We start from the raw sequence: 69,826 nt of genomic DNA on the forward strand, positions 1-69,826 counted from the left end.
GACATCCTTCTCCAGCAAAGCGGAGCCTGTGCTGGATGCTCGCTGCTCTTTGGACCAAAGCACATGGAAAACAGGGTTTATTTCCCTTCATGTGGGCACAAACTCTGGCATATTTAAACCTCCTCACAGTCCCAAAAATTACTGAGGAGCTGTGTTGTTGCAGCCTTTTTCCAAGAGACCCCCAAGCCTGTCTCCCCCAAAAGCTTCCCAGCACAGCACGGTCCTCGGGTCCACCCACATCCCAGATCCCTCTGGGCACCTCACGGACACAGAAGGATTCTGCTCCAGTTTCCAGACAAAAGGCAGAAACCAGAGGTATAAGGGCACCTTCCAGCAGCTGCAGGAGGGTGGTGTGGGAATACTCAGCAGGGCAGGCAAAGAGATCCCTGGCACATCCCATTCCCCACCTCCCCACCATCGCTGCCACAGCGTGCAAGGCTTTAATTTGCTGTGCTACTCAGCACCACAGAGCCCTTTGTTCTTCCAATCTATAAACTAATTAAACCCGACCGAGGCTGGTTTTCACATTCTCTGTCTTTTTTTTATATTAAACATCATGAGAGAAATGCCATGGAGTGTGAAAGCACAAGGCGGAGTCTCGGCAGCACCGCACTCATCGCACGGGAAGCTTCTCACGACACGGAGTCGTCAGACCTTTCCTTAATGCTCCTGATGGAATGGCCTGGGATTACAGGGCCCCGTTGGTGCCGAGCTCCCAGGAGGGCCGGGCACAGCGCCGTGCCCAGAGGGCACGGTCAGGCAGCAACATGTGCGTGCCATGGGACACTCCCGGCTGGGGCTGGAGCTGCCGCAGTTTGAGACGGGATGTTGTGCAAGAGCCATCGGGCGTGTGGTTTGTTCCAGAGGGGCCATAACTCATCCCCAGCTGGGGGGGGGGCTGTGGGAACGGCTGCCCAAGGTGCCCACAACACTCACAGAGGGGCTGCCAGGCTGCATGGCCACCCACCCACCCCTGTGCCCCTCCGTGCCACCCAGGCTCCGTGGCGGGGGTTTATTTGGGGTTTCTCAGCTGGAGGTTTTCAGCAGCACATGAGGGTTTTACTGAGGGAGCTGGAGACAAGAAAAATAAGTAGGAAGATTAAAGTCCACTTCAGTCAAGCTCAGTGTACAGACAAATGTCTCCCAGGACGTAAAAAGGGAGGAAAACCAACAATGCTTCAGGCTGTTTTCCTCTCCCAGGGATGTGGAACAGTGGAGAGGACCAGAGCCAGCTGAAAGCTCTGCACACACCAGGTGCATGGAAAAAGTGGGATGGAAACATCAGTTTGCCTTGTCCACATCAACCTCCACCTCACCCTGCCCCCTTGAGCCAGTGAGAGCAGGGGGAGCCTGATCTGCTGGAGGTGGCTCTGGGTCCTCAGCCCCCAGGGCAGGGAGGGGCATGGCAAGCCCAAGGTTTGGCCATGATGGGACATCCCTGCCCTTTGAAGACACCCAGGTAAGTAACATCCCTGGGCTCCTTCAGTCCCAAAATAATGCAAAAGGTGGGAAGACCTCACCTGCCACAGGGACAATCTCACACTGTTTCATGCCAGAGGCCACCCATGCCCGGGACAGCACCACACGTGCCCAGGAGAACACACACCCCAGCTGTGCTGAGGAAAAGGAAGAGGAGGAGCAGATGTGTGGCTGAGGAAGGACAGAGAACACTGTGAGTTCTGGCTCTCTGACACAGTTTGTCTCATTCTTTCCCAGTGCATCCACCACGTGCTCCTGCTCTGCCATCTCAGGGACAGGTGCCTGGGGGAAGGTCGTGCTCTGTAACCCAACATCAAGGTACCTCCCCAGCCACGGAATTTATTATTCTCCCTGATAAGCTCTGATCCCTTAAAGACACTTCCCTGTATCCTTCCATCTTACACAGCTCTTCCCTGCCAGCCTGGGAGGTGCTTTGAGCTGCTGCCTCTGGTTTAATGGAGGATCACACAGCGAGGGGGGAAATGCAGCTTTGGGAAGTGACAAATCTCCCGTTTCCCCAGGAGCATCCACAAAGCACGAGCCTCCAAGCAAAGCTTCTCTTCCCTGAAAAGGAAGTGAAGGAAAAGAGCAATGCTTCAAAAATCAGAGCTTCCTTTACAGGGATTTAAAAGGGAAAAGATGCAAAACACTCCACGAATTCCCACCTCTCTGAGGCAGAGCTGTGGAGGTGAGAACATGCAGTTGTCTGCCAAGGGCAGCACAGCACAGTCCTCTGGAACAGTTTCCCTGGAGCTCTGAGATCCATTCCCTTCCACACTGGAGCAGGAGATTCTTTCTGAGCTTTAGGAGGGACAACGTGGCCTTCAGGCAAAAAGGAAGGATCCCTTTGGGGCTGCCCAGAGCGCTCCCAGGGTCCCCCTCAGTGGGATGTGGGGGGTCCAGAGGGACTGGGTGTGGGGAAGGGCAGGGAGGCTGGAGGGAGGAGGATGAGCCGGAGGGATGGGCTGGAGCAGAGCCAGCTTCCCTCCCAGCCCTGGCTCCATCACACCTGGGGGGGCACGGGAGGGACAGCACACACCACACACAGGTCCTGTGGGTGCTCTGGCCCCTCGCTGGGTCACAGGGGTGGGTGACACAGGGACAGGTCACCTGGACACTGGCACAAACTATGGCCCTGCTGCTGCTGCTGAGGCTTGGAAGAGGAGGCATCACAGAGTCCTCTCTGCTTCTCACTCATTCTCCTGCTGAGCCACCCACTGCAAAGCAAGGCCCAGCCACGGGCCCAGCTCAGGGTAACAGAATCCTCTGCTGCAAAGTCATTCCTCTGAAAGGCAAATGCACACAGAGGAGGAAAGCATTTGCAGAAATCAAGAATTCAAGCCTGAGAATAATGCATCATTCAACATCTCTTCCTTTGGACTCACCAAGCACCATTTAGAGTGCTCAGAAAACAGTGATTCATCTCTGATGCCATTGTTAAAATTCATGCCAAGGTGTTTTTAACAAATAGCAAGTGCCTTGATGAAGAGCACCAGGAATAAGGTCTTTAAAAAAATAGTATTTCTTTCTAAAGCTGATTCGTTACATTCTAATCCTAAAAAATATACAGTCAAAGAGCCCAGAGGAGGCCCCAGAGATGCTCCAGGGCTGGAGCCCCTCTGGAGCCAGGCTGGGAGAGCTGGGGGGGTCACCTGGAGAAGAGAAGGGTCCAGGGAGACCTGAGAGCCCCTTCCAGGGCCTGAAGGGGCTCCAAGAGAGCTGGAGGGACTGGGGACAAGGGATGGAGGGACAGGACACAGGGAATGGCTTCCCACTGCCAGAGGGCAGGGATAGATGGGAGATTGGGAAGGAATTCCTGGCTGGGAGGGTGGGCAGACCCTGGCACAGGTGCCCAGAGAAGCTGTGGCTGCCCCAGCCCTGGGAGTGCCCAAGGCCAGGCTGGACAGGGCTTGGAGCAGCCTGGGCTGGTGGGAGGTGTCCCTGCCCATGGCAGGGGGTGGCACTGGATGACCATTAAAGGTCCCTTCCAATCCAAACCATTCCAGGATTCCAGGATTCTGAGCAGGGTGGGATCTCTGGCAGCTGCAGCTGATGTGGAGGGGTGGAGGATTTTCCTGCACATGCACCTCGTGGAACATCCTGCGTGGTGCTGAGCCCTGACACAGCTCAGCACAGCTCGACCAGGACCCCCAGAATGTGCAGGAACCTCCAGAATGTGTGAGCCAGGCCCAGAAAAGGCACTGCAGAAGCCCTTTATTAACCCTGCCTGTGATCCCCGAGGCATCTGCCAGTGGAGCTGCAGAGGAGGGAGGGCGGGCAGCAATCTGGGGGCCTGCAGGACTCCTCCCTCCCTCCCTCCCTCCCTGCACGGGCAGCCCCGATGCTGATGCTGATGCCAAACCCCTGTAAAATGCCTGCTGAATTCTGGGGAATTAGGAAATTTCCATTTCAATTCAAATACAAATTAAACTCCAAGTTGTCATCAAAGAAAAGAAGAAGATGAGGATCAAAGTGATGCAACACTCTGGGAAAGGAAAAGATTAAAGAAAGTAAATTGAACAAGATTTTAAAGAGATATTAAAAGGTGTTAATGCAAGCTAATGCGGCTAATGAAGAGAAAGGGAGGCTATTCAATTAACATTTGCAGCGAGGAGAGCAGAGCTTTCTACACCTCCGCTAGAACATCAAAGGGGGGATGCTACCTCTTATTAAAAGGGAACATAGAATATTTAAAAGGCAGAATAGATTAAAATAGATTTCAGATAATTACGTCTACCTCCATAATGGCAACAGTTTATCATTATATTCCAAAAACAAATCTAATAATATGTGCCACATACTGTGGTTAGAAACATTCTTTGAAGTGTTTCAGAAAAGCAGCAATTAAACCCCAGCACAGACGGGTCTGTGGTTTCCCTGGGTAATGGGAACCTTGGGCTGTCCAGCTGGAGCTGGGAACGGTGCCCTTGGCCCCAGGGCCAGGTGAGGGGCAGGATGTCGGGCACGGAGCGGGGCTGTGCCCTGCAGAGGGGCCGGGTGAGGGGCAGAGAGCAGGGCACAGAGCTGGGCTGTGCCCTGCAGAGGGGCCAGGTGAGGGGCAGGATGCTGGGCAGGGAGCTGGGCATGGAGCTGGGCTGTGCCCTGCAGAGGGGCCGGGTGAGGGGCAGGATGCTGGGCAGGGAGCTGGGCATGGAGCTGGGCTGTGCCCTGCAGAGGGGCCGGGTGAGGGGCAGGATGTTGGGCACGGAGTGGGGTTCTGCCCTGCAGAGGGGCTGGGTGAGGGGCAGGGAGCTGGGCAGGGAGCTGGGCACGTACCAGGGCCGTGTGAGGGGCAGGATGCTGGGCAAGGAGCTGGGCATGGAGCTGGGCATGGAGCTGGGCTGTGCCCTGCAGAGGGGCCGGGTGAGGGGCAGGATGTTGGGCACGGAGTGGGGTTCTGCCCTGCAGAGGGGCCAGGTGAGGGGCAGGGAGCTGGGCATGGAGCTGGGCACGCACCAGGGCTGGGTGAGGGGCAGGATGTTGGGCACGGAGCAGGATTGTGCCCTGCAGAGGGGCTGGGTGAGGGGCAGGATGTTGGGCACGGAGCTGGGCTGATCCCTGCCCAGGAGCCAGGGCTGGCCCTGCTGGCTGATGGCCCATACTGGCAGCAGTGCCCCCCAGGGACCTTCAGCTGGCATGAAGGGTTGTCTGTTATGGCCAAAAAGACCCACTGTCCCGCTCCCACCTCTGCTCAGCACATCCCGCTGTCCTCCCGCTCCCAGAGGGGACGGGAAGGGCAGGGAAAACCCTGGAGAACACACACAGCCAGCCCACAGCGTGGCTGCCCACAAAGTGACAAGGGAAAAGCCTCCCCCGCTGGCCCTGCGGGGTTTGGTCCTGCCGGCAGGGGAAGCTCCACGTGCTCCCGGCGCACACCGGAACGCCGCGGGGACACAGCGGTGGCTGACACGGGAGATGTTGTTTGGTTGGTTTGCAGCAATAATTACAGATAATTTGAGTATTTGCAAACACCTCAAAAGCAAACACTAAGCCCAAGCCAGCCCTGTCTCCCCGGCGGGCGGATCTCCGCGGGTTGGGGTGTTTTACCAGCAGGGGTTGCTTGCAGAGCTCTGCGTTGCCGCAGGGGTTTTATTGTCACAAAACAAAACCAGGGAAAGAAATGGAAAACCTGTGTCTTGGGAAGAGCCCAGAGCCACGATGCTCTCACCGCGCTGGGAAGCAGCAAAGCACCTGAAACCAGTTTGATGCAGGCAGGGCAGGGCTGGGGAGCACACCCGGGAATGGGGGCCCCGTGCTGGAAACTCTGTTAGCTCCTCACTGGAATCCCACTCAGAGGTCAGAAGGTGGCCCTGCCCAGGCTGAGGCCGTGCCCACGCTGCACTCCCTTGTCCCCTCGCTGTGTCTCTGTGCTCCCTGTGCTGAGCTGAGCTCCTGCCTGAGCCCAGCCCAGCCCTCCGGCACAATCCCACGGCGCAGAGCCTGCCAAGACACAGCAAACACCAAAGCCTTGTGAAAGTTATTTTCTTTCTGGTTAAGGGGGAAGAAAACAGACACCGTGTTAACCCCCAGGCAGGCTGTCTGAGGAGGAGGATCCATGTGGTTTTAATCTCCTCCTGAGAGGCTCAGCACCATCCCTGGGAGCTGGCAGCTGCCTGCTCACGTGTCCCTGGGTGCTGAGAAGCCAAAACTACCCGAATCAGGTGGTTTGGGGAGACTCAGGCAAACCTGTCACCTGCTCCTGCTCCTGCTGGAGCCATCCCTCAGTGTCTTCTGAGACTCATGGCATTTTCTCTAGTTCAGCCAGGAAGAAGAGCAGGGAAAGGGCCTCCTGCTCTGTTTTGGTTTGGCTTCACTTGATAGTGATGACAGAGCAGCACACACCAGACTGGAGCTACTGTGGGCAAACCCATCCAGAGCTGGTGCTCCATCCACCTGCAGTCTTGCTCTCACTGCAGGTCCCTGCTCTTGCTGGGGGGCTCAGCCTGGGGGAGCAGCCCCCTGGCAACACTGCAGGAGCCCATCACCTGCACAAAAGTGTCCAGCAAAGGGGAGCAGGATCTGGCAGCACAGTGAGGGACCAGCTCGTGCTGCTGGATGTTGGCACTGCTCGTGTCTCATCCTCACCCGTCCCTGCTCCAAGTTATACCCAGGGCAGCCCAGCCCTCCAGAGGTACACACAGCTCTGGATCCCACAGGAGACCAACCCCCTTTCTCAAGAGCATTTCTCCCCTCTCCTGCCCTTCAACACTTCCAGATCACTGATCTTGCCACAGAGATGATTTACTTTGTCAAAGTCTCTTTTAACCTTCCTGGGTAACACTCCTGCCCTGCATTTCTGTCTGATTTTGAGCTGCCTGCATCCAACAGGGGGGAAGAAGAGGTTGAGTTGTGGCCAGAACTCAGTGGGAGCCCTCACAGCGAGGACACCAAGGACCAGCACAGCCCACCGTGCTCTCCCCACACCAGGCAGCGCTCGAGGACGCTCCTGCTTCTGCACCTCCTCTGATGTCCTGCACAGAGCTGTCCAGGCAGGTGACAAAGGGAAGGAGCTCCCCCAGCTCCTCCCCCAGCTCCTCATGGGAGCCCAAGCAGTGAGGAATCCCCTCGGCCCCGCACTGGGCTCTGCCAGCTGTGCCAGCACCTCTCCCCTGGCAGGAGGTGTCACTGCCCATCTCATCGCGTGCCCTCGCCCTTCCCGGGGCGGCCCAGGACCTGCTTCCCCTGTCACAGCCGCTCAGCACCCAGCCCTGGACATGGCCCTGGAGCAAAGGGAACCGTGGCATGGGAGCAGTGGGGTGGGGGGAAGGCACCGCTGGCATGGGGAGTGCCATGGGATTGGGGAAGGCACCGCTGGCACGGGGAGTGCCATGGGATTGGGGAAGGCACCGCTGGCACAGGGAGTGCCATGGGATTGGGGAAGGCACCGCTGGCATGGAGAGCTTGGTGGGATTGGGGAAGGCACCGCTGGCATGGAGAGTGCAGTGGGATTGGGGGAGGCACCGCTGGCATGGGGAGTGCCATGGGATTGGGGAAAGCACCGCTGGCACGGGGAGTGCCATGGGATTGGGGAAGGCACCGCTGGCACGGGGAGTGCCGTGGGATTGGGGGAGGCACCGCTGGCACAGGGAGTGCCATGGGATTGGGGAAGGCACTGCTGGCATGGGGAGTGCCATGGGATTGGGGAAGGCACCGCTGGCACAGGGAGTGCCGTGGGATTGGGGAAGGCACCGCTGGCATGGGGAGTGCCATGGGATTGGGGAAGGCACCGCTGGCATGGGGAGTGCCGTGGGATTGGGGAAGGCACCGCTGGCATGGGGAGTGCCATGGGATTGGGGAAGGCACCGCTGGCATGGAGAGTGCAGTGGGATTGGGGAAGGCACCGCTGGCATGGAGAGCGTGGTGGGATTGGGGAAGGCACCGCTGGCATGGGGAGTGCAGTGGGATTGGGGGAGGCACCGCTGGCATGGGGAGTGCGGTGGGATTGGGGAAGGCACCGCTGGCATGGGGAGTGCAGTGGGATTGGGGGAGGCACCGCTGGCATGGGGAGTGCAGTGGGATTGGGGAAGGCACCGCTGGCATGGGGAGTGCCATGGGGTGAGAATTCCTCCTCACCACGCTGCATTCCCCGCTCCCTGGGAGTGCCACAAAGCCCACCTAGAGCCCTCTGGGAGGGACAACTCGCTGCTGCTCTGGGGCTTCTGCAGGTTGGGGCCTCCAGCAAAGCCCCCCTTTGCTCTGCAGCGTTTCCTTGAGATGGAATTAGTGAAATCCCTGGGTCTGGGCATGGAGTGCTCAGCCTGATGAGCGGAGGAGAGGCAGGATCTCCCCATCTCAGCGAGGGCATACAAAACACACAGAATTAGCAGAGCTCATTATTTCAAGTGCCAGAGGATTTGGTGGAGATGCAGCAGCTTAACAGCACAGCATTAGCCTGGTGACCTGCTCAGCTGCACTGACAGAGCCCTCAGCCCATCCCTGGCTGCCTTGAGGAGCAGTCCCCAAGAACACCCCCAAGACCAGCCCTGCCTGCCCCTCTGAACCCACCATCACCCACAGAGCCTGTTCAAACACCCCAAGGACACCCCCAAGACCAGCCCTGCCTGCCCCTCTGAACCCACCATCACCCACAGAGCCTGTTCCAACACCCACCCTTCTCACCCCTTCTCACCCCAGTTTGGAGAAAACACCCATTTTGGGGGATTCTTTCACAGACAAATGTCAGCTCTGCTGAAACATTTAAATTTTCCCATGGGAGACATCTAAACAAAACATTAACATTTTGACTTAAAATGTCATTTCACTCTGATTCTTCAATTAAAAACAAAATGACATTTCAAGTCAAAACGTCGATTTGAAACTGATTTTTTGTGCTGTTTTACTTCAGAAACCAAAATTCTATTTCAAGTAAGAGAGACAAGAAGGGCTGGTTCAAGAGCTCTGTTTTCTCCTTGATCTGCTGAGCAAACACCCCAGGAAACCCCAAATCTGTGAACAACCAGTTTTAAAGGGCTTTCTCATTTAAAACAAAATCTGCCAGGAAGATGCTGGTTCCTAAACTGATTCATCCCATAAAGAAAAGCTCAGTGGGCCATCCAGGGGGGCTGGGATTGTCCCCATGTCCCCAAGGGCTCCACAGGGATCAAGGAACCGCCTGTGCTCCACAGTCCCCTGCCTGGAGAGACCCTCCCCCAGCTGTGCCACTTGTCACCGTGAGCTCCTGGGGACCATGGGCAGCCTGGGCTCCTCCTGGCTGAGACATTTGCTCGGTGCTCAACATCATCCTCACGGCAGGATTGTCCCTCCGGGAGAATCAGAGCCGAGCGAAAACTCCCCGAGCAATTTACTGCAGGAGTTTAACATCCCTTGCCTGCCTGTTTTCTTCTCTCTATATATAAAATATTCCTTTATGGGCTGCAAAAATACTTTGAAACCGATTTATCCTTAAGTGCTCCAAGGCCTTTTTCCTGCAGCTGCACAAACACCGCGGGGCAGGTCGGGCTGTGCCCCGGGAGGGCTGTGGCCTCGCTCCGTGGCACCTCGTGGCACATCTACAAAGGTTGGCAAGGCTCTGGAGTGCCTGACAGCATCCCAGGGAGTATCCTGTGCTGTAATTTAAATACCCAACAAGCAGTTACCAGGAGAGTAACTCTGTGTTGGAACCTGCTGAAATGTTCACAATAAACTTAAAGCCGTACAAAAGTCTCTGGGTTTTGGCTCAGTGCAGACTCAGCTCAGGTTATATCAGCACAGGGGCCCATCTGAGAGCCAGCTCAGCCTGCTGGTTTTACTGTCAGGTGAAGATCATGAGAAATTCCCCTTTGCAGGGTTGTAAGATGAAATGCAGTCACTGCAACCCCGAGGAGCTTTGGGCTTATGGAAAGAGGCAGAGCCACAGGTGTGAGTCCCATCCCACCACCCCTCCTTGGCTCAGTGAGACCTGGCACCAACAGAGAGCTTGGGATGACTCTGGGAAATGAGAGGGATGGAAGGATGGACCTTGGGAAGCCCTCTGGGTCTTGCTGGGCCATGACTTTGGCTTACCTAAAGCTTCAGGATGAAAGAACACACTGATGCTCCAAGACATGGGGTTGTCCCACGTGACCTGAAAATCAGCAGTTTGGAGCCCAGGTGTTCAAAGTGTGACCTTTCTGAGCAGGAGACTGTAGGCACCTCAGGTTGACCCTGATGACCCTTGATGGCCCATTCCAACTCAGCACATTCCATGATTCTGTGGTGCATCCCATCTCCAGCTGCTCCAGGTTCATGTTGCAACCTCCATTTGATAAAAAAGTTCCTTCCACCTTCTGCTCTCCCAGAAGCTGGTCCAGAGTCTGCTCTGGCCCTTGTGGATCTTACTGGACCGAGGTCCCTGGAGATGCCACTGAGGAGCACCCAGTCTGTGCACCTCAGAGGGAGGCAGACACCAGCTGTGCAATGACATGGGAAGGAGGATACATTTCCAAGCTGGATGCTCACAGGAATAGTAAGGCCATATTTAGGTGCCCAAGTAATTTTGGGATGGAGTCGACGTGGCTCCAGACAGGACCAGAGTCTGCTGTGGATACACAGACATGGTTCTGCTCCAAGGAGGTCACTTATAAGGCAAGGCTGGCAAAGAGTAAAAACAGCAGCCCAGGGTTGTGGAGGAATTTGCTCGAGGTCACACCAAACCAGTGCCAGAGAGCAGAGCAGCATCCAGGCCTCCAGCTCACACCCCAGGCCCTCCACAAGGAAACCACATCCAAGGGCTTTCCAAAGAGACAGCCAAACCAAACCACAGGCCCAGGCAGCTCCCTTTGTCTGGAGCAAAGAGGCAGTGAAAGTAAAATCCATCCTTTCCCTCTGATCCTTCCCAACGCTTTGTCCTGAGGAGAAACACCAGCAGAGCCCAGAGGAAAGGAGGATGAGGTTGGGGATCCCCATCCCTGGAAGTGTCCAGGGCCAGGTTGGACAGGGCTTGGAGCAACCTGGGCTGGTGGGAGGTGTCCCTGCCCATGGCAGGGGGTGGAATGAGTTGGGCTTTAAGGTCCTTCCAACCCGAAGCATTCCCTGACTCTGTGGGCTCAGACTTTGGATGCTGATGGCACCTGATCTCCTGCTTGCCCAGGAGACTTTCTGCACTGCTCCCACACCCACAGCCCCCATTCCTGCATGCCCAGGGCTGGCAGGGCAGGTGCCTGCTGTGCTGGCAGCCCCTGGAGCTCCAGTCCCCTCACACAAGGCTGACGAGGCAGCCGAAGGACAGCAGGGGCTGATGCCTCACACCAGCATCTCCTCTCCACTGTGCCCAGCCCCGCGGGCACTGCCAGCCTGGAGCTCTGCAGATCTCCTGCTGTTCCCTCTCCACGCAGGCAAGAAACTGCCACTTCGCTCTTATTAGCCAATTAGATCCTTAATTAACTGATGTAATTACTCGAAGGAAGTGATTTCATTTAGGAAAGATCTTAGTCCCAGAAGGAGCCAGCCCGTCACCAGCAGGAAGGGTCAGTGGCTGCTCACCGGGATGGGGACAGCGTGGGGACAGTGTGGGGACAGTGACAGTGTGGGGACAGGGACAGCATGGGGACAGTGTGGGGACAGTGACAGTGTGGGGACAGTGTGGGGACAGTGACAGTGTGGGGACAGGGACAGCATGGGGACAGTGTGGGGACAGGGACAGCATGGGGACAGTGTGGGGACAGTGTGGGGACAGTGACAGTGTGGGGACAGGGACAGCATGGGGACAGTGTGGGGACAGTATGGGGACAGTGACAGTGTGGGGACAGTGTGGGGACAGCGTGGGGACAGTGTGGGGACAGTGTGGGGACAGTGACAGTGTGGGGACAGGGACAGCATGGGGACAGTGTGGAGACAGTGTGGGGGCAGGGACAGCATGGGGACCATGTGGGGACAGGGACAGCATGGGGACAGCGTGAGGACAAGGACAGTCTGGGGACAGCATGGGGACAATGTGGGGACAGGGGCAGTGTGGGGACAGTGTGGGGACAGCATGGGGACAGTGTGGGGACAGCGTGAGGACAAGGACAGTCTGGGGACAGCATGGGGACAATGTGGGGACAGGGACAGTGTGGGGACAGCATGGGGACAGTGTGGGGACAGGGACAGTGCGGGGACAGCGTGGGGACACGGCCAGGCTGCTCCCGCCGCCTGCAGGGAACAAACTCGGCGTCATCGCCGCAGCCGGGCAGAGTCAGAACCCACAAAGAGCTTCCCATCAACAATTTGTTCTTTCGAAAGAGATCAGATAAGTTAATCAGCGCAGCTCCATCTGTCGAAAGGACGAGGGGGAAAAAATAATACTGCTTATTTACATTTTTTCCTTTTCTTGATGTAACTTCTAGATCTAATCAGCACCAAGCTGTGCTTTAATTGGAATTATATTGCAGACGTGCATTTCTCTACAGCTCGTTTGTTTCTTCAGCACAAAACCCCCTCAGTCAAGTGGACGAGATGCTTTTAGCATCCTCCTACCTGGCCTGGGATGAGTCCTGCTGCTCCTGGTGGGAGCTGGGGCACCCCAGGGCCGGCTGAGCGCCCACCCGGCTCCTCGCTGTGCCCCCAGGAGCTGGAGGGGCTGTGAGGTGCTGGAAGGGGCTCAGAGGCAGGGCTGGCACCGCGGGGCCGAGCGGGAGCTCCGCAGGACATTGGGCTGCCCTGGCTTTGAAGCCGCACGTTTCTCCTTTCTCGGCAGCCCGAGAGCCAAACGCCCTCCCCAGAACACGAGCAGCTATTTCGGTGACGCCGCCAAGAGCTGCTCTCCCCGAATGCGACTCGACAAGCCCAAGATCTCCCCCGGCCCTCCAGCAGCCTGAGCTGTAAAAGTCGATGCAGATATTGTGACCTTTTAAGAAGGCAGAGATCTGTGAGGTTTAAATAGCACACCACGGCGACTCGCAGGCACAGCCGCTGCCAGCCAGCTCGGGCACGAGGGATGGCAGGGCCGCTTTCCAGGTCAGCAGAGATGAAGGCAGCGCAGTGACCCCCCAGGTGCCAGCAGAGCCCCCGGGCACGGGGGGCAGGAGGTGCCACCGCCGGGAGCAGCCGCTGGAACAGCCCAGATCCAGCCTGGGAGTGTCCCACGAACGGGCACCGTCTGGGTCTGAGCTGCAAATTAGCGGCAAAAGCTGTTAAATGCTTGAATTCAAGCGCGGTAATCAGAAAGGGCTGGGGACAGGGGCGAGACACCCAGTCTGCTCCCCAAAGCACCCCATTAAGGCAGAATTAATGCATGTATGCCAGGCGGGTCATTAGAGGACAGGGATGTTTGCACTCCTTTCCCACAGCCCGGCTGGTGGCTAAGCTGGAAAAAATCCCCAAGATGGGCAAATGCCAACACACTAAACTGCGGTTTATGTCACCTAGAGCATTCTGCAAAGTCTCAGTGATCTGCAAATAATTAAAGGAGAAAGCAATCAATCTTGTTGTTCAAAACAGCGATTAGCCCGGGAGAACCCGGCATTGTAATTCCAGCGGCACCCAGGGGGGAAGATGCCGCACGCATAATGATAGCTGCGAGTCCTCACAAGTTCAAGGACCACGGGGTGTTCTCCGCTTGTGATGGGAATTTCCTACGCGTCTCCGAGGCTGTGTCATCCTGTGTTTCACAAGCCCTTTGCCAAAGGAACAGAGGAACAGCTTTGCCGCTCGTCAGGCTCAGCTGCCCCGAGGACAAGAGCGCTTGTTCCCGGGTTTTCCCAGGACATGACCCGGGAGTGATGGAGGGGATGGGGTGCGGGAGGTCCGGGAGCCAGGGCATCACCCGGCCCGCACACAGGCGGCCGCTGAAGTGTCCACGTGTGGGAGAGAGAGAGCTCTGGGGAGAGGCCAGGAGGCTTCACCTGGGCAGGTGTGCCTGGCACTGGAAGTCCTGCCCCATTCCAGAGAATCGTTTAGGCTGGAAAAGCCCTCTAAAGTCATCGAGTCCAACCATTCCCCAGCACCGCCAAAGCCACCACTAACCCATGTCCCCAGGTGCCACATCCACACGGCTTTTAAGGGATTTCTCCTTGTCACGAGGAGCCCACAGAGGTGGAGGGTCTCATTCACACAGGGGCTGACACGGGCACCAGTCCATGGATCCAACCTGCCCTCCCTGGCCATGGATCCAAGTGCCACACTTCCCTCCCTGGCCATGGATCCAACCTGCCCTCCCTGGCCATGGATCCAAGTGCCACACTCCCCTCCCTGGCCATGGATCCAACCTGCCCTCCCTGGCCATGGATCCAACCTGCCCTCCCTGGCCATGGATCCAAGTGCCCGACCACCCCCAGGGCTTGCAGGGTATTCAGTGATCACCATGTCCTGCCTTTGTCCCCACATGTGACCAAAGCAGAGCTGAGGAGCAGCACAAGCACAGTCAGGGGCACAAACCAAGCAGCACTGACTCCATCTCCTCGAGGGGCTGGCTAAGCCACCCCCATCCAGCCTCATCCATCCTTCAGCCCGGCCCAAAGTCCAGCAGATCCACACAGGAATACACAGACTACAACTCGCCTTTCCCCCGATTGGGGGAAGAAGGGAAAGCAACGCCCTCCACAAGCAGCACACACACATATGTAGGGCTGTGTAGCACTTCCTACCCACCTTCTGTTGTGTGTTTGGATGTCAGACTCTGCATCTGTGGCTCGAGCAGCCCACAGAGCGCTCGCGGTGCCTGCACAGCCTCGCCGGGGCCGGGGGGGTCTGGTTTGTGTATCCTCACGGCAAACACCAGCGGTTTCGCAGCTCGGAGCTGCCTCACCGCAAGGCCAAGAGGAAATTGCAATTACTTGTTGATGGTTTTTCAAAGCCCTCATCCAAGCACGAGGCACAGGCAGCTCCCCTGAACCCATCACTTCCCAGAGGCTGCCACAGGAGCTCGTTGTTGCTGCTCCACCACGTACCTGCTTCTCTCCGGCACGAGAAATTCCCCCCTGCCAAGCCGATTCCCAGGGCGGCTGTGGGAACACTTGGCTTGGAAAAAAGTACTATTTCGAAACCAAAAGAAAGGGAAAAAGGCAGAAAACTTTTCCCTCAGCCCCCCCCCTTTCACATTCCAGAGCTGCTGTGGCCGTGAGGAGACTCCAGCCTGGAGAAAAGGGGTTTCCCAGTGCAGAAGGAGATTCCTGTGCCTCCAACCAAACTCCATGGAAGTCAGAAGGAATTTCCATCAGCTTTTCCAGGACAGAGACCAGGGTTCATCTGTCCTCAGCACAGTGTGCTGCCCCAGGACCAGGGCATCAGATGCCACAGGAACATGTGGAAAATTGAACTTGGAATGAGGTCTTGTGTTTCCATGTCCCTGTGGGACTTTCCCCATGTTCTGCAACATTTGCTGCTGCTGGAGTGTCCCTGTGAGGGCAGGAAAGAGTCACAGAGTGGTTAAGGTCGGAAAATACCTCTAAGATCATGGAGTCCCACCATAAACATGGCCCAAGGCAGTGGCACAGCACGGGCAGGGCTGTCTTTGGCACAACAGTCTCCCCATGATGGGTTTCTTTCTTCTGCTCCATGAAGGACAATAAGCCAAAAGAGATCTTTACCCAGAAGAAATTTTACATCCAGAATATCAAGACTTGGATCAAATAAAGGTTTTGGGGGGCTGATGCTCAAATCCCCCTGGCCTTTAGAAGGACCTGCTGGCTGTTTCCAGGCAGCCAACATGAACAGAAGATGGACAAAGCTCCACATTTAGCAAACACAGAACGCGTGAGTTTTGAGTGGAGCTCAAAGCCTCTGGCTGAAACCCACAGCCCATCACGTGCCAGGGGCTGTTGACACAGACCCAGAGTCAGCAGGAAATGGCTCTAAGGCAGCAGAGCTCCCAGTTAGGGCAGATATGAGTCAGCTCGAGCTCCACCACAGAGCTGTGGGTCAATCTCGGAGCTGCTCAGACTCCTCACTCCAGCAGAGCTTCTGGCTCTGCAATCCCTGCCAGGAGGGGGGACCTGGGGAGGGTCGGGCTCTGCTCCAGGGCACAGGGACAGGAGGAGAGGGCACGGCCTCAGGCTGGGCCAGGGCAGGGGCAGGGGGGACAGGAGGAGGAATTTATTGCTGGAAAGGGTGGTCAGGCCCTGGCAGGGGCTGCCCAGGGAGGTTTGGAGTGCCCAGCCCTGGAGGTGCCCAAGACAGGACTGGCCGTGGCACTGAGTGCTTTGGACTGGGGGACAAGGTGGGCATCGGGCACAGGGTGGGCTCCAGGGGCTGGGAGGGCTTTACCAAGGTGGGCATCAGGCACAGGGTGGGCTCCAGGGGCTGGGAGGGCTTTGCCAAGGTGGGCATCGAGCACAGGGTGGGCTCCAGGGGCTGGCAGGGCTTTGCCAAGCTGGGCACTGGGCACAGGGTGGGCTCCAGGGGCTGGCAGGGCTTTGCCAAGGTGGGCACTGGGCACAGGGTGGGCTCCAGGGGCTGGCAGGGCTTTGGCAGCCCAGATGATTCTGTGATCCCGTAACAATGGCTAAGTTGGGCTCAGGGGTGGGTGCAGAGTGGGGGTCCCACAGCTGGCTCCGGGGAACATCCCCCACCCCTGCCCAGCCCCAGATCTGCTCCCGGGCAGGGCGGGCAGCGCTGCCAGAGGGCACAGCGAGGGATTTGCATCTGCGGCTGAAAGTGGTGGGAGTGGCGCTGGAATTTCGCACGAGGCGACGAGCGGGGCCGGCCCGGCCAGGGAGGCTCGGGGCAATTAGGCAGATAATTTTCTGCAATGTTTTGATTGGGAGGGTTTTACATGCCGACGGTCTCGGGAGGCACAAGCCAGGCCTGTGAGGTTTTGCTTCTCAGCCCATCCCTTTGTGTGATACTCAGCCTAAGCTGTATCTGAAAGAATCAGCCTCACTTATTATCAAAGCCACAAACCATCTGGTTCCACTTTCCTGGGGAAAGGGAATGAGTGGAAATCTGGTTTCACTTGGGTTTTCCTTCCCTGGGTTATGGTTTACTCCATGTTTAATGTTGTTACTGCAATACGATAGTTGGGCAGTGGGTGGCCTGGTTCCCCCATTTGAAACTAATTTACAGCTTTGTCTGGCAAAATTGTTGCTTCCAATCAATTAGCACTGACACAGAAATTAAACCATCCCGGGGTCTCAACACATACAGGTCCTCATTTGCTGGGAGAAATTGCTGTTCAGAGGGGAATCTGGTGGCTCACCCACCCCCTGTTCAGGCTGCACTTTTATTTTTACGGATCCAGACTGCATTTTTTTTAAGGGGATTTAATAGGGAAGGTTGAGATCCCTTGTGGATGCTATTTTTGGTTTGCAGCCATGACCTTGTTAAGGAGATGGACAAACAAGCCAGAAATGGAACATTCATAACTAAAGTCTGAATCCATCAAAACCTCCAGGGCTGCCTCCAAACACACTCTGAGTGTTCCCCAGCACCCTCCTGTCCACCATTCCCCACAGCCAGGTCCGACCAGCTCCTTCCCATCTCACACACTGCACCTTTTCTCCAGTGGCTTCAGTTCCCTCTGACCTGTGGCTGCTCGATGGGACTCACCCTCTGGAGCTCCCTGGGTTCATCTTCCTCCCCTTCCTGACAGATTTTTGTCACAAACCCCCAGAAATGCGGGTGATACACGGGGTGGAGACACCTCATGTCAGCAGTGCTGAGCCAGAGCCTGAGCCTGCCCAATCCCCCTGGGAAAGGCTTAATTTGCTTCAAAGGCAGCAGTCAGAGTGTCAGCAGAGCCAGGGCTGGGCACCTGGACACCAGAAATTCAGCCTTTGGCCATGTCCTGGGTTACACCCGTGCCAGGACAAGGCTGGCAGGGCACAGGTGACCCTGGGCAGACTCACCTTCTCACCTCACAGGTTAGATGGCTCCTTGGACAGTCCCAGCCCAGATCCAGGCACAGTATCCATGTGGGAGTTACAGGGAGCTGGTTGCAGAGCCAGGGCAGGACTCACAGCCTCATCTGTGCCAAAGCTGAAGCCATCCAAGCAAAGGAGAGTCACCAGGTGTGCCCAGCCCGTGCCCAGCCCAGGCTGTGCTGGGACAGGGGCAGCAGGCTCCGTGCAGGGCAGGAATTCCGGGATCTCTGGGACACACCATCCCCCTGCCCTCACCATGGCACGGGCAGGGCCTGCCCTGGACAGGGGGCAGGGCTGTTCTCAGGGCACTGTCAGGCTTTGGGTGCAGGAAAAACTCGCCCTCAGGTGCTTTGCTGAACAGCAGCCTCACCTTGAGCCCTCTGCTCTGCCCATCCCTCATCCAGCCCCACGAGCAGCCTGGCACAGCAGCCCTGCCCTGCGGCTCTGCCACGGTGCCACATGGCACGGACAGTCCTGCAGGAGCTCAGCCCCAGCAGTGCCCAAACCCTCCCTGAGCATGTGGACCCTCAGCAGTGCTGCTGGAGCGTGGGTTGTTTAGAACAAGCAAACACAACAAAAAAATGGAACCTCTCTCCCAACAGGAAGAAAAATATTTTTGAAAGCCTTGAAGTTTTTACAGCTGGTGAGAGGAGAGGCAGCACGGGGAAGGCTGGAGGGCAGCCCTGGCCAGCAAATTCCAGCCAAAGTAGGAGCATGGGAGAATACCAGACCAGACAGGAAGAAAAGAGATGAAGAAGAAGAAAGGAGATGAAGAAGCTGAGATAAAAATGAGAGAGCTGACAGGCTGGTGCCCACAGAGCAGGGCACCAGAGCCTCGAGTCTGGAGACGCACCAGCCAGAGCTGGGAAAATTCCCTGGCTTTGAAGACCAGGTCTTCCTGGAGACAAAACAGCTCTAATCCACACTCCTGAGTAATTCTCTCTTTGGCAACACATCATACCAGCATCGATTTAAACCTCAGGGCAGCTGCACTGGCTTTAATCTAGGTTTTATTTTTGTAAACTCCAGTTTCAAGGAGAAGGCTCACAAAGCAGAGCCAGGGCTGGTGGCAGGAGCAGAGCCAGAATCACTGATGTCTGCACTGGAAACACTTGAGCTTCTTCAAGTCCAGGGACCAAATGTGAAAAGCTTTGATCCTAAAAAGCTAAAAAGGCCTGTCAGGGAGGAAGGGGGTCAACCTCCTCCACTTCTGCTGGGGCAGCTCCCTCTGCTGCCTTTGCTGCCCAGCTGTTCCCAGAGGGGCAGGGCAGGCCCAGATGGGCTCCCAGCAGTGGCTCAGCCACATGTGGTCATTACTCTCCTCTGTAAAGTTATCACCTACAGAGAAACAGAAACCAAACCAGCCCTGCGAGCTGCCCCGCTCAGGAACCAGCTGGATTGGCCACGGGAAATGAATTCCATGCACAGGCTGTTGCAGAGGCACATGAGAGTCAGTCCCTGCCCTGCCATCCCTCCCACACGGGGCAGGACCTGCCTCCAGCATGGGGGACACGTGTGGTGTGCCAGGAGTGTGTTTGCACCAAGAAAGGCAACTCCAGGAGGCCGTTTGGGTTTTACCCCCAACCAGTTCACCCAGTGCCACGTGCAGCAGCCACTGGGTCCCAGCTTCCTGCAAAGATCCAGCTCCTGGACATCAGCAGGAAGAGGTCCTGGTCTTGGGAGACAGGAAGTTTCACCTCTTTCAGAAGAGAAAAATACATCCCACCAATTCCAATTAAAAATTCCAATTACCATTTTCCCAAGACACTGTGCTCAGCTGAGCAAGTCCCTTGGTTCCATGGGATCAGAGCCCTTACCCCAGGCTTGGGCTGCAAGGATTTCTTTTATCAGAACCTGTAGATGGCCCCCAGTTCTCACCAGCTACCACTGCTTGTAACAGGAAAACAAACAGTCGGAGTGACACCTCTGGAAATGAAGAGATCAAGAGTTCCAGCCCTGAGGTAGCTGTGACCCATGGCAGATCCACTGCTGCTCTCCAGACAGCCTTGTTTTCTCCATGAAAGGATAATTCAAGCCTGCCTGACTGTCCTTATGGGGTTTTAAACTGTGTGGAACACTCTGAGATTGAGAGATTAATAGCAGTGTCTCCAAGGATATTCAGAGCCAGGGGAGATGCTCATGGAACAGCCAAAACACAGAACCACAGACTGGGAGGAGGGAACCACCAGTGGGGTCGTGTGGTCCAGCCTAAACAGACTGGATGGACCAGGGGGCTGACATGAAACCTCTGGCACATGAGACTGATGGTGGCTCTGCAGCTCCTTGAGATCCCCTTCCCAGGGCCCTGCAGGGCAAACCTCGGTGCTTCCATTGCATCCCCCATCCCTCAGCCCCCAGACAAGGGCCAGGGCCAGACCTCCCTGCTGCTGGAAGAGGCACAATGCAGAATGATGCAGAAAGAAACAATTTTCTTATCTAGTGGGGACCCTTTCCACATCCTAGCTCTTTTTCAGTGCTTCTCCTGCTTCCAGGTAATGTCCTCAGCCACCTAAGGCAGTTTTGTAATATCATTCCCTGAACTTTGGAACACTCTTGGTACGGATTTCTACTCAATTCCCCCCATTTCCCAGCGCCACCCCCGGATTCCCTCAGTGCTCCTGCAAGGCCGGGCTGGGGCAGCAGCTCCGCAGCGCATCCTGCGCTCTTGTCCCTGTCTCTGGCACCACCTGGAGGTGGCAGCGCCATCGGCAGCGCAATTCCCTCCCGAAGGAACAGCCGAAGGACGCGTGGGAAGCAGAAGGACCTTCCGACGATGTGTTTGACCCCAGAAGAGCAGCAGGGCTGATCCCCCCAGCCCAGCAATCCCCGAGGAATTGTCGGTGCCATCAACGGGCCAACCATCCCCGGGGCTCCTTCGGGGAGGAGAATGGAAGCAGGGAGAGCATCTCTGGGCAGGGCAGCTCGGGGAGGGCAGCAGAGCTCTGGCAGCCCTGGCAGCCCCACTGAGCCCAGGCAGTGTTCCCCAGAGCTCCAGCACAGAGAGGAGCCAGGGGAGACCTGGGACAAACCAAACCCTGCCTCAGCCAGCCCAAAACCTCAGTCTCTGCTTCCCATCCAACCCTGCAGAGTCCTCCTTGACAGAGACCCAGGACAGCCCCTGCAGATCTCTCAGTCTGGGGTAAATAAACATTTTTAAAGCTTAAGGTGACTTGTAGGAGCCCCACAGGGTGGCCCTGACCCCACACACTCCTGGGCAGGTGCCCAGCTCTCACCAGGGGGGTTCACAGGCCGAAACTGCCCCCCAGAGTGTTTGTAAGTCAGGCCTGAAAGATGTGCCAGGAGGTTCAGTCAGCACCAGGAGGGGGGAATGTACCCACTGACAGAGCCTCAGTTCCCAAATCAAGCCCAGGGTGGGTTTTCCCCTCTCCCAATACCACTCTACTCTCATGGCCAAACTGCAAGTGAAAGGCCAAGCAGAAGAAAGAAAGGAAGGGACCATTTTGGGGAGAACAAGCCCCATAACCCTCCCTTGGACATCTTCTCCAGCTGCACATCCCATGGCCAAATCCCCAGGCAACACCTGGATTTGAGCATGGCCCCACAGCCCAGGGGTCCCCACGCCCACCCCAGGGTCCCCAGCCCAGCAGGTTCACACATTCAGGCTCAGCCTCTTCCATGAAGGAGGGACGAGCTTTCCAGCGCCAGCTGGAGGCACGTGGGAAGCACCTTCCCTTCACTCACACCCCGCCTGCCACAGCCCCTGCTGACAAGCCACTTACTGCAGAGCTCAGGGTTTGGCTGCAGCTCCCAGAGTTTATTTCTCATTCTTTGGAGAAGGAAACAGCTGTGAGAGTTCTGGGGAAGGAATTGTGGTGAAAGGCAACGGCTGGCCCGGGGCTGAAGAGTTCAGGAGGTGGGAAGGGCTGGAGGGGCTGGAAGGGCTGGAGGGGCTGGAAGGGTTGGAAGGGCTGGAGGGGCTGGAGGGGCTGGAACGGCTGGAGGGGTTGGAAGGGCTGGAGGGGCTGAAAGGGCTGGAGGGGCTGGAGAGGCTGGAAGGGCTGGAGAGGCTGGAAGGGCTGGAAGGGCTGGAGGGGCTGAAAGGGCTGGAAGGGCTGGAGGGGCTGGAGGGGCTGGAGGGGCTGGAAGGGCTGGAGAGGCTGGAAGGGCTGGAGAGGCTGGAAGGGCTGGAGGGGCTGGAAGGGCTGGAGGGGCTGGAAGGGCTGGAGGGGCTGGAAGGGCTGGAAGGGCTGAAAGGGCTGGAGGGGTTGGAAGGGCTGGAAGGGCTGGCTGCTCAGGAGGTGGGGCTGGGGAGAGCCGGGGCACCTGCCCCACTGCCCTCCCTGCACACCCAGGGCTGGGCAGAACAGTCCCAGAACTGACCCACCCCACAGGGCAATGCGGATTGTTCACTCCCGTTCCATGCTCCAGGTGGGAGTGGGGAATTCTCCCCCCCCATCCTTGGCACGGGGCTGGCTGATCTCTGAGCCCCTCAGAGCCAGCCAGCACCTCCCACCAGGAAAAGCAAACCCAGGCAGGCTCTGCAGAGCTCTGGGCTCCTCTTTTATCGTGGAACAAGCTGAAGGTTTAACAGTTCTAGTTCTGCTCTTCTCGACACCTGGAAGTGGTTCCTCAGGTATCTACCCAGCATAGCTGAGCACATGGAAATTCCACACCTGAGATCCACAGCGAGCCATCCACTTATCCGGGGTGTCCACCACACATTAATTAATCCATTAATTAGCTGTAGCAGCACTGATGCTGGATCCCAGCCTCAGAAGAGAAAGACCCAAAACATGCAAATGGCAAAGCCTTCATTCCCCAGACTTCACCACTGCAGAGATTCCAAACACAACATTCCCAGCACGATGAGAGATGCCTCAGGATTGGCACATTTCCTCCCTGAAGACTTTGCAAAATATCCTTCTTTTTTTTTTCTGCAGCAAAATCAAAGCCAGACTCAGCATCAAATGATTAAAGGTTAACTAAGACTTCAAACAAGCATCACGCGATGGGTCGTCCTCCCAAGAATTACAGGACATGAACTGGGCTTGGGGTTTGGTTTCTGCATTTAATTACGGCTGTGTCAGAGGGTGAGGAGCAGGAAAAGATGAGCTTTGGTGCAGATGTGAGATCTGCTCTGGAAATTCTTCAGAAAGAAAAATATTGCTGCACCTGTTAGAGGCAAAATCCTGGTCTGGGGAAGTGTCCTGGGTTTAGGGTGAAATGGAATTTGAGTTATTTTTAAATAAGATTCCACTGAAATACGCTGGCTCTTTTTTTGTTCTATGGAAAACAAGGTCTGCTGGCTCAGGATGTGAGGATGCAAACACAGAGCAGGCAGGAGGGGGTTCAGGAAGCTCTGGCTGCAGTGCCAGGGGGTGGTGGGCACTGACCAGGCTCCCCAGGGCAGTGGGCACAGCCCCAAGGCTGCCAGAGCTCCAGGAGGGTTTGGACAATGCTCTGAGGGAGAGGGTGGGATTGTTGGGGTGTCTGTGCAGGGCCAGGATTTGCACTGGATGATTCTTGGGGGTCCCTTCCAGCTCAAGAGATTCTCTGACTATACAAGGTCGGATTCTCCTGAAGGAACTTGACCTCTGGAAAACCCAGGGAAGAGGAACCCAACTCACTGCACTGGGAACCAGCAGCTGCTCCCAGGCACATCCTTTTCACACTCTGCCCCATCCCTCACTGCAGCCTAATCACAGCAGCCTTTTAATTAGAAGAGGTGGCTCCATGCACTTTTCCCCCATTGATCTGCAGTCAACAAGAGCCCATAAAGCAAGGAATTAAAGCCACAATTTACAGCCTTTGGCCGGGCTGCCAGCGAGCTCTGCTTGCCATATTGTACACGATGGTTTCCTGCCTCTGCCAGAACAGAAAAACTTGATACAACAGCTCCAAAAAGAAAAAAACCCTCCCCCCAGCCCCAGCCCTACAAGGCTTCCTGCAGGACCCAGCTCTGAGGATGGTTTTCACTCCCCCTGTGTCTGATCTGGGGCCAGGCTGTGGTTCCAATCATAACAGAGCAGGGAGATGAAAGCCAAGCCCTGGTGCTGCCCAGCCCGAGCCAGGTGTGCAGCTGGCACAGGGAGCCTCCAGAGGAACATGGGCCAGGGGAGACATGTTAAAGCAATAAAACCCAAACGAGGAACATGTGGCCAAACCCCTCGATCCATTTCACTGATTTCTAGAAATGAATTTTCCCAGGGCAGCGTTTTGGGGGTTCTTTACTGCGCTCGGCTCCAGCAGCGTGACAGGGATTCCAGCACGGTGTGAGCCCTGGAGAGCTCTGAAATGCCAGCCAGCAGCTCTCTCCCAAACTAACAGCCTCTTATTTACAGCTGTGAGGGCTCAAAGAGCTGAGTGAAACCTTCAAATGACAAAAATTCCTCGGGGGCAAGATGCCAGAGCTGAGCAAACAATTTGTACAGTATGTGAAGTGCAGGGGAAGCCACAGAGCTGGTAATGAAGCCTGGCTGGTGTTTCCAATCAGGACTGAACAGGGCATGGGAAGCTGCTGAGGGAACCAGCAAACCACGGGGTGGGAGGGACAGGGGAGCAGGGCTGGGTTGGAATATCATCTTCTGTGGCTTGTTGAACAACGTGACGTAGTTACTGCTGGGTGTGGAGAGGATGGGCTGGCAGAGAACACAGAACCAGCTGCTGCTCCTCAGGTTCCAAGGCAGATTCCAGACTCAGGTGCTTCAATGAGTAAAAAATGGATTTTTAACTAAAATCACTTCTATGCCTTTTGTGCCAGTTTTATGCACAACATGCCCACGAGTGCCTGGAATGAGAGGACATGGTGGAATAGCCTCAAGCTGAGGGAGAGGAGGTTTAGTTTGGATATCAGGAAGATGGAGATGGATATACAGACAGGTGGATCTACCAGGTTGCTCCAAGCCCTGCCCAACCTGGCCTGGGACACTTCAGGGATGGGGCAGCCACAGCTTCTCTGGGCACCTGTGCCAGGACCTGCCCACCCTCCCAGCCAACAATTCCTTCCCAGCATCCCATCTAGCCCTGCCCTTTCAGTGGGAAGCCATTCCCTGTGTCCTGGCATTAAGTGACACAGCAATTAAACACGTTTAAACCAGCAGTGGAAATCTGCATCTTCCACAGGCAGATGTGATGGGAACTCAGATGTGACAAGGCAGATGCCTTTCCCCCCAGGTCTAGCACTTTCTGGTTCTTTATCTTGCCTAGAAAACCACACAATGTTCCTCCCCTCTCTCCTCAGCCCCTCCTGGTCCCAGAAAGGATGTGGAGACAACTGTCAGTGAATATCCATGTGGCCAAACCTAGACCTGCACAGCAGAAATGTCACCTCCAAATCTCTGAGAACAGAAATAAACCAGCTTTGCAACACAACAGCCAGCGATGGATGGCACCAGAGACCCTCTCTGAAGTGTTTAACTCACCTTTCAACTCCAAGGTGTCTGACCCAGGATGGGAACACACTCCAAGAGTAGCTCAGAACTGCTGATCCAGGATAAACTCCCTGAGCCAGTTCAAACACATTCCACAAGTCTTGGCACAGCAGTGTTGCCCTGGCAGGCTCAGTGCCAGCCAGGTAACCTGTTCTCACCCTGCTGCAGTGCCAGGCCAGGTGCCACCTCTGCCCCCACAGTGGCCAGCAGGAGCTGGGAACTGGGAACTGCCTGTTCCTGCTGCTCCAACAGGAGCAATGACAGGATCACACTGGAGGCAAATCTGTACTGCTGGTGACCCACTGGCACCAGGGCACACTGGGAATGATCCCTGTCCCAGAGCCAGGAACACCTGGGACATGCCCCAGAACACCTGGAACATGGCCCAGGGTGCACAGCTCTGGCTGGGAGCTCTGCTCAGCTCAGGAGCCAGGGCAAGGACAGCAGGACAAACAGGTACAGCTGCTGAGCCTGGAGGAGACTCCGAGGAGACCTCTGGGCTTCTTGCAGGGCCTAAAGGGGCTCCAAGAGAGCTGGAGAGGGACTGGGACAAGAGGGAGACAGCCCAAGGGGGAATGGGCTCCCACTGCCAGACAGCAGGGCTAGATGGGATGCTGGGAAGGAATTCCTGGCTGGGAGGGTGGGCAGGCCCTGGCAGAGGTGCCCAGAGAAGCTGTGGCTGCCCCAGCCCTGGGAGTGTCCAAGGAACAAGTTGGACTTGGAGCAAAGGGACAACTGCCCCCAGTGGCTCTTAGGAGAGTGTTCCTTGCCTGCTCTTTGCCAGGGCCCTGGCCATGCCCCAGCTGCCACCACAGCTCAGATCTGGGGGAGAGCAGAGCCTTTCCAAGGCAGTGATTGCACTGCCCTCCCCCTGCAGCCAGCAGGGAGCAAGAACAGACTCTCCCCTCACAGCTCCTGGCTGGATTTTTTTTCAGGTGACCTTAAAAGAAAAAAAAGAGCAACAACTCAATTAGAATGAATAAAAATACCCTTAAACAGCCCAGCAGTCAGTGGTGGTGTTTTCAAAGGCACAGGAGCACTTTAGAAACAGATTGGTTTATTTGTTCCATGTAATTTCCTTCCAAATGTGTCCCTGGATTCCCCATCTGAGATACTGCAAAGGTGACCTGGGAAGTGTTTAAATCACAGGGAGCATCAGCCAGGCTGGGCTGGGGGGTTTGAATCATCCCACCCTGACCTTGGAAAGCCCCAGTTCCAGCTGGGAGCACAGGGAATGCTGCAGCCCTGCCTGGGAGGCTGAGGGAGCACCTGCAAAGTGCAACAAGACAGACCTGTGTGATCTGGAGCTGGTGAAGGGCTGGAAAAGCTCTACATGGAATCCTGGAATTGTTTGGACTGGAAGGGACCTTAAGGCCCATCCAGTGCCACCCCTGCCATGGGCAGGGATACCTCCCACTATCCCAGGGTGCTCCAAGGGAATCCAGCCTGGCCTTGGGACACTCCCAGGGATGGGGCAGCCACAGCTGCTCTGGGCAATCTTTGGACACCACAGAGTGCAGCAAATTGTTCCCTCTTTAATAAGGACCAGCAGCCCTCTCCCTGTGGATTCGCCAGCAGGGCATCTCCAGAGCCCTCTCCCATGCTTGGGGCAGCTGCTCCACCCTCCCCAGATCCTTTTATATCCTCATTCAGGAGAGAAAATACACCAGACTGTCAGAATTCATCAAAGCTTCCCAAATTCATGTATTTTTGGACCTCTCCCCCCAGGAAATGCTGAAACCCCAGGACGATCCTGTCACCCTTTTTTCAGGCCCTGCTCTCCCTCCTCTAAACCTCCTGCAAGGTTCTGCTTTTTGCCAAAAAACTCCCTCTTATCCCAGTGTGGCACTACTTAAATGCCCACTGATTTCCTAGTTCTTTTTTCACCTTTTAGCAAGAGTAGGATGTGAGAGACTTCACTGCCTGGGGCTGCAGGAGACACCAGGAACAGGGTTATCCTATTTCTGCCAGATTTCTTGTCAAACCCATGCAGGAGCACCAGAGGTCCTGTGTTTCCCCAGTGCATCACACCCACTCTGTGTCTGTGTGGAGCATTTCAGCACAGCACCTCCAAAAAAACCTCCAACAGCTTGAGAGTGTCAGACTGGGGAGCTGCTGCACACACACAGTTGTCCTTCAGCCACATCTCTGGGAATGTGACAGCTCTGAACAAGCTGCCAACAGCCCAGGACTGCCAGAGGAGACAAGGTCATCCCTCCCAGGCAAAGACAACCTGGGTGTCACCTCTGGGAAATCCAGGCCCTGCTGCAGTCCATGCTGGAATTCCTGGCTCCTGGAAAAAGCAGCATGTAAAGGTCTTGCAGTACCAACCACACTTTAAATTCCTACTTTTAGTGAATCTCTCATTGAGAAAAAATCATTTACTTCACCTCTCCCATCCTCACTTCCCTCTGAAGTTTTGTCTCTGCTTCTTCCTGAGGAATTTGCAGGTTGGACTTGCAAATGGCTGAGATGTTTACAGACAATTTTTTAAAAATCCAAGGCACAAACATTCCTATTTCTCAACCACCAGAGCTGCCTGAAGACAATGAGTCTCTTGTCCAAGTCTGTCATGACCAGACCACACTAACACTTTACTCCCTCTCTACTCACCCTTTGGAAGTTTGGCCATTGGTACAGAAGTCAAAACTAAAGAGACCTGAACTCCAGCAAGTTGTGTGGTGAGACAAGACCAACTAGAAGCGTCTCTGTACTCAAAATAATTCTTATCCTACTCCTCACCCTCCTTGGAAAGGTCCCATCTTACCCTGAGATTCCCCACCAGATTATAAAACTCCAACTTGATGCCCTGCTGAGAATTATTAAAGTCTTCTCCACTGTGTTCTAAAAGCATATAAGCAAAATCCCCAACACTTAATGAAGCATAAAACTAATTATTATGAATAAAGCTGTTCACCAAGTGGAAAACCAGCACATTTTCCTCTCCTCTTTTCCTTTACAATGTATTCCCTCCCCCTACTCTGCAAATGTAGAAATAAATATTCCTCTCAGTGTCGTGCTGCTCTGAAGGCTCCGAGCCCACCAATAAAAACCTGCAGTTTAATGGCCCTTAAATGCTCAACATCTTTTTCCCTTCATGTAAAACCATCTGATCTAATGGCTGGGGCAATTACAAGTGTGGCTTTTCTCTGCCAAGGTAATTTTCTGCCTTGGCAGAGCAACACAGGCACGAGAGGACAAAGGCAGCAAAGTCCAACCTGCCAGGCTCAGAGGCACTTCCAAGTCAGCCACTCAAACCAAAAAGAGAAGTCAAAATTCCCTTTCAAAGGTGCTGCTGCACAACAGAACTCTGTGCCAGCCACAGCCTGAGGCCCCTTTACCCTGGGGATGTTGCTTTGCTGCTCCACAGGACAGACCCCAAACCCTTGGGAGGCCTCTCAGGGGCATTTCACTCAGTTGGTATTTTGGGGCCCTCCCATCTCTTCCTTTCACTCCCCAGCTCTGTTTTCTATGGATATGGAAAGTTCCCTTGCCCAGGGAGGGGACACCTCCTGGGTGACTCTCCCAGGCACACGGGTCACCCTGCCATGGGAATGTCACTGGCACAGCCACAGCCCAGGTCTCACCTTCACCTTCAGGAGCCCAGAGACCCCCAACCCCCAGACTTTATTCAGCATTGCCAGGGGACTTTTCCTCCCTCTGGGCCTGGAGACACCCCTGTCTGTACAGGACTCACACACCAGGTTTGCTCTCTCCATGCTGATCTTCCAGTGCCACCCACACCAAGGGAACAAGAGTCTGTGCAACCAGGCATCACCTGGAGTTGTGAATTGCAGCATTCCCAAGGGAATTCACCCTTAGGTTCTCATCTCTATGACACTTTAGCTTCCATTTCTTTCTAAAGTCAGACCTTCCTCCCAGTAGGGAAGAGGGAATGGGTGAGATAATCCACAACCCCAAAACTGACTTCAGGTGATGGTGAAGTTTGAGCCCTTCCCTTTCAGGTCACACCAAGTGAAGGGACTCTGGAGGTGCCAAGAGGTGACTCTGCAGAGATGGCTCAGCTTGGAACCAGCAGCAGGGAAAGGTAAGGGGATATTCTTTCATTCAGAGGGTAACAGAACCTCTCTGGCTCACCCCCAAATCTCCCAACTGAGACACAACTTGTCCTGTTTGGTGTAGGAGTGACAGGAGTGGATTCACCCTGAAGAATTAACCTGCAGAAGTTCTGGGTCTCAATCTGCATCACCCACATTGTCCCAGACTCTGAAAAGAGACAGAAAAACACAATAATCTCAACCCCAAAGGTGTTCCCTGGTATTTGAGATCTGAGCCAGTTTAACACCCTTCATACCCAGACTGTTTCACCAAAATACTTCTATTTCTTTACCTTTAACAGAATTGACCACTACAATAAGGAAAAAAAAAGAAGAAAACAATTTATTGATGATGTAAGATGGGAGAGATTTAGAAAAACTTACATAGAACTCCCTGGCTAAGGAACCATAAATATTAAAATATGCCAGAGTTAGTATATCAAAACAAATCCTCTCCAAAAAGTTTCAAGTAATGCAACCATAAGAGTTTGGCTAAAAAGTAATATCTGTATACTGAGATGTTCTCTGTAACAGTCCTCTAAGTAATTAAAGGAAAGCAGCAGCAGATCTGTTTAACTACAGACACATATTTGGTAAATATATTAAGTATTTCTAGAATAAAAACTGCCCTGCACACCCTTCACTGTCTGGAGCCCCTTCAGTGCTACAAGACTGCCCCAAAAGGGATAAAAAAGGGAAGAAAGAAGATGCTGCTATAAAAAGGGAGGCCTGGGAGGTGCAGCTGGTTGGGGAGCACAGTTAAACCAAGCAGAGAACTCTGCACTCTGACTTCAGTCCTTGTTTTTCAGCAATATGGGAGAGGAAGTTTGTTTTCTCTGCCTCAGGATCCCAGACTCCCACTCTGGAGATCAGCAAATGCTTTCACCAAATAGACTGAGGTCAGCACAGACTTTGCTCAATTAAAACAGCCCCATTTATTACCAGGCTTATTTTTCAGTTACTTGCTTTTGAACAGTCACAAACTTCATGTTTTCCTTCAAAAGCTTCCCTGTGGAACACCATCCTTCAGTTAAAATGCAGCCTTGTTTAATGGGTAGATGCCCAGCAAACAAAAATCTTCCTTTCATTAATCCTCACTATTGGCAATTTCCCCCATAAATAAGATTGTAGGACTTAATTTACACCTTAAACTCCAGGAGACAGTGTTTGAAAATCCAGTACCTGATCTGTTGTGCAGCTTAATGAGCTGCTCAGGCTGCACTCCCCAGGCCTAATGAAGAATGAAATTATCCAGCAGCAGGACTATCACATTGGGATAAAGATGCTGCTCCACAAACCAGGACACTCCAGTTGCACTCCTGCAGCCTGCAGGAGTCAGTCTGAAAGCATTCAGGAGAGATTTGGGGGAGGAGGGAAGGGGAGTGTTAATATTCTGATGGAAAACCTGATTCTCAAGGCTTGGAAAAAGCAAAGGCACTAAATCTTAAGCTTATATATTAAATATAGGCTGTAACCTGGCCAGCCAAGTTACAGCAGACACCTAAATATCTTTTATCTACCTCTGCAGCTGACTTTGTGTCACAGCACACCCTGCTCAGCTAATGAGACCAATTAGCCACTCAATCATTAAAGGAGATACAGCCCCAATACTCAGCCAGGCTCCTGTGAACGGGTTATTTTTAACCACACCATGAGAGTTCAAGTCAGAGAATAAACTGGAGTCTCTGGGTATAGGCCTTGCTTTAATGAGGGTCAATCAGACATTAAATTAATTTAACTACTATGTCATCATTTTGACAGTCAGTTTGACACCAGTTTTAAAAGATGTTCTACATCTTTTATTCATCTAATGAAAAAAGTGCCAGGCCTGAAACACCAGAGCTCTGGTTTAGTGTTTGACGAGAAGAAAACTCTTCAGCTTGCTGAGTTGTTTCATGTTTAGAGGTTCTGGTTGCAGCCATGTCATCATCATGATATAAATCTCAGGAAGTTTCTCTCCAGCACAGCCACAGCAGCTGCAGGGGCAGGTCAGCAAACCAGCCCCTGCCTCATCCTGATGATCTGGAGCAAAGCAGCCTGGACATCCTCATCCATGTGACCCTGCAGAACCAAGCACCAGTCAGAAACATTTCCCATCCCATCAAACACCAACCAAACCATCAGGAAGTTCTTCAGAATCACCCCCAAGTCTTAACTTGTTGCTGTGCTTTCACCACATGCTGGGAAATCTGAAATACTTTGGGGATCTTCCACTTTTTTCCTCATGGACCTCTCTGACAGAGCAGTTTCCCTCATGAAAACACGATGTGGGAAAAAATGACTGTCCCAGTCCATGCCAGGATTCCCAGATTCCCAGGGCTGACTCAGAATTAGGAACACACTCACATCAGGAAGTCAGCCATGAGATGTGTTTGGGCTTTTGTTGGATCAGTCCATTCTAAATTAAAACTCTCCACGTGAAACTGGCACCAACTGCCTGTTTCCAAGTTCATTTGAGGTTACAGAATCACAGAATATCCTGAGTTGGGAGGGACCCACAGGCATCACTGAGTCCAATCCTTGGCCCTGCACAGACACCCCAACAATCCCACCCTGTCCCTCAGAGTGTTGTCCAAACCCTCCTGGAGCTCTGGCAGCCTTGGGGCTGTGCCCACTGCCCTGGGGAGCCTGGCCAGTGCCCACCACCCTCTGGGGAAGGGCCTTTTCCTGACAACCCTGCCCTGGCACAGCTGCAGCCCTTCCAGGGTCCTGCCCCTGCTCCCAGGAGCAGAGATGGAGCTGCTGCCCCTGGGGAAGCTGCAGACCCCCTGAGTGTCCCCTCAGTCCCCTCCAGCTGAACAGCTCCAGTGCCCTCAGCCCCCCCACTGGTTCTCCAGAAACATCTGCAGAATCCCCCCGAGGTGGCAGAGCAGAACCCTCTGCCCTGGGACTGTGGTACCTGCACAGCACTGAGAAGGTGCGTCCGATACACCGAAACCACCTCCTGGTGCTGCCTTTTGGCGTCCTGGAAAAGAGGCAGGGGGAGAGGGGAACCCATCAGACATTTCACATCTGCTCCTGCCCGTTGCCAGCTCTGGCCATTTGGTTTTGTGCACTGACAGAGCAGCCAAAGCTGAATTCCAAGGTTAAAGTGAGAAAAAAGGCATGGTTGGGTTTCTGCAATACTGAAACTGAGCTTGCATTCAGAAATGGTCTTGGTGTGAACCAGAGCAGAGGAACTCATGGGCACAAATTCTCTCTGGGCACAAATTCTCTAAATTGTTTGGGTCCTTTTTATCTGGAAAAGTTCCCAAATGTTACAACTCAAAATGCAGAAGCATAAAAATTTCCAGAGAAGCCAGAACTCGGGGTGGGAGAAGCCCCCAAAATAATGACTGCTCTGAAGGCTCAGGCTGCAGCCCCCCTGCTCAGGGGCCACAGCCAGTTCCCTGTTTATCCAAGGAATTCAGCAGCGCTACTGCACATCAGACAGCACCTTGGCTGAGTACTTACAGCCAGCTGCTGTTGGAGTGTTTTCACTTGGTTCTGGAGCATTTCCACCTGCTGGTTCTGCCTCTTGGAGGGGATCCCAGTGTATGTGAGCTGAGACAGCCCATTGAGAGCTTGTTTTAACCTCTCCACGTCGTTAAGCAGCTCTGTTATCTTTAAAAAAAAAACTCATTTGAGGATGTCTCACCAGAACCCAGTACCCCTTAATGTTCTTTGTAGTGTGATGAGACCAGCAAGCACTGAAGGGTCTTTGTCCCAGCCTGCTAAAAGCCTTTGCAAAGACAGAGGGCTTGACTTTCCTGCCATGCTGGGTCACACTGTGCTTCCTGGCACTGAGATGTGTCAGGGATGGACCCTGGAGGCCAGCCAGCAACAGGAGGGACCAAACAAGGGAGCAGCTAAAGATATTCTATCTCTAACTTCTAAAAAGAACAGTCAACCATCAGAAGGCAAGCCAGAGATGCTCAACAAACACAGCTCCAGTAGAAGGAGCTGGTACCACAAAGTCTAAAGTTTTAATAGGATTTAAATACTACACATGATGTCCAAAATATATGAGGGATTAAAAAAACTTAGTATAATGCAAACCCAGGAATTCACCTGATTTGGGCCAGTCCTGGTGCTCAGTACAAAGCTGTGCCCAAACACCTCAGGAGCTGCTTCTGCAGTCCAGCTCCTCCCTGCTGAACTAAGAACACCAGGAGCATTAACTGCCACATCCCACCTTGTTATCCTTGGCTTCCACCTGCTTGGCAGACTCCTGGATTCTCTTCTGCAAGTCAATAATGGTTGTCAGTGATTTATCACACCTTTCCTTCTGGTCTTTGATTTCCTGCTCGATGCTGCAGCTGCGCAGCTGGAGCAGCTCCTTCTCCTCCCTCAGGGCCAGCTCGCTCCTCCTGGCCTGCACAGCCTCCTCACACACCTCCTCGTACTTCTTGCTCATGCTGGACAGATCCCCAGCCATGCTGCTGACCTGGGCCTCCAGAGAGCTCTTCATGGAGGTGTACTCTGCCATGGCAACCACCTCCCTGCTCCCCAGCTCCCTCAAGGTCTGTTGGCTCAGCTGGAGCTCAGCCTGCAGCTTCGACATTTCCTTGCTTTTCACTTGGTTTTCTTCCTCCTTTTCTCTCAAGCTGCTTTTGATTGCTGTGATTTCTCGTTCCAGCATTTCCTTCATCTGTGTATGTTCCACCAGAGGCACTGAGGACTTCTGCAGAACTGACAGTTCCTGCTGCAGCTCTTCTACTTTTAGTGTCTCTTGGTCGTAACATTCCTTCTTACTCCTGAGGGCTTCCTTCAGGTCCTCTACAGTGTGACCAAGAGCCTCCTTCAAGGCCTCCATGTCTTCTCCTGAGAGATGCTGAGGCTGCAGAGCCCTGGGCTCCCTGGCCCTGTCCTCCTGCTCCCCTCCCTCCTGCTCCTGCCCCCTGCATTTCTGTACCAACCCTCTCAGCTGCTCATTCAGCTCCTCCATTTTGCTCACAAACATCTTCTCCATCTCGTGGGATTTCTCAGCCAGGATGTAATTCTTCTGCAAGTCATTTTGGATGGACAAAAAGCCATCTCTGAGCTTTTCATTCTCCTCTTTGAACTTCCTGGCTTCTTCCCCACTTTCTCTGCACTTCTGCTTCTGTTCCTGCAACTGTGCTCTTAATTCCTTCACTGTGGCTTCAAAGCTCTGCTCTCTGTCTTTGAAGGAGGCAACTGGGGCATACTTTGACTTGATGCACTCCTGAATTGTGTCCAGCTCCTTCTTTTGGGCCTCAATTTCTGCATGCAACTGTAAAATTTCCTCTTGCCCCCTCTGATACTCAGCCCTAACCACAGCATTGTTCTCCTGCAGCTCATGCACACTTTCCTTTAGAGTATTTACTGCACTTTCGTGATCTTTTGCACTTATATAATCTGTTTTTAACTGATTCTGTAAGAGTTTCACCTTATTTTTCAAGGCTCCATTTTCCTCATTTACCCTCAGGAACTCTTGCTTTATCTCTCCAATCTTCCCCTTCAGGTCTGACAGCTCCCCATTGGTCTTTTCCAGGGTGTTGTTGAGGACAGTTTTCACCTCCTCGTGTGTGGTGGCCAGCACATACTGATCCCTCAGAGTCTCCCTTATGTCTGTGTTCTCAGACACCAGTTTGCACACTTTGGCTTGCTCATCATCATATTTCTTCTGAAGCTCAACAAGCTGCTTTTCAAGCTCAGTCCCATGAGATTTTAAAGCTTCCACTTCCTTTTTGTGCTGCTCTGGAGACACATACACTGCTTGGAAGTGGCCAATGTTCTCACTTAAGTTGTTCTTCTCTGCCAGCAACTTTTCAGCTTCTGCTTTGCTTTCATTGTACTTCTTTGTTATTTCAAGCAGCTTTTTGGTCAGGTCTTCCACAGCCAGATCATTTGTTTTCTTCAATTCTTCATGAATTTTTAAAGGCACATTCTGGCTTTTAATTTCAGTTTTTAGCACTTGGACTTGCTGCTTCAGCATCTTGTTATCAGCCTGCAACTTCTCAAGGTCCTTCTGCAGAGCCTCCTTCTTGTGTGACACCTCAGCAATCACCTTCCCAAGCTCCTCGTTCCTCTGCTCCAGCCCACTCCTCATGTGCTCGTGCTCCTCTGGCCTGACTTGCTGAGCCAGAGCAGCTTTCTGGCTCTCACACTCCCTCTTCAAAAGCAGAACCTCTGCCTGCAGCTCTTCCCGCTCTCCTTCCACCTCTGACAACTTCCTTGCTTTCTCACTCACCTCGTTGGACAACAAACTCTTCATGTTCTCAAACCTCTCTGCAGTCACAGACTGGGCCAACTTGGCTGCTGTTTCTCTGAGCTGCCCTTCCAACTCTGTGACATTCCTTCCCCTTTTATCTTGCTCCATCTCCAACTTAACAAGTTCCTTCTGCAACCTTTTGTTTTCCTCCACCAGCCTTCCTTCATCCCTCTTGAATTCTTCCACCAGCAGTTCATTCTGCTTAATCTGGTTCCTCAGTTTGCCCACTTCAGCAGAGGCTCCTTCATACTTGGTTTTCATTTCCCTCAGCTGCTCCTTGAGCTCCTCTGTCACCCTGGTGGTCCCTGCAGCCACTTCGTTCGTCAGGTGATCCTTCAGGGCCAGGAAGTGGCTCTGCATCTGCTTGACTTTGCCTTCAGAGTCAAACATCCTTTTCTGAACATCTTTTAAAGCATCTTCCAGCTGTTTTATCTGTCCATCAGATTCCACCTTGGTTCTCTCACACTCTGATGCCAAAGCTTTGCATTCTGATGCTTTGAGAGACAGTTCCCTCTGCAGTTTGCTGATTTCTTCCTTGGCTGCCCCAAAGCAGCTCCTCAGGTTCTCAAGCTCTTTCTTTAAGGTTTCCTTCTCTGAACTGGGTGATTGGACAGGCAGGGACAGCTCCAGGGGCCTCAGCATAGACCTGGACTGAAGGGAAATTGGCACAAAAACCACGTGTTTACAAGTTTAACAATGTGTGTTTCTTGTTTATTATCATCACATTTTAATGTGTGAATTTCTGTACTCAGAACTGTCTTAAATTTGTGTTGATTTGAGCATAACTTGTACAAGAGATTGCTTTTTTTCTTAAAAATCACACAAAATTGTTCTTGCCCATATTACAGGACAGATATTTCAGCTTTAACAGAAAAAACCTTAAAGCTCATCCCATCCCATCCCTGCCATGGGCAGGGACACCTCCCACCAGCCCAGGGTGCTCCAGCCTGGCCTGGGACCCTCCCAGGGATGGGGCAGCCACAGCTGCTCTGCCCAAGCTGTGCCAGGGCCTGCCCACCCTCCCAGCCAGGAATTCCTTCCCAATATATAAACCCAAACTCATCACACCCTTCTGACCTTCCAGTGCAGGTGTAGCACCTCCATTTCCTTCCCCTAGTTATGCTATTCATATTTAATCACTCATCTGCCTGAACAAATTTAATTTATTTAGAGAAGCCCCTCATTCCTCAAGCCCATGAAAATAATTTGATAAGGAATCAGAGCACAGTATTTCATGTTAACAGAACCCTCCTGTAGGAATAGAGTCATCTGGAATTCTGGAAGGGTTTGGGTTGAAATGGACCTTAAAGACCATCTTGTTCCACCCCCAAGGGTTTGATGGGCCTTGTTTATACCTGAATTGTTTCTTTAAAAGGTTGACAGATATCAGAATTGCCAGGAAATTATCACATAGCTGGCAAGAAGATTAAACATTCTGAATATTACCCAGATTTAAACTAGCAAAAAATTATGGGGATGGAAACACAATAGCACTTAATGTGTGACTGCTGACCCAGGTTTAAGAAAGCTCCTTACAGACCCTTCAGCACCCAACAGTTCCCAGCAGTTAAAGCCCTGTCACAGGACTCTAGAGGGCACCAGCAGTTAAAAATAACCACAGAAAACCAAGGATTCCCCAAAATGGTGTGTTCAGAGGCAATGCTCAACATATATTTACAAATATATTTAGCTTTTCCAGCATAACTTTCTTAGAATTCTCTCAGGTGGTAAAACATTTATTACCTGTGATTCCACAGCTTGGCCTTGTTTAACTACTGCATCTTCCTTTCCTAGATTTTCAAAGGAAATGGCATTTAGGTCCTGGTTAAAAACAGCAACACAATCACAAGAACTATGATCTTCCTTCCTAATCTTACTCTGTTCAATGGGGCCATGTTAGGCTGAACGTTGGTGTTTAAGCACTTGGTATTAAAAGAATTCTTCCTTAATTAAGTCACATAGAAAGTCTGGGCTAAGGAAAAAAGATCCTTGGAAAAACCCCTTTGTGCCAGGCTGGGTAAATTGCTGTGCAGAAGTGCCCTGGGAGCCACCTCAGCCCAGCTGTGGGTCTGCTCTGAGCACACCAGGGCAAAGCATCTCCTGCTCTGCAAAGAACTGATTGCTCCTGACAGGCAGCCAAACAGCTCCCAAAAGGTTATTTAATCTGTCAGGAGCCATTTAGTTACACAAGTGCAAGGCAGGTCTGTGCCCAAGCTGGATGCAAAGGACTCCAGTCTGTGGGGATGGAATTGTTTCTAACAGAAGTGGAAACTGAGGTCTTGGCATTGAAGCCAAAGCTGCTCCTCTCAGGCTTTGCCACTGCCCAGTTTGCTGCTGCTCAGCCAGACAGGAGCATTGGTTAAGGCAGGAGGGGTGGAAGGGGAGATCCACAGGGAGCAGGAGCTTGTCCAGCTTGTTTTTCATGGTAGCAGAAGATGCAGCAGAGTCCCAATCCACATTTCCCAAGGCCAGTCCCTGTGAGGGGCCCCCCAGCACCTCCACACAGACACCCCTGCCCAGCTGACCCTGCTCCCAGCTCAGGGTGGACACTCTGCTTGGCTGGATTGAACACCAAAAACAGGGAGATATCCCCCTAAAACCCCTTTTCTCTATGTATTCTAACACTGTTTCATGCATGGAAAGCTTTAAGAATTAAACACACTTACTGTTTCCAAAGTTACTCCCAGACCCCACAGAGTCACCCTAAAATCAAACACAAGAAACACAAAGTGAAGCTGAAAATTCATTTGAGATCTTTGCTGTATGTTAAACTCAGTATTAAAGGGTGGGGAAGGCTCTTACAAGGAGATAACCACTTAAGATGTTCAACAGTTTAAAGTGTTCCAGTATTTACTGGTGTAACTATCAATTGCTGTCTCATTTCAAATCAATGAACATACTTCATAATATCTGAGTTTAGCCCTGAGAGCTTCAATAGTCCTTGAGCTTTCTTCCTGCTGCTTCTCCCTGGTAGTCAGGATTTTCTTCAACTCATCCTTCTGAAAGGGAAAGAAGTGCCAAACAGCCAAAAATCACAAAAAGGGGCAGATTTATAAGATCTCAAGCAGGTTTTTAAGAGTTTAGGGAGAACTTCAACCAAGATCAGCACTGAAAAAACCCTCCATTTTTATTTTGAGGTTCTTCCACCAGACTGCAAGAGGAGCCTTGAAGAATGAGCCAAGAATATGCACCAACATAATCTGCTATTCCTTATTTAATTCATATTTACTGGTCTTGCATTACTGAAAGTCACTAGAGATAATTGTAATATTAAGTTGGCTTTAAAGGTGCCACAGGAAATACATTATCTGTAGTACTAGAAATGCTGTGCAGGTGCACAAAGTGACACAGCAGTAGATACTTAATTCAGCATTTTTGGGCAGCTTCTATTTTTTCTATAGTTTTAAATACATTGCTGAAATGAGAGTTGTTCCCCCTGTTCCCCAGTCCTGTCACACTTGCACATCTCACACCTCATTCTCAAGACCACCTGCAAACATTTGCTCCTGCAAAAATAACAAAAAACTGCCCCCAAATAATGTTTTCAGTGATGTTTAAGGGGCTTGTACACAGTTCAACAGCTGAGAAATCCACCCCACGTTGTAATGCTCCCCCTCCACCCATCCAGCTCCATCTCTGCACCAGGGGTGAGGCAGCACTGACACAGCAGAGTCCCCAGAAACTGGAACAGCTCTCAGTTATCTAAATCAGACACTCCTGAGGCAGAAAACACAACTTCAGGGGAAGTTTGCTGACTTTGGAAAGTGAGTATAAAGAAGTTTGTTGTATAAAGGCACTGCTGAAGAGAGAAGCTCAGACAAGCCAGTGATTCCAAGTAGAAATATTCTTTCTATCCATGTGCTGCATTTAGGAAGAGCTGCATAAATGTATTTCTACAGAAAGACAATAAAAGAAAGAAATTTGAGCCTCCACAAAGCAAAAAGCAACAAAAAAATCCTGGTTTTATTTTCTTCCTGCTGCTCATGTTTAGCTCCAAGAAGAGAGAATTTTTCTTCAAAAAACCAAAGCTTTAAAAAAATTTGGGTGAGAAATTCCTACTGAGAACCTTTGGGTTTGTTTTCTTGCCAACTGAAGGCTTTTTTCTCTTTGCTTTCACTTACCATAACAGCTGGAAAAGCAGCTGATGATAAAGTACTGCCCACACCACCTGCATTTCATTGGGCAGATGAGATTCAGTCTCCAAACCACAACATGCCAGGACACCCCATGGTTCATGTTGCATTGTGAGGCAGAGCCCTAAATGTGATTGCTCACATTTGTGGGTATCAGTGAGTGACATGCAACAGGGCTGCCCATAATTTGAATATTACTGTAAGATCTGAATACTACCACAAGAGCAAAGGCTTTTGCAGCAGCAGAAAATGAGTGACACAAAGCAGTAATTCCCAGGAAAGGAATGAAAACCTCATCCTAATTCCATGTGCTTTCCTGTCTGCTTCTACCATCAGCACCAGGGGGTTATTCCAGCTTTCCAGTGAGGTCATTCCAAGCCTTGGGTTACCTCATTCAGCTGCATTTGCAGCCCACTGATCCTGTCCAGCAGCATCCTTTGCTCCTCCTGTGCTTCTCTCATCCGACCTTTCAAATCTTGGTTTTCCAGCTCCAAGCCCTAATTAACAAACAAATAAATAAAGCCCATCACACTGCACACACCCTGGGAAAGGTAACGAATCTGAGCCAACAGTTTGAACAGCCAGTGAAGACTCCAAGCCTTGCCCTGGGAGTGTCCTGAGGATTCTGTGCCTTCCTCCAGCTCGGGAGGTTTTACATAAGCACAAACCTCCAGGCCCCTGAGCTGCAGACAGAGCTCATTCCTGTGCCAGTGGAAGGACAAGCAGAGTGGGGTCACACTCAGTGCTGACAGCCCCAAGAGCTGCTTATCTGTGCCTGTTAACACGTAAAAATAACCCATGGTGAGGCAGCTCCTGACACCAACCAGCAAAGGGGCCCTGGCCAAGCCTGGCCAGCCCAAAGCAGAGCAGCCTTCAAGGGTGAGACAGTTCCTGCAGCCACCAGAACCAGCCAGTGACACAAATAAATCCAACACGGGAGTGTGACAGTCCTTGTGCCTCAGTCAGTGCTCTCATGCCAACACAAAGCACCTTGAACTCTTGCCTGAGCTGTGGAACTGCTTTAGCCCCCACCAGAGCTTTCTCTGTGCATTACAAAGCATTTCAGAAGGAAGGCCTCAGCTTCTCAGGGCTTTGTTCTCCATAGCTTAAAGTGTTTTTACCTTTCTGAAAACTGTAATGACATGGAAACGAGATGGGGAATTAATTCAGGTTAGTAGAACTGTGACACAGATTATTGTGAGTATGACACAAACATGTATCTCTTGAGAATGCTAAAAAAATTAATCTTCCTGTTTTGCAACTCTGATGTTGCTGCAGACAGAGCTTAAGAGGTAGGAAAGGTTAAGATGTGGACACTTGCAACTATTTATTACACAAAAAAGTATTTTTCCTGAACAAAGTTTACATAATTGCCACACTGCACAGTCATGCAATCAGGTTTTAAGTAAACAGCAATATATGACCTTTCTTAATGGAATAATATTGCTTCCTTTGCAAGCTCATCTTTCTTTGGTACCTCTGGTTCAAACCAATGTGGGAACACCCAAGTCACAGGAACCCTCACCTGAGCATTGTGTTCCTTCTGATACAGTTTGACATTCACCTCCTCCTGCACAAACCCCCGACTCCACTTCTGGGACATGTTGCTAATCTGTAAATGCAGCAGTGAAATATTAATTTGTACTCCCCTTGTATCCATTTCTGAGGATAACAGGCTGTCCCCCCTTTCAGCTCCACAGGGAGCAATCCCACAACATTCCCACTTGGACAGATTGCTGCACAACAAGAGGCCACCCATGACCTCATCCCCACACAAATGGGAGGCTTGTCAAACCCTAATCCTGCATATGCACAGCGTGGAATATTTTTCAAACAGAACCAGTCACACCATCTGATTACAGAGGGACCTTCTCAGCCACAGATGAAGTTTGGAATTATAAAATGCTGAATAGTTTTGTATCACAGCACAGTCCTACTCACCCTGCCAACCACACCAGGGATATAAGGCCTTAGGAGATCCTTACCTTTTGCTCAGCCTGCACTTTCTTCAGGCTGTCTCTTCCTACAAAAGCACCACAAAAATACCAAGTTACAAAATGCATTTCGTTCAGACTCGTGCAACAATGCAACACATTCAGCTAATTCTATTCACTTGCCATACTGGGAGGACATTTCAAAAAATAGTTCACCACCCCCCAGTTAATCACACATGGAAACATTCACAAAAGCAAAGTTTTTCTATAAATAGGGCTAAAAACTCCAGTGATCAATCCTGCAATGCCTGGCTTAGCAATGTTAATCCCTCCAGGCATCAGAGCCCACATTTACCTTAAAAGCTTTACTAAAACCAAACACAAGCCCAAAAACTTCCTTTCCCCTCCCAAACAGGCAGTTTAGCACCTTTGTGGCCAAAGGACTACACCAAAACCAGTCCCTGGACACACAGCAGGGGGAGACACACAAGTCAAGCCAAAGTGTTAGAACCAGGTTGCTCCTACCTTTGCCGGAGTCCTCAAGGGCAGCTTTTATTAAAGCCAAAATGTCAATATTGTCCCCAATCCTGGCATAGTAAGCACAGTCATGCCCAAGGCCATCAGTCAAACTCACATCGGCCCCATTCCTGAGCAACACCTGCACGGCATCCCTGCAGCCGTATTCACAGCCCAGCATGAGGGCAGTCCTGGGGAGAGACAGGCACTGAGAGAGACGGGGCAGCTGCACACAGAGAACCCTCCTGCAGCTGGGCCTGACCGCAGGAACTGCAGCCAAGGCACCTCCTCTCTACCCAGAGAGGAAACGGCTCTAAAGAGTCATTTAGGCAAGGTTTAAATATTTGTTAAAAAGCAAAACAACCAACTGTAATGGGAGCATTTTCATGAAACCAACACAAACATGCTGCCCTTGAGAGTCCCCCAGTGTTTTGGAAACTTTGGCTTCCTCTATTAGATACAAATCTCAATAGACACAACAAACACAAGACAAGGAGTTTAGACAGAGTTTGGATGAGGGGAGTGCCTGGGAGCTCTGGCAGTGCTCCCCAAATGCTTCCCAACTGCAGGGCACGCCATGAGAGGAGACAGGCTTTGTCCCATGGCTGCCTCACACCCCTTGGCCACCAGGCAGGAATCCTCCAGGAAATAACTGGCAGAAGCAGCAGCTACAAAGAGGAATCCCCTCCCCTGACCCAGAAATAAACACCTCAAGGTCCTTTCAGAGCTCCAGTGGACTCAGGATTGCTCAACACAGACTTTTGTCATGACCCATCTTGCATATTGATCCCAAAGACTGCAAGATGCAGCTTTGGACAGACAAACCCTTAGAACAACCAACTGCAGGTTCTCTGCTGGCAGGAACAAGGCTGGGTGTATTTTAGAGGCAATAAGAAGCAATAAAATAAGGCCAGGTTTATATGCAATCAGCACATCTCCTTCTGAAATAAATCCCAGGTTCTTTTCCACCAAATTTAGCATATTTATCCTGTAAACCTGAGAGCTAAGGGGCACCTTTAAACACCAGCAGGCACTCCACCAATCCCCGTGTGCATTACCTGTTCTGTTTGTCCCTGGCATTGACATCTGCTCCTCTGTCTATCAGCAGCTGGCAGACGGTGGGACGACACATCTGAGTGGCCAGCACCAGTGGTGTCCTCCCATCCTGGGGACAGGAAGGGCAAGGACGTCAGGAAAGGGAGAGGAAGCAGAGAGAGCACAGGACCCTCCCAGGGGCTGTGCAGGAGCAGGGACTGAGCAGAACTCACCCCATCCTTGGAGTTCACCGCGGCGCCATGGTCGCACAGCAGCTGAATGCTGGAGGAACAGTCTGACATGGCTGGGGGGCACAGAGAGAGGGGTCACGCTGTGGGAGCAGCTCTGGGGAGCCCCAGACACCTCCCGGGGGGGGGACGGGGAGCCCCAGACACCTCCCGGGGGGGGGGACGGGGAGCCCCAGACACCTCCCGGGGGGGGGGGACGGGGTGCCCCAGACACCTCCCGGGGCGGGGGGGGACGGGGAGCCCCAGACACCTCCCGGGGGGGGGGGGACGGGGAGCCCCAGACTCCTCCCGGGGGGGGGGGGGACGGGGAGCCCCAGACTCCTCCCGGGGGGGGGGGGGACGGGGAGCCCCAGACTCCTCCCGGGGGGGGGGGGGACGGGGAGCCCCAGACTCCTCCCGGGGGGGGGGGGGACGGGGAGCCCCAGACTCCTCCCGGGGGGGGGGGGGACGGGGAGCCCCAGACTCCTCCCGGGGGGGGGGGGGACGGGGAGCCCCAGACTCCTCCCGGGGGGGGGGGGGACGGGGAGCCCCAGACTCCTCCCGGGGGGGGGGGGGACGGGGAGCCCCAGACTCCTCCCGGGGGGGGGGGGGACGGGGAGCCCCAGACTCCTCCCGGGGGGGGGGGGGACGGGGAGCCCCAGACTCCTCCCGGGGGGGGGGGGGGACGGGGAGCCCCAGACTCCTCCCGGGGGGGGGACAGGGAGCCCCAGACACCTCCCGGGGCAGGGGGGACGGGGAGCCCCAGACTCCTCCTGGGGGGGGGGGGGACGGGGAGCCCCAGAAACTCACACAGCTGGGTCAGAGCACTGCAAGGCTCTGCCTCGGAGCTCTCACAGCCCCAACAGGGCCTGAAGGGAACCAAACGCTCCCATTCCAAACACTGACACACAGAGGGTGCAGAGAGCACAGAGAGAGGGCACAGCACCCTGGGCACAGCACCCTGGTAACTGCACAGAGAGAGGGCACAGCACCCTGGGCACAGCACCCTGGTAACTGCACAGAGAGAGGGCACAGCACCCTGGGCACAGCACCCTGGTAACTGCACAGAGAGAGGGCACAGCACCCTGGGCACAGCACCCTGGTAACTGCACAGAATGCCCAGAGAGGGCACAGCACCCTGGGCACAGCACCCTGGTAACTGCACAGAATGCCCAGAGAGGGCACAGCACCCTGGGCACTGCTCTGCTCCAACACCCTGCTCTGACACCTGCTGAAGAGTTCACTGGAAAGCCCACAGGGATCAGAAGAGATTGCCAGACCTGCAACCTCCAAGAATGTTGAGGACAAATGTCACAACAATAGAAATCATCTCTCCTACAGTCACCAATACTGAAAAAAAAAGTTAAAGCCCATTTCAAAGTTAACCCTTTAATTAAATCCTAATTTCATATGCAGTTCCCAGAAAAGCAAAGGCCTTACCTGCATCATGAAGAGCAGTTCTCCCCTGGAGATCCACATTCTCCGTGGGACAATTGTACTGTTAAAATAAGGAACCCCAGTTACAATTAGAACTCAGATTGCCCTTCAAACATGGAATGTTTAGAGGTTTGAATGAAAACAATAAAAATTATTTAAGAAATAAAATAGAGAGGTTTGTAGCTTACAGATACAGTGACATACATGAGAGAGCTACAGGGACGTGCAGTTCAGGGCTCTGACCTCGTTGGTCAGAAGTGTAAAGGAAAGCTGAGACTGTGCAAAGAAATTGCACAATTTTCACAGAAAATGGGCCATTTATATCTGCATGGAGACATGCACCAAAGAAACAGAAGTTTAAAAGAACCCATTCATGATTACAAATAAAATAAAATAAAATAAAATTAGCATTAACTGACCAGGAATAAATGAAGGAAAAATGAATATCACACAAACCTAAGACAACCCCCAAAACTGTTTCACTAATGAAAGATTATGGATATAAATGCCCATTTTAGAAGAAAACACTATTCTTGAGCAGACTTTTCAGTGTTACTGCTTCTAAATGCAAATGTGTGTGATAGGGAGCACTAGCCTTTAAAAGACACTCAGCTCCATGAAAAGTTCAAAAAGGAAGTTTATTTTCTTTATTTCAGCATTCTTTCAGTCAGAACCTGGTTAAAAAAATCACAGAAAAAAGGCATGTCCCAGTTTTTAATCAGTATATTTAAAACCACGTTCTCCCCCTCAATAACAAGAACAGTTTTATTTCTCAGTACCTGCAAGAGCTTCTGCAAACACAAAGCATGTCCATACTTTGCAGCCAAATGCAAGGCATTTCTTCCTAAAAACAGAGCAACAGCAATCCAGGATTTATGTTCAGTGGATTTTTGATGAATATTCACATCATTTCAGATCCAACAGTCCCTGTGTGGAAGTTCCCCCCAGTGCTACAACCAAGTCATTCCTTCTGTATACACCTCACTGCTTGTTACAGCCCTTTCTTATCTTAGAGAAATGCAACCAAGGATTCAAGTTCATTAGTGAAATTAACCTCAAAATACTGCAAATGACTCCACATGAGTATTTAAAAATAAACTGCCAGATGAAAGGAGGAGGCCAAGCCATTTCTGTAATTCTCCTGTTTTCAACCTCATACTAAGCACGTTCATTCTGAGGTGAAAAGCCTGAGGCAAAATTAACCCCCATGTTTAAGTGCCTTTCCCATAAGACCTTCCCACAAACTCAGGGATCTCACATGGAAATCCAGAAGGCAGCACAGATCCACCCGGAATTTCTGGGGGCTCAGCTGGGCACAGGAACAGCCACCACATCATTTAAATCAAATCCTCAGCTCGAGTTCATTCCAAACTGTTCTCAGACAGAAATGCTGCTCTCAGCAGTGAGTCTGGAGCAGATCAGACACCAGCCACAGCAGCACAGAACCACAGCTCTGAAGCTCTGCTGCAGCCATGAATTCCATGACAAGACACAACCAGTTGCCTCAAATCCAGCAACAAGTCACACAGAAAAACAGTTTTTCTGCCCAAGGAGGATCTCTCCAGTGGTTCAGCTTAATTCTGTTCAAATTAAAGCCCAGCTGAGACCATTTCAAGCAGCCCTTGGAGCCCTGAGGGACCCACCTGCAGCATCAGTGGCTGTGATGTCAACCCCATGAAGGAGGATGGTGTTCAAGCAATCCAGGTTTCCCTTTGATGCCACAACGTGGAATCTGCAAAGGAGAAAATACTTTGCTCAAGCACAACTGTTTTGTACAGAAAAAGGAAAAGCCAAAGCCAACAGCTGTATTGAGAGCATTACACAGGACAAACACAGCCTGGACAGTGCCCAAAGCCAGGGAAGAGTTGTGCAGGTATTACTTCAAGGAACAAGACAACTTTCTTGAGAAACAATCATTATTTACCTTGAACCACTGAACCAGGTGAAATACCAGTGTGGTTTCAACTTCTGTTTAATCTCAGACCTGGCAAGGGCAAGTGTTTAAACACTGATCTTCACTCAGAAGTGAAGACTGTTTGAAGATTTCCCATTCTAGTCAGCTGGTATTCCAGCTTAGTAAAGCTGGAATTGAATGTGAATTAAAGCTGGAATTGAATTATATTACACAGATTTAGAGATTCAAAAAGCCTTCAGAGAAGCAGCAAGATGAGGAGCTGAGGGACTTTCAGCAGCTTCCAACACTGTTCCTGGAGCACCAAAGCCACTTACGCGGATCTCCCTTCCACATCCAGCTTGGTGGGACTGACTCCTTTCTTGGCCAGGATGGATGAAACCTTCTCCACATCACCCCTTTCAGCTGCTTTCATTAGCCTGTCATCATATTTGTTCCAGTCTGGGTTCACCTGTGCAAGAGAGAATCAAAAGCAAGTGAGCTCATGGTGCACTGTTTATCTGCTGAGGGAACCTCCAGGAGAGGCAGAACCACAATGCCAGTGGGGGAGACAACAAAACATACCTTGGTTTGCAAAAGGAGTTGTACCCATCACAGTGTTTGGAGTTACCAGTGCACAACATCCCTGTAACATTCCCACCAGGCTGATAGAATTGGACAGTGCTCACAGACAGCCTGGCCTTAGAGGAGACATTTAGGGTCAAACCTCTTTGGTTTCCTCATCCTGCCACATTCTTTGTTCAGTTTTCATATGTCAACACCAAAGGGATGCTCTGAAAATATGCACCAGGACACAGCTTTTCCTGGCTGTTCCAGGCTGTTCAGTGGGTCAAAAATCAGCCAAGTGTGATATACAAGAGAATGGGCAGCAGAAGAAAGAAATTCAAAGTTCATGGGTTTAACTTGCCTGCAATTCCCAAAGCAATGGAGAGGGCAGAGCAAGTCCAAGTCAGTTATAAATAGACCACCACATTCAGCCCCAGACAGTCATCACCCCCCACTTTTCCCTTGTTTACTTCAAATTTAGAATTTGAGGCCACAGGCCAAGCCTCCCACCCCAAAACACAGAGCTTGTTCCCTTCACTGCCAAACCACCCCTTCTGAACAGCTTTGGGCTTTTCAGGAATTTCTGTTCTGGGATAGAAACCTCCTGGCCAGGCTGGACACCGAGGACTTGATATTCAAAAAGCTTTAACAGGAGAACATGGCTCAGAAAGGAGCATTATATTCAAATTAACTCTGCTCAGCAAGAGAACTTGTTGATAATGGTGAGACACAACCACTGTAGGTGCAGGAGGTTACTTGTCACTGAGGGTCAGAAGTTCCACACCTCAGCAAAGAAGGAACATTGAAACAGGTAACCCCAACCCAGGGCTGGCCAGGGAAGGGGGATACAAAGAAAGACAACCCAAAAACCCACTGCCACCTCCTGCCTCTGCAGTGATGTGCAAAGGGGAGCTGCAATCACGACCAGAGAAGACAGAGAGGGGATCTCATCAATCAAACAAATATCTCAAAGGGGTGCCAGGATGGTGCCAGACTCTTTTCAGTGGTGCCCAGTGACAGGACAAGGAGCAATGGCCATGAACTAAACCACAGGAGATTCCACCTCAACATGAGGAAGAACATCTTTCCTTGAGGGTGACAGAGCCCTGGAACAGCTGCCCAGGGAGGGTGTGGAGTCTCTCCCTCTGGAGACATTCCAAACCCACCTGGACACCCTCCTGTGTCACTGCCTTGGCAGGGGGTGGACTGGGTGATCTCCAGACCCTGTGATTATCTTCACTCCCCTTTCTCACAATAAACAAGATTACAGTAATCATGACAGCTTAGCAACAGCTTACTCAGTGCAACACTTGCTAAAAGCGACATGAAGTAATAAAAATAGACCACTAATGACATTACCACCAGGGCTGCCCAGCTGAAGAGCAGAACTGGTGTGGCAATCAATTGAAACATCCATTAGCCTGCAAGCCACGCCAGCCTGGCCTGATGAAGTCCCTGTGTTGGTGACACCACCAGTCCCAGCAAACTCTGCCTGCACAGTGTGGGGATGGCAATGGCCCTCCCCAGCCTGGACACGACTCCTCTGCAGAGACCCCTCCTCAGGCAAGGTCCAGGGTTTAGTATCAAATACTTACAGACTGTACATTCACAGCATTAAACTCTGTGCCCTCTAAATTCTCCTGCACGTGCCACATTCCCAACCCTACAGGAAGGAGGTCCCACCCTGAGTGTTTGTCACTTTGCACCCACACAAGCTCACCCAAACCTGACCAGCCTAATCCTAACCCTCACCAGCCACTCCTTGCTCCCATTTCATGAAATTTCTGATTAACAAAAGCATTACTTTAAAAAAAACAAACAAAAAACCCAAATGAAAACAAACAAACAAACGCATCATCTTCATATTTTTCCCCCTGGTTATAACACTCTAGTAAAGTGTATCCATGGTGTTCAATGTACTAAATTTACAAGGGGCTGGAGGGACAGGACACAGGGAATGGTTTCCCACTGCCAGAGGGCAGGTTAGATGGGATATTGGGAAGGAATTCCTGGCTGGGAGGGTGGGCAGGCCCTGGCACAGGTGCCCAGAGAAGCTGTGGCTGCCCCATCCCTGGGAGTGTCCCAGGCCAGGCTGGACAGGGCTGGTGGGAGGTGTCCCTGCCCATGGCAGGGGTGGCACTGGGTGAGCTTTAAAGTCCCTTCCAACTCAAACCATTCTGAGATTAAATCACTTTACATTTAACAAATGCATTTCACATTAAAGGAAAATTCCTCACAGGAAAAGTTGTTAAAGACACACCACAAACATTAATTAAACAGTAACTACTACAAAACATTGACACAATCCAAGCAATCCAAGCTTTCACATGTTTGCAGCTGTAAATGACTGGCAGGGACATGAAAGCTGAGATACCTACGGTGCCTTTGGCTGCACAAGAAAACCAGCAGATCATCCTGAGCTCTGGGCCAGCGGCGCTGCCAGGAGGGCTCAGTCCACCCACAGCAGCTCCCCGGGCTCACACACGCTGCTCCCAGACACGGCTCCTCTGCACCACCCTGGGCTCATCCTGCTCCATCCTGCACTTAGCTGGGATCCCCAGGGATGCCTTCCCCATCTTCAGGATCACCTTCAGCCTTCATAACTCTGGGCACACTCCCAGCCAGAGGAGCTGTGTGTGGCTCCCCAGGACCGTCCCAGAGCCGTGGCTCGTCTGGGACAGCCTGCCAGATGCCTTGGGCTCACATGGAAATCCTGCCAGAGCCCAAATATCCTGTAAACAACACGCAGACAGTCTGAGCAGCCCTGAGCTATTTTCTGACAGCGAGGCAGGGGATGGAGAGCAGAGCAGAGCAGAGGCTCGTGGTGCATTCCCGGCGTGCCCTGCCCCGAGCAACGGGGGCAGGTTTGGTGGGAGCTGGGGAGAGAGACAGGCACGAGAAAACTCTGCCACGGTGCTGTGATGCTCTGCAGGCAGGTTTGGTGTGAGCTGGAGAGGGAGACAGGCACGAGGAAACTCTGCCACAGTGCTGTGATGCTCTGCAGGCAGGCTGGGTGTGAGTAAGGAGAGACAGGCACGAGGAAACTCTGCCACAGTGCTGTGATGCTCTGCAGGCAGGTTGGGTGTGAGCTGGAGAGAGAACAGGCACGAGGAAACTCTGCCACAGTGCTGTGATGCTCTGCAGGCAGGTTTGGTGGGAGCTGGGGAGAGACAGGCACGAGGAAACTCTGCCACGGTGCTGTGATGCTCTGCAGGCAGGTTTGGGAAACTCTGCCACAGTGCTGTGATGCTCTGCAGGCAGGTTGGGTGTGAGCTGGAGAGGGAGACAGGCACAAGGAAACTCTGCCACAGTGCTGTGATGCTCTGCAGGCAGGTTTGGGAAACTCTGCCACAGTGCTGTGATGCTCTGCAGGCAGGTTGGGTGTGAGCTGGAGAGGGAGACAGGCACAAGGAAACTCTGCCACAGTGCTGTGATGCTCTGCAGGCAGGTTGGGTGTGAGTAAGGAGAGACAGGCACAAGAAAACTCTTCCACAGTGCTGTGATGCTCTGCAGGCAGGTTGGGTGTGAGCTGGAGAGAGAGACAGGCACAAGGAAACTCTGCCACAGTGCTGTGATGCTCTGCAGGCAGGTTTGGGAAACTGCCACAGTGCTGTGATGCTCTGCAGGCAGGTTGGGTGTGAGCTGGAGAGGGAGACAGGCACAAGGAAACTCTGCCACAGTGCTGTGATGCTCTGCAGGCAGGTTGGGTGTGAGTAAGGAGAGACAGGCACAAGAAAACTCTTCCACAGTGCTGTGATGCTCTGCAGGCAGGTTGGGTGTGAGCTGGAGAGGGAGACAGGCACAAGGAAACACCACGGCAGTGCTACTGTGCTCTGCAAACAGGTTTGGTGTGAGCTGGGGAGAGACAGGCACAAGGAAACACCACTACACTCTGCTGTGCTCTGCAAACAGGTTTGGTGTGTGTGAGGAGACAGGCACAAGGAAACACCACAGCAGTGCTGTTGTTGTGCTCTGCAAACAGGTCTGGTGTGTGTGAGGAGACAGGCACAAGGAAACACCACAGCAGTGCTGTTGTTGTGCTCTGCAAACAGGTCTGGTGTGTGTGAGGAGACAGGCACAAGGAAACACCACAGCAGTGCTGCTGTTGTGCTCTGCAAACAGGTTTGGTGTGTGTGAGGAGACAGGCACACAGCAAACACCCCTACACTGCTGTTCTGCTCTGCAGACAGGCAAACACCCGCTCTAAAATAACAAACACAGTAGTCAAATGAACTGCTCACTGACACGGGGAAGGTCATGCTTTTCACCACTAATAACACACGAGGACTGAAATACTCCCAGGAGTCACTTTTTCCTCATTCCACCAGGCCACAGAGCTGAAACCAGAGTCAGGCTCAGACTTCAGACGGTTACAACTGTGGAGCAGATGGAATGTGTGAGCCTATTTTGACAGAAATGTAACCCATTTCAAATTAGAAAACACACATGCCTCTGCTTTTAAAAAATTCTCCTTTTACAGCACTGAAACCCTTTCTGAATAGAACCTGGTTTCAGCTTACTGCTGCTGCCAGTCTGTCTCCCAACAGGAGGAAGGAGAGGAGTCACAGAGGCTGTGAAAACATTCGGTGACAGTGCAATGATTAACAGGAGGGAGGAGGAGAGTCCCCTTTCACGAGTTTTAAATTTAAATGGAGATCTCCCCAGTGCCGTATTTAGAGGAGCAGGTCAACAAGACAAGCAATGCACTGTTTTGTCTGCAGAAGAGAAACCTGGTCCAGGGCCAGAAAATGCACACACACACCCTGGACACACACGAGAGACTGCAAACAGCCTAATAACTGGATCTGCTCAGGACAGAGTTTTGAAAGTCACTCATTCATATTTGGACTCCTTCAGCCTTTCCCAGGAATTTCTGACCTGTCCCACACCCCTTGCTGTGAGCACCAGCCTTTGCCCCACAGCACCAACGTGTTTCCCCAGAGAATGCTCCAAGCCCTCTCTGCAATCAGTGTCCATGTGACAAAGGCACTCCAAAAAAGTGCAATGACTGTGTTGTCTTCTGACCAGAACCAAGTCTGGCTCCTCAAGCTAAAAATGGCTTTTTTCAGTGGGGAGGGATAAATACACTTGACAAGTGACAGCAACAAAAAAGGCCCATTTAACCAAAATCAGTTTGGTGAGAAATGTAGGTCAGACTGTGGCTCCAGGTGTACAGTCTTCTCCAAAACATTTATCCCAAAGCTTTTACTTGCCTCTGCTTTATCTGCCTGCAGACATTCCTGCTGAGCCTTGAGCTGCACTCCTCCTGCAGCCCCTTTGTGCTGGAGATGCTCTGGAGACAGCCCTGGCCACAAGATTTCGGATTGCTGAGCCACATTCCCAGCCCTGCCCAGCTCCCAGCAGGCACAGAGCAGCTTTCCTGGCTCCACTGGCACCAGCAGCTCCAGCAAACACAGCCCAGCTACCAACTCCCACTGGCTGAATTGCTCTCCAAGGCAGCTGAAACCAGGGAGCTTGAAAGGTAGAAACAAATTAAACATGCTCATGTTGTGTTCTTTCAGTGTAACCAAAGGTTGGAACATAATTCAGACCTGTTTTTTCAGAACAAACACCAGAAACATCAGCAGTGCAGACCTCCCACTATCCCAGGGTGCTCCAAGCCCTGTCCCACCTGGGCTGGGACACTCCCAGGGATGGGGCAGCCACAGCTCCTCTGCCCAACCTGTGCCAGGGCCTGCCCACCCTCCCAGGGAAGGATTCCTTCCCAGTGTCTAACCCAGCCCTGCCCTCTCTCAGATGCCAAGGACAGGCTCACACATCTATCAGGCTGCACACTTGGATTTCCTGCTCTTTCTCCAGAGGTCAGAGTACATTTGTAATCAGAACTAAGGCCTGGACAGCCACACCCTCCCCTTTCATATGGCACTAAGTGACAAATGCTTTTGAAGGAGTTTGATTTATTTGAAAACTGCACAGACTGACAGAATGAAAGGGCATGTTAGACCAGTGAAACTGTTTTTAAATCTGTTCAGCAGGTGCAGCTTCCCCCTCAGTGCAGAGACACTCCACTGTCACCCACCTGCACTGCAGATTTTGCCTTACCTGCATTTGCACAGGAAAACCCTGCACACACCAGGTTAAACCCAATTGGGGCGAGTGGAAACAGCATTTTATGTTTTATAAGCATCTCCTCCTTACCAGGATATGTCTGGATCCTCATCTGAATGTTTCAGAGGGCCAAACTGCAGGAGTGAGGTGTGGGGCAAAGCAGACTCAGCTTGGACACAGGGCTCTTGTTTCACCCAGGAGGTTCCCACAGCAGCACCTTGAGGGAACTCCTCATTCACTGAAAATCCTTCATTTACAACAATGTCATTGAATGCTACAAATTGGGCAAGGCTTAGTCCAAAGAGAGATCTAAACTCCCTGGGCCCGCCCTGCTTTGTGTCAAGGATTTGTACTGACAGTTGTGCCGTGCCTGGTGTGTTTAAATGTAACTGTATCCTGTCATTAATGCAGGTAACACTGTCCTAACAAACAGAATAAAGCAAAGCAAACAGTAACCAACTAAACCTCATCAAAACCTTCCTGATGTTATCCTATTTAAAGCATTTTCCTTTGAAGTTAGCACATCCCATCAAGATCAAATTAAGAGTCAAGAAACTATTTAAATGTACTTCTAGCTCTGGGACATGTCACAGATCTCTCAAAACCATCCTAAAGACCCTAAAATTGCACATTTCCACCCACAAGGAGAAAGAGGTCCCTTCCAACATTGCCAGACTCCCTTTTCCACACAGCTGGCACAGGGGAAAATCCACCAGCACCAGCCACAAGAGCTCAGAAGGTGCATGGAAGTGTCAAAGGACTCTGATCACAACTCCTGAAGGAGGCAAACCCTGCTAAAAGAATTAAAGATAATCTCAATTTTGCTTTGAAACAGCTTCCTTGTGCCTCATGGCCAACCACAGTGCACTTTGTTGATAGAACAGCCTTGAATTCCCAGCCTTGGGAGACAGACTGACTTGGACCCCAATAAAAGTGCTCAGAGCTGCTCATGCAAACACACCATGGCCCTGCAGCTCCTTTGAACCCTCTGCTAAGGACATTTTATGGTTGCTGAGGCCAGACTGACACACAGCAAAGCACATCAATCCCTCTGCAGCACAGAGAGCACCACAGCCTCACCCCACGGACCAGGGCAGTGACCCTTCCCCTGGACTCTGCCTTGGGAGGCCACACCTTGAGTGTTGTGTTCAGTTCTGGGCCCCTCAGTTGAGGAAAGAGATTGAGGGGCTGGAGCGGGGCCAGAGAAGAGCAACGAGGCTGGAGAAGGGACTGGATGTGGCACTGAGTGTCCTCTCAAACACCTCCAGGGACAGAGAATCCACCAGGTCTTGATCCAACCCCACTGTGATCACCAGCCCAGGGCACAGAGTGCCAGAGTGATCCCAGTGGGGTTGGATCAAGGGTTGATGATCTCAGAGGTCTCTTCCAAGCCAACTGAGAAGAGCAACGAGGCTGGAGAAGGGACTGGAGCACAAGTGCTGTGGGGAGAGGCTGAGGGAGCTGGGGGTGTTTAGCCTGGAGAAGAGGAGGCTCAGAGGTGACCTCAGCACTGTCTGGAACTGCCTGAAGGGAAGTTGTACCCAGGCGGGGATTGGTCTCTTCTCCCAGGAACCAGCAGTAGGACAAGAGGGCACAGCTTGAGCTCTGCCAGGGGAGGTTTAGGTTGGATATGAGAAAGAAATTCTTTCCAGAGAGAGTGCTCAGACATTGGAATGGCTGCCCAGAGAGGGGGTGGATTCTCCGACCCTGGAGGTGTTTAAGGTGACACTGGATGTGGCACAGAGTGCCCTGGGCTGGTGAGCACAGTGGGGTTGGATCAAGGGTTGGACTTGATGCTCTCAGAGGTCTCTTCCAGCCCAACTGATTCTGTGATTCTGTGCTCCAGCCCTGCTCCAGCTCAGCCTCACCCCATGGACAGACAGAGCCCTGTGCCCCAGGGGCAAATATTCCCTCTCTAAACGGGGAGAAGGCAGGAACAAGGTCAGAGTCCAGCCCTGTGCTGCCCTTCCTGGCAGCACATCACCCACCTCCCCAGGACTCCAGGCACAGCATTAGCTGGAATTTATAAGCTCCCAGCAAGGCCCCATTGATTTGTGTACTTCCATTTATTAACAAAGCATCAGGAAATATCAGGGGCTGATGAAACCCAGTGTGATTATTACATTCATACACAGGGATCAGCCCCAAGCACATGTGCAGGGGAAGGAATAACACACCAGTGTCAGCCCTGTGCTGTCACCCTTCAGTGATGAGAACACAGAGACAGCATCAGCCTCAGATGTTTGAGCATCTGCTTGCTAATATTCATATTTAAATACTGACAAAGTACTCCATAAGTTACTTTTACACTAAAGGTCAGATGAACTCAAACAAGATAAACCACCGAGCTTATCTGTGTAATTATGTCTGCAAATCAGCTCAGGGTACTGAACTCACAGGCACTCACTGACCCCCCACTATTTTAAATACTTTTAATTCCTACATTCCAAAGTGATAAAGCATTAAACCTCTTTACTGCAGAGCCTGAAAATTACAATTCACCTGCAAACAGGATGCACCACAAAGCTTTAGCTGGACCACAAATTGCCTGTTGTGTTCCTCCAGCATCAACCCCAAACATCACTCCAACAAACACCTCATTCCAGTTAACTAAATGCAAACGAATCACAAAGGGATTTTTCCAAAGAGCACACACATTAGGGGGAGCCTTAATAAAGCTTCCAGGAACCAAACCTGCTCTCAAAAACAACCCCAGCCCGGCCAGGAATGCCATTTGAATATTACAGAGCTGTGGGCTCTCCAAGGTGCCATCCCAAAGGCACCTCAGGCTGCCCGAGGGAGGCAGGGATGGCACAGGGACTGCTCTGGCCAAAGCAGCAAGGCTGGCAAAGCTCTGCTGATCCCCCCCCTGGGGTCAGGGGCTCCCAAACTGCTCTGTCTTTGCACGGGCCAGAGTCGTGACAAACACCATGAACACCCTATTTGTGTACAAACCACCCTGTGTCACCAGCAGCACAAGGTCTCTGTTCTTTAGAATTGAATCCCTAAAGGCTTTAAATGAGTTTATCCTACATCTATTTTTACTTCATTCCTTCAGTTACTGATGTGTACTCGACAGCACACCAGGGCCACAAAGCATTTCTAACACATTTATTCTGCTGCACAGACAAAGGGATGGTGTTGCTGATGAATTAGCAAATTCAAAGGGTATTCTTCATTCCCCTAATAAAATGGGTCAGACCACACCAGGAGGTGGTACCTGCCCTCTCTGGTGCTGACAGGGCAGGAGCAGATGTGTAATTGGGTATTGGGCCACCCCACAAAGCTCCACTCCTTACCTAGAGGAAAACTCATCCACTGAGCAGAGCTGGGCACCTCCACAGGGAAAAGAAGTGTTGACACGACTCTGAACAAGGTCAGGAGTCACTAAGTACAGAGCCTGTTCAGATATTAATTTAATAATCACAGATCATCACAGCAGGGCAAGTACTCAGGTGCTCACCTTTGTTTCTTGCACAATGGTTTCCACTAATTATAGAGGAGATTTAGTTTCTCTTAATTAAACAAAACCCAGCACCACTTTTCCCAGAAGAGAAAGGCTTGGTAGCAGCTTTCACATGGTGTTCTACCTGCTCCTTGCCACCACGTGCAGGTGATTCTCACCAGGCAGCACTGCTGGGTCCTGAACCACGTGTGGCTCTCACACCAGCTCCATCTCACACCTCAGGATGCAACAATCCCATTAAAAAAGGCTTGTGCTGCTCAGTGGCAGCTCCAGCACTGCCCAAAGCACTCCCAGTTTCCCAGTAACTCCAGGAGCCCCTGCCTCAAATTCCAGGCCTCATGACAAAGGCCAGAGAGGTTAAAACCCCACACTAATGAGATAACACACCTGAGCACCTCCCCAGCTCCTGCCCAAGTGTTACAGGAATAAGAAGCACCTTGTCCCCCTGCAGAGGCCACAGGCAGAACCTCATCCCTGAAAGTCCATTTCCAAATGTCTGAACCAAAAAGAACTTTGTATAATAATAAACCAAACTCTCCCCAACCACCTTCTCCAGAGAAACTCCCACTGAGCATTTCATTTTCATTGACAGGCACACACAGAATTCCTCACTTTGCTGGAAGAGCACATTTCCCCAACACAAACCAGGTCACAAGACACATTTATAGCCCCAGGATGTATTTTGGAAGCTCGGACACACGGGCAGTGTGTGCTGCTGTGGGCACCCAGGGGGACTGACCACAGTCATTAAAATCTTCTCTGTAAATGCTGCTGAAAGAGGCATCACCTCTGACCTCAAGGCTTTGTGCTCCACACAGACTCACATTAAAGCTTCCAGCCTGCACTCCTGCTGAGGGCAAGCATTTGTCTCACTATTCAGAGCACTGAATAGGCTGCTCAGATGATTTTCCAAGCACCATCAGCCAGCTGGAGCTGGCAAAAGCAGGTAATTCCATTTCAGGCACAACGTTCTGAATAACTGTGGAATTGGTAATAACTATCACTTTTACTTTCTGCTGCTTTTTGTGGCTTCCCTCCACCACGAGCCCAGTAATAAAGCCATTTCCAACAGATCTCCATCAGAAGGCACCTAATTATTCCCTTAACCTGGAGGAGAATTTCCAAAAGCAGCACGGATTAGGTTTCTCTCCACCCCGCAGGAAATAGCGCTGGGTGGGGAGAGGAGAGAGGGATGGAGTTTCTCAAACAGGCAACTCTTTTACTGTGCTTTGAGCAGGACCTCTGAAGCTGCTGCTGGCAGGACTCCCACCCTTCCCCTCCTTCCCCAGCCCCGCAGAGAGCCCGGGCTCCATCCCCCCTTCACCTCCCTGCTGACACCCACCCCGAGCAGGGAGTTCTCCCCCCAGACAGGAGGTTACAAGTTGCTGTTTGATGAGCTGGTGGAGCAACCATGAAACCAACCAACATAACACACACGGGAAAAAAGTTTATCATGGATACAAAGCCCAGTTTTTAAAGGATCTCACTGAAAGCAATTTCCCTTCACAAACTTTAGAATAACTCCGGCTCTTAGAAGTATTAACACCCCCCAAACCTCCTTTGAGGACGAAGTTTGTGGAGCCTTCACCCGTGGAAGGGAAGAATCTCTATGCCTACTCCAAACAAATACGGGTGCTGTCAGTCTTTGTTGAGATTTAATTATTGTGGGCTAATTAGAGAATGACAAACAGCTCTAAAGTACAGGACAACTGATGAGCACAAGCCAGTGCCAGCCCACACATGCCAAATCATCATCATAGCAGGCTCGTGAATCACCGGGAATGCCGCGGGAATGCTCCGGGCAGGGACTGCACTTCCCAAGCCCCGGGACCCGCAGCTCTGTCAAAGGAGTCGTTATTTGCAGGGAGCAGCTCCAGAGCCAGGGCAGATGCGCAGGAGGATTCTAAAGGCAGCCAATATCTCCAAGGACAGCTGATCAAAGCCTGGCACTCGCCTGCCCTTTCCTGTCCCCCGCGGTGCCAGCGGCAGGTTTGGCTCAGGAGGGCAGGATGAGCTCGCGGTGCCGCTGCCACAGGGGAGCGTTCACTGAATAATCACAATTAAAGGTGATTTACCACACAAGGCAATTTCTGAGCACAGCCTTCTCCAGTTACAAACACCTCCCCCGCGAAAAGCCGTCATCGGGGGTGAGCGAAGTAAAAATGAAGACCAGTAAAACCACTATAAATAAAAATAAAACCACTAAAACAGCCTAATCTTCGAAGCAGCCGAGACCGAGGCACAGACACCCCCTGGCAAAGGTGCGTTTGCAGCGCTGTGCCTCGGCCCGGCCCCGCATTCCAGCCCGGCTGAGCAGAGCTCACGGCCGGGCCGGGCCGGGCCCGGCTGCTCTCGGAGCTTTGCCCACTTCCCAAGCGGGTCCTGTTCGCGATCGCTCCAGCTCTGCCACATTTATTTATGCCCCGTACGGAGCTCCTGCCCACGCCGTGCCCGCACGGGAGCGCCGGGGCTGCCAGCGGGGCCCGGCACCGGCTCCGGAGGCAAAACAAGGTGTAAATTCCTGCGGGGGCCGCGAAGGAGAGTCCAGGGCAGCGGGAAAGGCGTTTGCACGGCCGAGTGCCGAGCCGAGGGCACGCCGGGCGGACCGGGAGCCGGGGCAGGGAACGGGAACGCCCCGCCGGACCGGGAGCCGGGGCAGGGAACGGGAACGACCCGCCGGACCGGGAGCCGGGGCAGGGAACGGGAACGACCCGCCGGACCGGGAGCCGGGGCAGGGAACGGGAACGACCCGCCGGACCGGGAGCCGGGGCAGGGAACGGGAACGACCCGCCGGACCGGGAGCCGGGGCAGGGAACGGGAACGCCCCGCCGGACCGGGAGCCGGGGCAGGGAACGGGAACGCCCCGCCGGACCGGGAGCCGGGGCAGGGAACGGGAACGCCCCGCCGGACCGGGAGCCGGGGCAGGGAACGGGAACGCCCCGCCGGACCGGGAGCCGGGGCAGGGAACGGGAACGCCCCGCCGGACCGGGAGCCGGGGCAGGGAACGGGAACGCCCCGCCGGACCGGGAGCCGGGGCAGGGAACGGGAACGTCCCGCCGGACCGGGAGCCGGGGCAGGGAACGGGAACGTCCCGCCGGACCGGGAGCCGGGGCAGGGAACGGGAACGTCCCGTCGGACCGGGAGCCGGGGCAGGGAACGGGAACGTCCCGTCGGACCGGGAGCCGGGGCAGGGAATGTCCCTCCCCTCGCACAGCCCTTTCCGGGGTTCCCTGAGTCTCCCCGAGCCAGGACCCCCCGTCTGTGCCCCCCAAAGCCGGGACCCCCCGTCTGTGCCCCCCGAGCCGGGACCCTCCCGAGGACACCGGCCCCCCGGCCCCTCCGCGGCCCCGCACGCACCGCGCTGCCCCCGATGACGGCCTCGTGCTTCCTCAGGCGGGACTTGAGGCTCTTCATGGCCGCGCGGGGGTCGCGCAGGCCCCGCTCGGGCCGGACCCGCTCCCGGTCCCGCTCCCGCCGCTCCGGCCGGGCCCGCCGGCCCCGCCCCCGCGCGGCCCCGCCCCCGCCGCGCGCAGCCAATCGCCGCCCGCCCGCGCGGGCGCTGCAGCCAATCAGCGAGCGGGGCGGGTGGGGAGGAAGTTCCCGGGTTAGAGGAGCCGCCCGGCCGGCAGGGGGCGCGCTGAGGGAGGGGCGGCGGGAGCGGCGGGAGCGGCGGCCCCTCAGGGAACCACAGAGGGGGCGGGCGGGGGGACCGGGACCGGCGGCCCCTCAGGGAGTCACGGAGAGGGCGGGCGGGGGGACCGGGACCGGCGGCCCCTCAGGGAGCCACGGAGAGGGCGGGCGGGGGGACCGGGACCGGCGGCCCCTCAGGGAGCCACGGAGAGGGCGGGCGGGGGGACCGGGACCGGCGGCCCCTCAGGGAACCACGGAGGGGGCGGGCGGGGGGACCGGGACCGGCGGCCCCTCAGGGAGCCACGGAGAGGGCGGGCGGGGGGACCGGGACCGGCGGCCCCTCAGGGAGCCACGGAGGGGGCGGGCGGGGGGACCGGGACCGGCGGCCCCTCAGGGAGCCACGGAGAGGGCGGGCGGGGGGACCGGGAGCGGCGGCCCCTCAGGGAGCCACGGAGAGGGCGGGCGGGGGGACCGGGAGCGGCGGCCCCTCAGGGAGCCACGGAGAGGGCGGGCGGGGGGAGCGGAGAGGGACAGCGGGTGGGACAGAAAAAAATTCTTTGCAGAGAGAGTGCTCAGGGATTGGAATGGGCTGCCCAGAGAGGGGGTGGATTCCCCATCCCTGGAGATTTATAAACTGAGCTTGGCCGTGGCAATGAGTGCCATGATCTGGTAAAGGGACTGGAGTTGGACCAAGGGTTGGACTCGATGATCTGGGAGGGCTTTTCCAACCCAATCCATTCTGTGATTCTATGACAGGGACCGGGATAAGGACCAGGAGAGGGAGCGGGAGAGGGACTGGGATAGGGATCGGGACAGGGAATGGGACAGGGACCGGCACAAGGACCGGAATAGGAACCGGGACAAGGACCGGGACAAGGACCAGGACAAGGATTGGGACAAGGACTGGGACAATGACTGGGACAAGGATCAGGATAGGGACCAGGACAAGGACCGGGACAAGGTCCGGGATAGGACCAGGATAAGGACCATAATAGGGAGCGAGATAAGGACAGGGACTGGGACAAGCACTGGGACAAGGACCGGCACAAGGACCAGGAGCGGTCCAGGCCCGGTGTGTCTCCCCCCCGGGGGTCTCCACCTCTGTCCCTGCCACGACAGAGCTCCCATGGCTGGGACAGGCTCGGGGCCCTCAGGCCCACCTGCTGCAGCAACACACACCGGAGAGCACCGTGCAAAGACCCTCAGTGAGCTCGGAGTGTCAGAGAATAACGAGACCACACCAGAGCAGCACTGCAAACCCCACAGTAACTCGCAGGCTCCACGTCAGGCTGTCCCAGAGCACAGTTTCCATTCTCTCTTGCCCATCCCAGGTCTCATTGACTGTCCCCTTCTCAGCCTGTTTTACTCTCACACTGTGCTGGCCACTGAACTTTCGGAGACTTGAGCATGTCTAATCCCATCCCATGGGTGGTGTTTGAAACCTTGCTTACCACAGCTGCACAGAGGCTTTTCCACCAATATCTCTAATGCCAGTGGGGCTGGAGGTAAATGTCACTGCTTTTTAATCAAACCAGGTTCAAACACTTCAGTTTCTCTACCTTGTTTAGAGGGAGAGAAAGGGGTGTCTTTAAATGCCAACTCTCACTTTGTGCTCCAAAATGAAAACCTCCCAAGGACTCTGAGCCCCAGCCCAGGCTCATCACAAGGGATTAATCCCAGACTTGGGCTCTTTGGAGTCGTGTTCGTGCCCCAAATGCCATTTGACATTCCTGGTGTTTTCCTCCCTAAAGAGCATGTTCCAGACAGCCTCTCTCCTTCCAGGAGCCTCCTCCATCCCACTCCCCCACGGACCCCTCTGCAAGGCAAAGCCACAGCAGGGATCAGGACTCTCTACCCTGACAACACAAATGGCTTCCTCCATTCTTCCCTTCCTATTTCCAGTGGCTCTGAAGGCACAGCGTTGGAAAAGCCAATTCCCTGAGCACTCCCGAGGCACAGCACGGGATGTCCTGGGGTGTTTGCCCAGGGATGTGCACAGACACGAGGCAGCAGCACTCAGGTCCACTCAGGAATCCATGGAAAAGCTCAGCCCCAGCCCCAGCCTAACCCAGGGCAGATGAACTGGTTTGAGTGGTTTGGGTCAGAACCACCGTCTGCCGAGTTGTCACAGAAATTAGTTGATTCATTAAAAATAAGCTTTTATTACAAAGGTTTCAGCTTTACAACATACTGTCTGACTCTCAGGCCCAAGCTCACAGCAGTGGTTTCTCCTCTTCCCACCAGATTTGTGTGGTTTAAAGGAAGCTCCTTCTGAGTCACTGCTGTACTGGGAAAGCAGAATCTTAAAAATAACTCCTCGCTCTCTCAGTCAGTGCCGAGAACTGCACAGAGCAGTTCCAATTCCAGGGCCAATTCCAGGGCCATTCCCTGTCCCCAGATAATCACACACATCCATCCATGTGTTTGCACCAGCCAGCTGGGGCTCTGCAGTCAGAGGATGGGATCTGCCTTGTGCTCCAGCTCTCCCACTGAGGCTGATCCTGAGGGAGCTGTCCCAGTCACAGCACGGCTCTCACTGGCCAGCTCTGTGCAGGGCAGAGCCACCAGCCAGCCCAGCCAGAGCAGAGCATTCCCCTTGTTTCCTGCTGCCCAAGCAGGAAGTGCCCTATCTGAGCACCATCTTCCAGCCCTACCTGTCAGCACAAGAACAAGATATTTCATGTTAAATCTTGGAGTTTGCCTGGTCTGAGTGAGTGGCACCCAGGCCCTGCAGCCCGAGGGAGCACAGATAACCATCCTGGAGCTCCAGCTCCCAGCCTCCAGTGCAGCCCAGGCCAGGCCAGTGCAGTCCAGACAGATGTCCCTGTCTGGTCCTTCCCTGACCACGGTGCCAGAACTATTCCTTATTCTGGACACATCTCCTGCAGGCTCTTTATCCAGACTTCTCACTTTGCTCTCCAAATTAATTCAGGCTGCTGCTGCTCAGATTCTTGGCATGTAGTTCCCACTACATCACCCCTCTCCACATCCCATCCCCTCTCGCCTGTTATCTAGAAATATCACAGAATCATGGAATGCCAGACTGGTCTGGGTTGGAACATCAAAGCCCGTCCAGTGCCACCCCCTGCCATGGTCAGGGACACTTTCCACAGCCCAGGTTGCTCCAAGCCCCATCCAGCCTGGCCCTGTGTTTGTTTGGCAGTACAGTCTCGGAATCACTCCATCCTGGTTCTTGGCTCCTGTCCCCTCATTGTCTGGCCAGACGCTCTCCCAGCTCTCTTGGAAGTGAGAGGAGCCAACCCAACCCAGCGTGCTGTGGCTCGTGTGTGCTGTGCGTGGGCACACAGAGCAGAGCACAACCTGGGGCTGCTTAGATAAGGTCACTTCACACTTCCCAAATGGAAATCTGGAGCTTCTGCTGGAGATTTGTTCTCGTCTCCCCAAGTCCATGATTTCTTTCTCTGTGAGTTTCTCCTTCAGTTCCCAGGTTTCCTTGGAGCAGTGGGTGGCTGCACATCTCCTGGTGCCTGGCTCAGGGCTGGGTGGCTGCTCGTGCCTCAGCGATTCCCTGATCCTGGCAGCCCCATCCGCAGGGCTGGTGGGAGCTCTGGGCACGGCTGCCTGCACTGACACACACTTAGTGCCATCCCAGTGACCAGGGCTGGGATCTGATCTCAGCAGGCAGCTTGTGCAGCACCCAGACCATCACCCTCTGTCTGCTCACACGGTTATTTTTGTGACACCCTTCGCTTGCAGCAGCACAACAAAGGGGACGCTTATCCCGACAGCGTTTGCCTGGGGAGTGCCGAGTTAATGGCACACGAAATGTGCTGGCTGGTCCTCTGCAGGCCTGGGATCTAATTAATCTCTGGCAAGTCCCCCTGAAATAGAAGCAGTGTTGGCCTGCACATGGAGCTGTCGAGAGCAGCTAATTGGAGCCAAACTACAGCGAGACAGGAGGGAGGGATCGCTGCGGCACGGGGGGTTCAGAGCTGCAGTGCTGAATCCTGAGTTTCTGCTCCACTGCAAGAGCATCACTTGTGCCATTCTCTTACCCCAGTCACAGCTCAAGAAGTATTTGAATCACAGTGTCAAACCTTCGTGCAGCCACACAACAGCTGGCTGGGGAGCAACATCTACACAAACCACCCCATGGCAACATCTGTCTCCAATAAGTCTTAACGAGCTTCGGTTCTCAGCAGTTTTATATGACAGAGAAGCAGATCAGTGTGAATATACTCCACTTTTCAAGGGGTTCCACTTATCAATCAGCTCATAATGGGACATAAAAGTCAAAACCCAATACAACTGAAAGGGAAACACAGTCTTTGCTCTCTGTTTCCACTGGGGTCATTAAATTACCCACCCACCTCCTGCATCACTTGCTGCCTTAATCATCTGGATAAATTAATCCCCATGCCAGGCACAAGCACAGTGGAGGATATAATTTTATCTCCCTTTGCTCTTAGACCCGTGAAGAGTCCCAGTGTTCACTGCAGGGATAGAGTGAGCCCTTGTTCTTCTGGGGTGTCTGACCCCCCGTGTGGTGCCCAGGGTCCCGCTGGGTGCAGTGCCCCTGGCAGGGACACGTCTCCATCTGGTGCCTCCCTGTCCCGGGTCTCAGGATCACACCAGGCACTCCTGGAGCAGCGATGGCCACATGGACAGGAGCACACACAGTTACTGCCACACCCAGCAGCCCCTGGAGCCTGGCTGGCTCCCTCCTGCCCTGAGGCAGCTCCTCCCCAGCCCCAGGAGCACCAGCCAGGTGTGCACAAACCTGGATGGGGAGGGGGCACAGCTGCAGGGACACACAAGCCAGTGGTGGGAAGGCTTTAACAGCACATAGCCAAAGCAATCCAGTGTCCAAGGTTTATAGAAGCATGGAATTATAGACTTGTTAAGGTTGGAAAAGGCCTCTAAGATCACCAAGTCCTACTCTCAATCCAGCACCACCACCATGTTCACGCTAAAGCTTGTCCTGAGCACCACAGCCACTCATTTTCTGAACAATTGCAGGGCTGGTGACTCCACCACTTCCCTGAGCAGCCTCTTCCAGTGCCTGACAACACTTTCAGTGAAGGGATTTTTCATAATATCCAACCTGAACCTCCCTTGGCACAACCTGTGGCCATTTCCACTTGTTCCTGGGGGGAAGAGCCCAACCCCACCTTGCTCCACACAACCTCCTTTCATTTCATGCCTTTCACCCCCATTCCATTCTGAATGCCCAGGCAGGGAGAAGGGAGGAGGTGTGCCCAGGCACAGGTTGGGTGCAGGCAGTGTTGGCACATCATGCCCCTGGGCCCACCTGGCCTCTCACCAAGCTGGGCAACAACAGAGCGTGTGCCAGTCCCTCGGGAGCACAGCCCAACAGGGCTCTGCTGCCAACTTGGCTGCTCTCCCTGCTCCTCCAGGCTGCTCCAGAGCAGCACCTGACAGGCACAGGGAATGCTCAGCCCCATGCTCAGAGCTCAGTGCCCAGCCCAGGCCTGGCATGGGCTCATGGGGACTGCCAGAGTGCAGCCAGTGGGGCAGTCATGGGAATGGGAACAGGTGGGATATGACCTTTCAAAGCCATATGTCAGGTCAGAAGTGGGTGTAGAAAGCAGGGCTGCTGCCAGGACAGCCCACAGAACATGCTGTCCTGTGTGTCACAGGTGAAAACACACCCCAAAGGAAGAAAACAACCCAAAGGAAGGGAATCTGGGTTGGCAGCAAGAGAGGGCAAAACTCGGGTTGTCCATGAAGGCTGAAAACAGCTCTTCAGTTTCCCCCCCTCAGATGTGCTTTTGGGATAATGGTGACTTTCATTTCAGTGGACTCTAGTCCAGGAGTAGGAGGCAAGTTCTGGAATGCCACCAGGGAAGATGTACAGGGAAGGCACCCAAGCCTGGGGCTCCAAGCCCTGCTGAGCACCTCAGCTGCTGAGAGAGAGCAAACACACCTTCAGAGGAGTGACATTGCTGTGCTGTGGCACCAGCACTGACAGCCACTCAGAAACCTGTGCTGTGGCACTGTGGTCACAGCATCTGTGTGATGAGTGGTGGGAATTAAGCAGCACATTCCAACAAGTACAAAAGAGCTGAATTTCCAAGTGAGCCACAGGCAGGTGTCCCACAGAGGCTGCAGTGCCTGAACTCTGTCACAGGTGCTGTGGTTGTACCGAGGGTGGGAAGTAGAATTAGAAACAGAAGTGGGTGAAAAGGACATACCAAAAACTTCTCACATTCCCATCAGGAAATAGTTGCCATTAAATTCGGGTTCTCCACACCACAAACAAAAGTGGGGTTTGCTGCTGCCTTGTTTACCAGCAGGAGCAGGCAGGAGGCTCAATCAGATGGTGCAACCCCTGAAACAGGAGCAGAGGCAAAGGGAGCCTCGGGCCAGGGCCGTGGGGCTGCACCCAGGGACAGAGCAATGGCAGCAGAAACCCTGATCTCCCATGGGCTGATCTGGTCACAGAGATAAAGCCTTGCCATGACTATGGTCGGTGGGAGGACAGGCAAACAGAAGGGATAAGGAGGAGTGATAAGGAGCCTAAAGGAATGTGAAGATCAAAAGCCACTTAGGCTGACTGGCTTCCCTCACAGAGCAGACCAGCCAGGGAGTGCCCGTGCTCCAGTTTAACTCATTCACTTGCAGTGAGAGGGAGAGAAAAAGTGTCTGCAGGAACAGAGTGTGCAAATCCATCAGGACACTGGCAGAGCTGCAGACAGGTCTGCAGAGAGATGATGTTCTGCCTGTGGGGAGCCAGCCCAGCTCAGAGGAAAACCTCTCAAATAGCTGCAGCCATCAGCACTCTTTGTCCATCCCCATGATGGGCTGGCTGGCTGCTCTGGAAACCAGAGCTCCCAGGCAACCCTGGCCACAGTTTCCAAAGCTTTAGAGTCAGTAGCAAAGGCAAAGCTCTTCCTAAGCTTCTTATCCTTGTGTGTGATGTCTGGAGTTGGACCATGAACAGCTTGGAGCCTTGTTTAAGCTCAGATGGATCAACAGTGAAACCAGAGCCCCCTGACCTTCAGCAGCTCCCTCACCCTCTGTCTCTTCTTGGGAGCTCCTGTCAGCACCGGAGAGACCCTGGATTCATTTTTAGGTTGATGAGGAGCAAAGCAATCAAGGTCCCAGGTTAGCAACCACCCAGGCATGCAGGATCTGCAATAATAGCAGCCACAGAGTCTCCCACAGTGTCCCCGACCAGCAGAGCCTCCTGAAGCCAGAGAAACACCACACAGCTCTCCAGGCCTCACAAATTACCTTCCTTATCTCTACCATGGTGATTTCCCTGCTCTCCATCTGCTCTGAGCAGTGGGAAACCAGCGGGGTTTGAAGCCCTGCCTGCTGCTGAGGGAGCAGGACCTGCAGCAGCCAAGCCAGCCCGGGGCCCACGGCAGGAGCCAGAAGGAGCTGCAGCAGAGGAGGAGGAGGGTGGGGGATGAACAGCCCCGGGCAAGCACAGGGGGAAGAGGTGCCTGGGGTCACCTGAGGCTGCCAAACCACTCAGCTCACACCGGTTACTGCACCCCCAAGACCATGGTATTCCTGCAAAACAAATCCTGTGCCTGCTTCCCCTGCTCCCTCTTGGATGCTGGCCCGTGGCAAACGGAGTCTAAATTTCCTGTGAATGGAATTGGGTTCTGGAGAGCAGCTTTGGCTCCTGCTGGGCAGCAATCTGTGCACAGATCCGGGAGCTGATGGAGCTGCGGGGCAGAGGCCTCAGCCCTTGGAGCAGTCCTGGGAGGAGGGGGGGCTGTGTCCTAATTCCACTGCCCCTGCAGTGTGTTGGAGCTGGCACCAGGCAGGGAGGCTGCCAGGAACCCCTGCAGAGGGGCTTGGCACCTGGGAAAGGTGAGCAGCTCCCTGTGGGTCTGCACTGCCAGAGCTGCTCAGGACGGGTTTGTCAAAGTCTTGGCATTTCAGGAAAGGGGGACAAAAAAGCATCCAAAGAGCCTGGGAACTGCTCCAGGAGAGCCCTTTGCTCTCCCTTTTGGAGGGCTGAGTGCTGCACTGGGAGCAGACACTAGACACTGGCCCAGGATGGCACATCTGCCCCTGGAGAGCTCATGTGCCCCCGAGCATCCCATCTGGGAAATCCAAGAGCTCAATTCCTGGCTGTGTGGGCAACTCCTGCTCCTGAATTCAGGGCTTGTTTTACCTGGTGAGGCTCCAGCCCTGCTAACACTGTCAGTCTCCATCACTGTTATTTGAACACACTTGTTTGCTCAAGAGCAGTGACCAATCTGTGGCAACTCCATCCATAAAACACTCTCTGTGCTGCTGCAAGGCAGATTCCACACTCAAATTCCTTCTTGCATCCAGTCTGGGAGGGGTTCCAGAGTGGTCTCTGCTGCAAGAGCCTCTTGAACAACCAGCTGTGCAGCAGAGATCACACAGTGTGTGATTGCACAGCTCTGCTCCCTGCCCAGCCCCTGCAGGGCCCAGGCAGCTCCCCAGGACTGGGGCAGTTCCAGTTCTGCTGGAGTGGGGTGAGCTCTCTGGGAGTGGGAAGCCATTCCCCTTGTCCTGGCCCTCCATCCATGTCCCAAGTCCCTCCCCAGCTCCCTTTATGCCCTGCAAGGGGCTCTCAGGTCTCCCTGGAGCCTTCTCCTCTCCAGGTGAACACTCCCAGCTCTCTCAGCCTGGCTCCAGAGGAAAACAGGGGGAACCTTAGTTATTTGAGAAATATTAATTATAAAAACTTGGTAAACAAGAGTCAGGATAAAGCAAGCAGGGAAAAGCACCAAAACTTGGGACTGAACAGTCTGATACAAGGCAATATTGTGTTAAAACCAAAAACCTCAGGAGATCTTATTCAGGCATAGAAAACCAAAACCCCACAAAATGCCCTTTTGCAGTGCCCTCAGCCCCCCAGGCTGCCCTGTCTCCTGCAGCCCCACTCGGCCCCTGCCCCTCTGTGCTCTCAGCAGTCCCTGGCAGGCAGGATCAGGGGGCAGAGCCTGGCAGGGGTGTCTGTGCTCTCAGCAGTCCCTGGCAGGCAGGATCAAGGGGCAGAGCCTGGCAGGGGTGTCTGTGCTCTCAGCAGTCCCTGGCAGGCAGGATCCCGGGGGCAGAGCCTGGCAGGGGTGTGTGTGCTCTCAGCAGTCCCTGGCAGGCAGGATCCTGCGGGCAGAGCCTGGCAGGGGTGTCTGTGCTCTCAGCAGTCCCTGGCAGGCAGGATCCTGCGGGCAGAGCCTGGCAGGGGTGTCTGTGCTCTCAGCAGTCCCTGGCAGGCAGGATCCCGGGGACAGAGCCTGGCAGGGGTGTCTGTGCTCTCAGCAGTCCCTGGCAGGCAGGATCCCGGGGGCAGAGCCTGGCAGGGGTGTGTGTGCTCTCAGCAGTCCCTGGCAGGCAGGATCCCGGGGGCAGAGCCTGGCAGGGGTGTGTGTGCTCTCAGCAGTCCCTGGCAGGCAGGATCCCGGGGGCAGAGCCTGGCAGGGGTGTGTGTGCTCTCAGCAGTCCCTGGCAGGCAGGATCAGGGGGCAGAGCCTGGCAGGGGTGTCTGTGCTCTCACTAACGAGCTGCTGCTTTGCTGTGTCCTCAGAGGGCGTCCCAGGCTCCTCTCGCT

The 69,826-nt window shown here is 53.3% G+C and overlaps 1 protein-coding gene across 1 annotated transcript; it reads right to left on the bottom strand.

Moving 5' to 3' along the window:
* Window positions 1-31,074: 31,074 nt before the first annotated feature.
* On the bottom strand, window positions 31,075-60,164 carry UACA (uveal autoantigen with coiled-coil domains and ankyrin repeats). Its single transcript, XM_071568119.1, has 18 exons — window positions 60,028-60,164; window positions 46,907-47,040; window positions 46,321-46,409; window positions 45,457-45,521; window positions 44,681-44,738; window positions 43,247-43,317; window positions 43,037-43,143; window positions 41,988-42,169; window positions 41,514-41,551; window positions 41,054-41,140; window positions 39,918-40,025; window positions 38,296-38,394; window positions 38,062-38,098; window positions 37,139-37,185; window positions 33,356-36,046; window positions 32,635-32,784; window positions 32,081-32,146; window positions 31,075-31,242 (listed from the first exon to the last, which is right to left on the bottom strand). The coding sequence occupies exons 1-18, from the start codon at window positions 60,082-60,084 to the stop codon at window positions 31,171-31,173; spliced, it is 4,158 nt and encodes a 1,385-aa protein (XP_071424220.1). The 5' UTR covers window positions 60,085-60,164; the 3' UTR covers window positions 31,075-31,170.
* Window positions 60,165-69,826: the final 9,662 nt, after the last annotated feature.

This window comes from Pithys albifrons, chromosome 13 (assembly GCF_047495875.1).
Source record: "Pithys albifrons albifrons isolate INPA30051 chromosome 13, PitAlb_v1, whole genome shotgun sequence".
Taxonomy (NCBI): Eukaryota; Metazoa; Chordata; class Aves; order Passeriformes; family Thamnophilidae; genus Pithys; species Pithys albifrons.

Excerpts from the sequence above, each read along its gene's own strand:
- UACA (XM_071568119.1), bottom strand. The coding sequence starts at position 60,084 with ATGAAGAGCCTCAAGTCCCGCCTGAGGAAGCACGAGGCCGTCATCGGG. Across the intron at positions 38,395-39,917 it reads TGCAAATGCAGCTGAATGAG|AAGGATGAGTTGAAGAAAAT; the intron begins GTAACCCAAGGC and ends TTTCCCTTTCAG. Across the intron at positions 38,099-38,295 it reads CTAAACTCAGATATTATGAA|GGTGACTCTGTGGGGTCTGG; the intron begins GTATGTTCATTG and ends GTTTGATTTTAG.